The 72089-nt window shown below is 38.1% G+C and overlaps 1 protein-coding gene across 3 annotated transcripts; it reads left to right on the top strand.

Annotated features, from left to right (window-relative positions):
* The first annotated feature begins 18924 nt into the window (after positions 1–18924).
* Positions 18925–64470, top strand: LOC129020603 (zinc finger protein 676-like). 3 transcript variants are annotated; one of them, XM_054465174.2, is made up of 4 exons: positions 18925–19103; positions 38267–38393; positions 41882–41977; positions 59466–64470. In XM_054465174.2, exons 1-4 carry the CDS (start codon positions 19101–19103, stop codon positions 61352–61354), a joined length of 2115 nt encoding a protein of 704 aa, XP_054321149.2. In that variant the 5' UTR covers positions 18925–19100; the 3' UTR covers positions 61355–64470. The 3 variants fall into 3 exon arrangements, with proteins under 3 accessions (XP_054321149.2, XP_054321152.1, XP_054321154.1); XM_054465177.2 differs by lacking the exon at positions 18925–19103 and adding an exon at positions 53077–53238 and having other exon boundaries at positions 38372–38393; XM_054465179.2 differs by lacking the exon at positions 18925–19103 and adding an exon at positions 42185–42304 and having other exon boundaries at positions 38376–38393.
* Positions 64471–72089: the final 7619 nt, after the last annotated feature.

Here is a 72089-nt window from a genome sequence, read left to right as displayed (position 1 = left end):
ACAGGCATAAGCCACTGCACCTGGCAGGCTCTAGGATTTTGTAGCAAAGCCCTGCCATTTTCTGCAGATAACTACTCTCCTTTTGAGAGACAGCTCTTGGCCTGTTACTGGGCTTTGGTAAAAACTGAATGTTTGACTATGGTTTATCAAGTCACCATGTGACCTGAACTGCCTGTCATGAACTGGGTGCTTTCTGACCCATCTAACCACAAAGTGGGTCATGCACAACAGCATTCCATCATCAAATGGAAGTGGTATATACGTAACTGGGCTCGAGCAAGTTCTGAAGGCACAAGTAAGTTACATGAGGAAGTGGCTCAAATGCCCATGGTCTCCATTTCTGCCACCCTGCTTTCTCTCCCCCAGCCTGCACTGATGACCTAATGGGGAGTTCCCTGTGATCATTTGACAGATGAAGAAAGGACTATGGACTCATTTACAGACGGTTCTGTATAATATGCAGGCGCCCCCTGAAAGTGGGCACAGCTGCGGCACTGCAGTTCCTTTCTAGGACATCCCTGAAAGTCAGTGGTGAAGGGAAGTCTTCTCGATGGGCAGAACTTTGAGCAGTGAACCTGGTTGTGCACTTTGCATGGAAGGAGAAATGGCCAGATGTGTGATTACATACTGATTCATGGGCTTTAGCCAATGGTTTGGCTGGATTGCCAGTGACTTGGAAGAAGCATGACTGAAAAATTGGTGACAAAGAAATTTGGGGAAGAGGTATGTGGATGGACCTCCTGAGTGGTCAAAAACTGTGAAAATATTTGTATCCCATGTGAGTGCTAACCAATGGGTGACCTCTGCAGAGGAGGATTTTGATAATCAAGTGGATAGGATGACCTGTTTTGTTGACATGACTCAGCGTCTTTCACCAGCTACCCCTGTCATTGCCCAGTAGGCTCATGAACAAAATGGCCATGGTGGCAGAGATACAGGTCACAAAGAGACAAAGTGCTGAATGAAATGGTGATATACTTTGGAATGACAGTTTGGGTCTGCTGAGACCAGAGGTAAATGTTACAGCAGCAGAGAGGCTGCAGTACCACAGACAGGGAACAGGTGTAGTAAGTGCAGACTATTAAGAAGAAAGATGAATAAACTTCTTTAACTAAAAAAGAAATACCAAATTTAAAACAAGACACATCCTAAGAACATGTTTGAAAGACTCCCAGAATCTCTAGCAAAGACAATTGTTTTCAGACTATGCCAGGACAAAGCTAAAGATTGTGACAGGTAGCTTTTTAAAAAATGTCCAAATATCAATTAAAGATTACAATGTATACAAAACAGGGCGATACATTCCCATCCAAAATATTATAAAATTTTCAGAGAAAAAAACCTTAAAAAAAGAAAACAAATTGGGCCGGGTGAGGTGGCTCACACCTATAATCCCAGCGTTTTGGAAGGAAGTCTAGGATCGCTTGGGCCTAGGAGACCAGCGTGGGCAACATGGTGAAACGCTGCCTCTACTAAAAATTTGTAACAATGCTGCAATTATTATGAGCATGTAAATAATTCATCATATGAATATATATGTTAAAGTTTATATATGTGCTGCACTGTTTTTTATTAGTCTACATTTTTACTTTTATACTCACACCAAATTGTTTTAATTTTCTAGATTTGTAATGAGTTTTAAAATCAGGAACTGTAATGCCTTTAACATTATTTCTTTTTTTGAAGATTGTGGGGTATTTTATTGTCTCATTAGATTCCATATACTTTTAGAGTTGCTGTTTCTATTTCTTCAAAATGTAGTGTGAACTTTTAAAGAACATTGCATTAAATCTGTAGGTTACATTGAACAGTATGGATATCTTCAAAATATTTATCTCAACCTTTGAACAGGAGCATGCTCATAGTCTGTTAATTTCTATATATTTATAATTTTTTCAGGTTTTTTTTTCTATTATTGTTTCATACTGTCATTTCATTTTGGTCATAGAAAGTAATCCATATAAATTTAGTTTTAAAAATTATGTTAAGACTTCTATTTTGGCCTAACAGGTGGTCTATCAAGGAGAATGTTTTATGAGCTGTTGGGAAGGCTGTGTATCCTGATGTTGTTGAGGAGTGTTCTCTATACTTCTGTTAGGAATGATTGTTTTATACTTGTCTTCAAGTTTTCTGTTCTCTTACTATTATTCTGTCTGGTTTTATTTTTGTTATACAAACTGGGTTATTGAAATATGCTATTGTAGGCTGGATGTGGTGTCTCATGCCTGTATTCCCAGCACTTTGGGAGGATAAGACAGGCAGATCACAAGGTCAAGAGATCAAGACCATCCTGGCCAACATGGTGAAACCCCATCTCTACTAAAAATACAAAAATTAGCTGGGAGTGGTGGTGCACGCCTGTTCTCCCAGCTACTCGGGAGGCTGAGGCAGGAGAATCACTTGAACCTGGGAGGTGGAAGTTGCAGTGAGCCAAGATCACGCCACTGCACTCCAGCCTGGAGACAGAGCGAGACTCCATCTAAAAAAAAGAAAAGAAAGAAAGAAAAGAAATATGCTATTGTAATTATATTTTTCTCTATGTGTTTCTTCAATTCTGTCAATATTTGATTTATATATTTTGCAAGCCTAATGTGAGATACACACACACACTTGCACAAAACACACACACACATATAGAAATTTGTTATGGGTTCCCAGTAAATAAATCTATTATTTTGTAATGGCTTGTTTTGTCTCTGTAGAGTTTTGACTTAAAAAAACATTTTATAAAATATGACAGTTTTTGACTTAAGATAGAGCTCAAGGCCAGGCGCGGTGGCTCACACATGTAATCCCAGCACTTTGGGAGGCCGAGGCGGGTGGATCACGAGGTCAAGAGATCAAGACTATATGGCCAACGTGGTGAAAACCCGTCTCGACTGAAAATACAAAAATTAGCTGGCCATGGTGGCACGCGACTGTATTCCCAGCTACTTGGAAGGCTGAGGCAGGAGAATCACTTGAATCCAGGAGGCAGAGGTTGCAGTGAGCTAAGATCACACAACTGCACTCCAGACTGGCAACAGAGCAAGACTCCATCTCAAAATAAATAAATAAATAAATAAATAAATAAATAAATAATAAATAAATATACAGCTACAGTAACATTATTTTGACCTCTTCTGCTCTAATTTAATTAATATTTGCATAGAATATCTACATCCATCTTACCACTATCAGTCTTTTTTATCATTAGATCTCTGATGACTATTATAGAAAGGCACGCTGGATCTTGGTTTTTAAAATTATCTAATTCTTTTATTAAAAATATGTCTCTGAATTACAAAGTTCACTTTATATACATGTTTAAATAACTTTCTGAAACAGGAAGACTTAATAATGTTATTTTATTGTTTCATTTGATTGTTGTAACTTTGTCTCTAATTTTCTCTGTGTCTTCCTTTGTGTCATTTTGATTTTTGTACTGATATGCTTTTACTTTTTCCTTATTTTGTTTTGCATATCTATACAGATTTCTTTTTTGTGGTACCTTGTAGTACCTTGAAAATTACATAAAACTTCTAAAAGATATAACAATATATTTTAATCTGGCAGAAGATGAACTTCAGTTGCATACAAAGATTTCACTCTCAAAATTTTAATTGTTTTCTAAATTTTTTTCAAATTATAGAAAATATTTAAAAATGTTTTCTGCACCATTATGATTATGCTAAGAAATTTCATTTTTTTGTATGTGCATATCTACCCAAGAAAATAATCCCCCCCTTTTTTTTTGGCCAGGCACAGTGGCTCACGCCTGTAATCCCAGCACTTTTGGAGCCTGAGGTGGGCAGATCAGGAGGTTAGGAGTTCGAGATCAGCCTGGCCAACATGGTGAAATGCCATCTCTACTAAAAATACAAAAAATTAGCCAGGTGTGGTGGCGGACACCTGTAATCTCAGCTATTTGGGAAGCTGAGGCAGGAGAATCACATGAAACCGGAAGGCAGAGGTTGCAGTGAGCTGAGATCAGGCCACTGCACTCCAGCCTGGGCAACAAGAGTAAAAATCCATCTCAAAATATATATATACACATATATATGTACACATACATATATATATACACATATATGATTATGTGTCATTTTCTTGAGTCATTTTATTTTCAATAAAATAAACTGTCTTCAGCATTCTTTTTCTTTTCTTTTTTATTATTACACTTTAAGTTCTGAGATACATGTGCAGAATGTGCAGGTTTGTTACACAGGTATACATGTACCATGATGGTTTGCTGAACCCATCCACCCATCATCTACATTAGGTATTTCTCCTAATACTATTCATCTCCTAGCCCCCCACCTCCTGACAGGTCCCAGTGTGTGATGTTCCCCTCCTTGTGTCCATGCATTCTCATTGTTCAACTCCCACTTATGAGTGAGAACATGCAGTGTTTGGTTTTCTGTTCTTGTGTTAGTTTGCTGAGAATGATGGTTTCCAGCTTCATCCATGTCCCTGCAAAGAACATGAACTCATCCTTGTTTATGGCTGCATAGTATTCCATGGTGTATATGTGCCACATTTTCTTTATCCAGTCTATCACTGATGGGCACTTGGATTGGTTCCAAGTCTATGCTATTGTGAATAGTCCTGCAATAAACATACGTGTGCATGTGTCTTTATAGTAGAACGATTTATAATCTTTTGGGTATATACCCAGTAATGGGATTGCTGGGTCAAATGGTATTTCTGATTCTAGATCCTTGAGGAATTGCCACACTGTCTTCCACAATGGTTGAACTAATTTACAGTCCCCCCAACAGTGTGAAAGTGTTCCTATTTCTCCTCATCCTCCCCAGTGTATGTTGTTTTCTGTCTTTTTAATGTTTGCATTCTAACTGTTGTGAGATGGTATCTCATTGTGGTTTTGACTTGCATTTCTCTCATGACCAGTGACAGTGAGCTTTTTTTCATATGTTTGTTGGCTGTGTAAATGTCTTCTTTTGAGAAGTGTCTGTTCATATCCTTTGCCCACTTTTTGATGGGGTTGTTTTTCTCTTGTAAATTTGTTTAAGTTCTTTGTAGAGCCTGAATATTAGCCCTTTGTCAGATGGATAGATTGCAAAAATTTTCTCCCATTCTGTAGGTTGCCTGTTCACTGTGATGATAGTTTCTTTTGCTGTGCAGAAGCTCTTTAGTTTAATTAGGTCCCATTTGTCAATTTTGGCTTTTGTTGCCATTGCTTTTGCTGTTTTAGTCATGAAGTCTTTGCCCATGCCTATGTCCTGAATGGCATTACCTAGGTTTTCTTCTAGGGTTTTTATGGTTTGGGGTGTTACATTTAAATCTTTAATCCATCTTGAGTTAATTTTTGTATAAGGTGTAAGGAAGGGCTCCAGTTTCAGTTTTCTGCATATGGCTAGCCAGTTTTCCCAACACCATTTATTACATAGGAAATCCTTTCCCCATTTCTTGTTTTTGTCAGGTTTGTCAAAGATGAGATGGTTGTAGATGTGTGGTGTTATTTCTGAGGCCTGTTCTGTTCCATTGGTCTACATATCTGTTTTGATACCAATACCATGCTGTTTTGGTTACTGCAGCCTTTTACAATAGTTTGAAGTCAGGTACTGTAATGTCTACAGCTTTGTTCTTTTTGTTTAGGATTGTCTTCACAATGTGGACTCTTTTTTTGGTTCCATATGAACTTTAAAGTAGTTTTTTCCAATGCTGTGTAGTCATTGGTAGCTTGATGGGGATGGCATTGAGTCTATAAATTACCTTTGGCAGTATGGCCATTTTCATGATATTGATTCTTCCTATCTATGAGCATGGAATGTTCTTCCATTTGTTTGTGTCCTCTTCTATTTCATTGAACAGTGGTTTGTAGTTCTCCTTGAAGAGGTCCTTCACATCCCTTGTAAGTTGGATTCCTAGTTATTTTATTCTCTTTGTAGCAATTGTGAATGGGAGCTCAGTCATGATTTGGCTCTCTGTTGGGCTGTTATTGATGTATAGGAATGCTTGTGATTTTTGCACATTGATTTTGTATCCTGAGACTTTGCTGAAGTTGCTTATCAGCTTAAGGAGATTTGGGGCTGAGATGATGGAGTTTTCTCAACATGATGCAAATAAAAATTGCATCATGTCATCTGCAAACAGAGACAATTTAACTTCCTCTTTTCCTATTTGAATACTCATTATTTCTTTCTCTTGCCTGATTGTCCTGGCCAGAACTTCCAATACTATGTTGAATAGGAGTGGTGAGAGAGGGCATCCTTTTCTTCTGCCAGTTTTCAAAGGGAATGCTTCCAGGTTTTGCCCATTCAGTATGACATTAACTGTGGTCTGTCATAAATAGCTTTTATTATTTTGAGATATGTTCCATCAATACTTAGTTTATTGAGAGTTTTTAGCATGAATGGGCTGTTGAATTTTGTTGAAGGCCTTTTCTGCATCTATTGAGATAATCATGTGGCTTTTGTCATGGGTTTTATGTGATGGATTATGTTTATTGATTTGTGTATGTTGAACCAGCCATGCATCCCAGGGATGAAGCTGACTGGATCATGGTGGATAAGCTTTTTGATGTGCTGCTGGATTTGGTTTTCCAGTATTTTATTGAGGATTTTTGCATCAATGTTCATCAGGGATATTGGCCTGAAGTTTTCTTTTTTTGTTGTGTCTCTGCCAGGCTTTGGTATCAGGATGATGCTGGCCTCATAAAATGAGCTAGGGAGGAGTCCCTCTTTCTCTATTGTTTGGAATAATTTCAGAAGAATTGATACCATCTCCTCTTTGTACCTGTTGTAGAATATGGCTGTGAATCCGTTTGGTCCCGGGTATTTTTTTATTGGTAGGCTATTAATTACTGCCTCAATTTCAAAACTTGTTATTGATCTATTCAGGGATTTGGCTTCTTCCTGGTTTAGTCTTGACAGGGTGTATGTGTCCAGGAATTTATCCATTTCTTCCAGATTATGTAGTTTATTTACATAGAGGTGTTTACAGTATTATCTGATGGTAGTTTGTATTTCTGTGGGATCAGTGCCAATATCCTCTTGATTATTTTTTATCGCATCTATTTGATTCCTCTCTCTTTTCTTCTTTATTAGTCTGGCTAGTGGTCTATCTATTTTGTTGATCTTTTCAAAAAAGCAGCTCCTGGATTCATTGATTTTGTGAAGGGTCTTTTGTGTCTCTATCTCCTTCAGTTCTGCTCTGATCTTAGTTATTTCTTGTCTTCTGCTAGCATTTGAATTTGTTTTCTCTTGCTTCCCTAGTTCTGTTAATTGTGATTTTAGGGTGTTGATTTTAGACCTTTCCTGCTTTCTCTTGTGAGCATTTCATGCTATAAATTTCCCTCTAATCACTGCTTTGTCTGTGTCCCAGAGATTCTGGTATATTGTGTCATCGTTCTTATCGGTTTCAAAGAACTTATTTATTTCTGCCTTCATTTCATTATTTCCCCAGTAGTCATTCTGGAGCAGGTTGTTCAGTTTCCATGTAGTTGAGTGGTTTTGAGTGAGTTACTTATCCAGAGTTTTAATTTGATTGCACTGTGGTCTGAGAGACTGTTTGTTATGATTTCCATTCTTTTGCATTTGCTGAGGAGTGTTTTACTTCCAATTATGTGGTCAATTTTAGAATAAGTGGGATGGTTTTCAGCATTCTTTATAGGGCATATGCAGTGTCAGTATGCTTTTTAAGAATTTGGTTATTTTGAAAGGTTTTCCTCTTTTCATTTGGCAGGACAGATTTGCTGATGTTATTATTTGAACTTAAGGTAAAGTAAAACAGGAAAATCCAAAAGTATATAAAAATTAAACACATGAGCTGGAAGCAGTGGCTCACCTCTGTAACCCCAGCACTTTGGGAGGCTGAGGCAGGTGGATTACCTGACATCAAGAGTTTGAGAGCAGCCTGACCAACATGGTGAAACCTCCTCTCTACTAAAAATACAAAAAAATGAGCCAGGCATGGTGATGAGTGCCTGTAATCCCAAATATTCAGGAGGCTGAGGCAGGAGAATCACTTGAACCCAGAAGTTGGAGGTTGTGTTGCATTGAGATCATGCCACTGCACTCCTGCCTGTATGATGGAGTGAGACTCCATCTCAAAGAAAAAAAAAAAAGCAAGATCCTTTCTCTCTCTAAAAAAATAAATAAATAAATAGAATAAAAATAAAACACTCTTTAACATATTCTTGCTCAAGAGTCAAAAAATTTAATTTTTTTAAGATGTCAGTACAACCTACAGTGGTAAACAAATTTGACATAATTTCTATAAAATTCCTAATAGCACAGGATTTTTAAACAGAAATAATCTTTAACATTTTAAAATTTGATTATTAACTATAACTAGCCAAACACTCATGAAAAAGAGGAGGTAATAAACTTTCCCATTTCAGAACATATTAAAAGCTATAACAAAAACAATGTAGTACTGACACAAAGACAGATAAACAGATGATAAATCAGAATAGAGAGCCCAGAAAATAACCCTTCTGTAAATAGTGATCTTCCACAAAGCTGCCATGAGCACACAATAGAGAAAAGATAATATTTTCAAAAATTAATGCTGAAAACTGAATATCTATACTGATAAAGCTGGATTCTTTCCTTGAACCATAGGCAAAAAAAAAATTATGCAAAATACTTAGATATAAAAAATAGCTAACAAATCTCTTTTAAAAACATGGAGAAAAGACATGACGTTGGCCTTGGAATCATTTTCTTAGATGACATTAAATGCATGAGCAAAAATGAAAGAACAGAAAAATTTAACTGAAATATACTTCAAAATTTTTGCACATCAAAAAAAAATTCAAGAGAGTGACAATGCCACCTAGGAAAGCAATGAAAATATTTGCAAATCACATGTGATAGAAGTTAAAATTCAGAATATGTAAGCAACTCTTAAAACTGAATGATAAAGTTGAATAACAGGATTTAGAAATGGAAAATTAATTAAACTAAATTTTTATCAAAAGCATAAATGGGAAGAGCATTTGACAGGACTCATAAAATTACTAATTTGTAGAGGAATGCATAAATATCCCAGTGAAATACAAAATAACCTCACACCCATTGGAACAGCCACTATCAATTTTTTAAGAAAACCAAATCTGTTGGTGATGCTATGAAAATGAAACCTATGTTGATTGTTGGTGGAAAACAAAGATGCAGCCATTATTTAAAAATGTTACAAATGTTCCTCAGATAATTAAAAATAAAATTGTAATCAATTACAGCAATCTTATTTATAAATTGATTTCCAAAGTATGCAACACAGAACCTGGAGGAGACATGTAAACATTTATGCTTATTGTACCAGAATTCACAAAAGCCAAAAGGCTGGAGTAACCTAGATGTCCCTTGATATATAAATACATCAAAAAATTTAACATACACATACATGGAATATTATTCAGCCTTAAAAGAGAAAATTTTGTCACATTTTAAGATAAACTTTGAAAATATTATGTCACATGAAATAAACCAGTAACAAAATGATGAATACTACATTACTTCATTTACCTGAGATAAGTTAAATAGCCAAATTCATAAAAACAGAAAGCTGAAAGGTATTTGCCAAGGGCTGGAGAGAGGGTAAAATGGGCAGTTGTTACTTAGTGGGTATTGAGTATTAGTTTTACAAGATGTAAAGCCTCTAGAAGCCTTTTGCATAACCAGGTGAATATACTTTAACATACCTGAAATCCACAGCTTTTTTTTTGACAGAGGGTCTCACTTTGTCACCCAAGCTGGTGTGCAGTGGCAAAATTATAGCTTGCTTCAGCCCCAAACTCCCAGGATAAAGTACTCCTTGTCCCTTGATCTCCCAGGTTGCTGGAACCACAGGTGCACACCACCATGGCTTGTTATTTTAAAATTTTTTTGGATACAGCAGGTCTTTATATGTTTCCCAGGCTGATCTCAAATGTTTGGGCTCAGGTGATCCTTCTGTTTTGACCTCTCAAATTTCTGGGATTACAGAGGTGAGAACTACCATGCCTGGCCATAAAATTTACACTTAAATAGATTTTAGATAGTCAATTTTATGTTGTCTGTTTTTACAAAAATTATTTTAGAAGAAAAACTAAATGAAGAATTATAAATCTTTTCTAGAACTACCTCCAAATCACAAAAGTGTTTCTCTCACACAAAGAAAATATATATTCATTATTAAACAGAGGGCAAAAATAAGATTATTTCCACAACTACTCACTTAGACAAGATAAAACAACCACTGAAAATCAGCTAAGAAACAATATATACAAGATAAGCTATAACCATAATCGGAGTCATATTTATAGATAAAAACACACAAATATATAATCTGATTGTGATAGACATATGGCTAATTTATTTCCGAATTAAACCCCACATTGACTTAAAGTGTACAAACAGAATTGCAAATTGTCTAGAATTATAATATGTAAGTAATACAAAAAAATTCACTGATATTAAGAAACTGACACTAAAAAGCACACATATAGAACTGCAAAATAATAATAAGAGAAATGTTTACTCATAAGATCTGGTATGCAACATTGATGTACCATTACAAAAATTTGTCTAGATAACTACAATGTTTGACTGTGTCTGTGTACTCATGGAAGGCAGGTATTTTCAGTCATCGGCATGCACTGCATGGCAGTAAAACTTAAGAGAAATTGCAGTATAATCATAAATAGAAGATTCTAATGATAAGCTTTTAATAAATAAGCATTAAAGAAAACTGGAGGTGAATTTCAACTTTATATATGCTGTTCTTACACAATATACGCTACATATATTCTTAAAGAATATGTGCTATTCTTACACAAAATAAAACTGCTGTAATTTAACTTTAGAAGCAAAGAATAGTCTTACCTTGTTAAATTTTAAAAAAATGTCTTGCAGAATATAATTAAAGCCTCTGACATATAAAACAAATATCAGGGAAGAACTTATTTTGTTATTTAAATATAGGCTGAAGAAAGTGAATGGAAACCATATAATTCCTTTCTGCCTGCAGCAAACTTAAATTTATAACTACATATTTTAGTAAATAAGGAATGCCTACTAATAATCTAATTTACTTCAGGCATAACATGTAAATTCTAACATATTATCCTAAATGTCTGAATCTAAAATAACAGAGAAATTTGAAATAGAAAATACAAAGTAAAAATGTATAGGGAGAGTAACACCAGTAAAATTAAAAAAAAAAGGTGACCTATTTTCTTATCCCCCGACAGCAAGAAAACTGTGAGCCAGCCCTGACAAAAATGTGTTTATGAGAGATCCAGGCATCCTGGCTCATACCTGTAATGATAGCTGCGTAAGACATTCAGGTTGAAGAACTTCTTCAGGTCAGGATTTCAAGACCAGCCTGTATTATGTAGAACGACTTTACCTCTAAAACAAGTACCTTCAAAAGAGCTTTGAGATCCAGGGATGGAGTTGTGAAACTCTGCTAAAGGCCAAGATTGAGGAACATTCTTTTCAGGAGACAGGGTCCCATTAAGGTGGCAAACTACAGGATTTCTATTCTTGGCCACAAACCAAAACGTAGTCAACCCAACTTACTCCCCCCAACTGAGAATTCTGAACTTACCCTAAAACCATTCCAAACTCCTCCCAGCCACAGCCTGGGAGAGCTCCTGCCCTTCCAGAGGCATGGAGGAAGACACCCATTTGTAGCCATACAGTTTAATGTTCTAAATCTAACTCCAAGCCACAGTTCATGGCCAATTCTGTCTAGGTAGAATCCCACACAGTGACCTGGGAAGACCCTCTCTAGTACTCGGTGAAAGGCATCCTCATCCACATCCTGATGTAAGCCCCACCATATGCAGACCTGACTGCAACAACTTCCCCTAGTGTCTGCTCTACAGATGAAAGTCCTGAAGGTTATTCAGTCTGTCCAATAATAAAATGGGAATTACAACTACCCAAGCCTTTTGTAACAGGCCAACTAAAGGTAAATCCTATGCAGACGCAGTTGCTTTGTTGCGTCTACCACCTCTCTCTATTACAAATAAAAAGGGCATCCTATAAATATGGGGGCCCAAGAAAAGAAGATTTTTACCCCTTGTAACCAGTTTATATAAAGTTGAAGAGGCTTTTGATCCATAGAATTTACAAAAACCAATGCAATGCAAAACTATATTGTCCCCATTGTCAATGCTTCTACTTTAACATAAGCCTGGAAGTATGTGGCAGAAGAACTAGGCAAAAAAATTGTTTAAAGCCATTGAAATTGAAGACAAATAAGTAAAAAGTTGCTGTTTGCAAATCATTTAATCTTATATATTAAAAAAAACATAAACAGTACATTTAAGGCCAGGCACAGTGGCTCACACCTGTAATCCCAGCACTTTGGGAGGCCGAGGCAGTCAGATCACCTGAGGTCAGGAGTTTGGAACCAGCCTGGCCAATATGGTGAAACCTTTTTTCTACTAAAAACACAAAAATTAGCCATGCGTGGTGGTGGGTGCCTGCAGTCCCAGCTACTCGGGAGTCTGAGGCAGGAGAATCACTTGAGCCAGGAGGCAGAGGTTGCAGTGAGCCAAGATCACACCACTGCACTCCAGCTTGGGTGACAGAGTGAGACTCCATCTCAAAGAGAAAAAATATTTTAGCCTAAAATATTAGTTCTGTGCTTCAGAAATAAAAATTTTCTTGTTTCACCTAAGTTGTCCCTTAAGAAATGCAATGAGAGACACAACAACATAAAAATAGTGGGGGACTTTTGTACTTTACTTACAGCATTAGACATGTCATCAAGACAGGAAGTCAAATGAACAAACAAACAAACAAAAAACAACGGACTTAAACTATACCTTAGAACAAATGGACTTAGCAGAGATTTACAGAATATTCTACCCAACAACTGCAGAATATACATTCTTTTCATCAGCACATAAAACATTCTCAAAGATAGACCATATGATAGGCCAAAAGACAAGTCTGATTTTTTTTTTTTGTGACAGTCTTGCTCTGTCACCAAGGCTGGAGTGCAATGGTGCAATCTCAGCTCACAGCAACCTCTGCCTCCCAGGTTCAAGGGATTCTCCTACCTCAGCCTTCTGAGTAGCTGGGATTACAGCCACATGTGACCATGCCTGCCTAATTTTTGTATTTTTAGTAGAGATGGGGTTTCACCATGTTGGCCAGGCTGGTTTTGAACTCCTGACCTCAGGTTATCCACCTGCCTTGGCCGCCCAAAGTTCTGGGATTAAAGCATGAGCCACCATGCCCAGGCCCTGAATAAATTTGAGAATATCAAAATTATATCAAGTACTGTCTTAGGCCACAGTGGAATAAAATTAGAAATCAGTTCCAATACGAACACTCAAAACTATACAAATACATGAAAATTAAATAAACTGCTCATGAATGATAATTGGTTCCACAATGAAATCAAGATGGAAATTAAATAATTCTTTAAATTGAATAATAGTGACACAACATATTAAAACATCTGGGATAAGCAAAAGTGGTGCTAAGAGGAAAGTTCATAGCATTAAATACATACATGAAAAAGTTCAAAAAACCACAATAAACAACCTAAGATTACACCTAAAGGAACAAGAGAAACAAGAACAAACCAAACCCAAACCCAGCAGAAAAAAAAAATAATAACAAAGATCAGAGCAGAGCTAAATAAATTTGAAATTTTAAAAAATATAAAGATAAATAAAACAATAAGCTAGTTATTTGAAAAGATGAACCAAATTGATAGACTATTAGTGAGATTAACCCAGAAAAGCAGAAAGAAGATGCAAATATGCTCAATTAGAAATAAAAGATCACTCAAAGCTACTATGAATACCTTTACATGCTCAAACTAGAAAACCTAGAGGAGTTTGATAAATTCCTGGAAATATACAACCCTCCTGGATTAAATCAGGAAGAAATAAAAAATCTGAACACACCAATAACAAGTAGAAAAATTAAACTAGTAATAAAACATTGCCAGCTGGGTGCAGTGGCTCATGCCTGTAATCCTAGCAATTTGGTAGGACGAGGTAGGGTGATCACTTGAGGTCAGGGGTTTGAGACCAGTCTGATCAACATGGCAAAACCCCACCTCTACTAAAAATACAAAAATTAGCCAGGCATGGTGGTTTGTGCTTGTAATCCCAGCTACTTGGGAGGCTTAGGCAGGAGAATCACTTAAACCCAGAAGGCAAGGTTGCAGTGAGTCAACATCGCATCACTGCACTCCAGCCTGGGTGACAAAGCAAGACTCAAGAAAAAAAATAAAATGCCAACAAAAAAGGTCCAGGACAAGATGGATTCATAGCTCAATTCTATCCAACATTCAAAGAGTTGGTACCCGTCCTACTGAAACTATTCTGAAAGATAGAGAAAAAGGGAATCCTTCCTAAATTATTCTATGAAGCCAATATCACTCTAATACCAAGATCAGGAAAAGACATAATAAAAGAAAACTACACACCAATGTTCCTGATGAGCATAAATGCAAAAATCTTCCATAAAATACTAGCTAACCAAACACAGCAGCATATTAATAACATAGTATACCATAATCGAGAACATTTTATGCCAGGGATGCAGAGGTGACTTAACATAGGTAAGTCAATACATGTTAAACACCAAATAAACAGAATTAAAACCAAAAATTAAACGATTATCTCAATATATGCAGAAAAATCATTTGGCAAAATCCAGCATCACTTTATGATTAAAATCCTCAGCAAAATCGGGATAGAGGGAACATATTGTAAGTTCATAAAAACCATCTATGACAGGCTGGGCATGGTGGCTCATGCCTGTAATCCCAGCACGTTGGGAGGCCCAGGTGGGTAGATCACCTGAGGTCAGGAGTTTGAGATCAGCCTGGCCAACATGGTGAAACCTCATCTGTTCAAAAATACAAAAATTAGCCAGGCATGATGGTGGGTGCCTCTGGTCCCAGCTACTCGGGAGGCTGAGGCGGGAGAATCGCTTGAGTCTGTGAGGTTGAGATTGCAGTGAGCAGAGATCCTGACATCGCACTCCAGCCTGGGTGACAGAGCCAGACTCCATCTGAAAAAGAAAAAAAAAAAAAAATCTATCTATGATAAACAGCCAACATTACACTGAAAGGGAAAAAGTTGAAAGGATTTTTTCTGAGAACTGGAACAAGACAATAATGCCCACTCTCACCGCTTCTATTCAACACAGTAATGGATGTCTTAGCAAAAGCAATCAGAGTAAAGCAAAAAATAAACAGAATCTAAATTGTTAAAGAGGAAGTCAAATTGTCACTGTTTACCAATGATATAATTGTATACCTGGGAAACCCTAAAACTCATCTAAAAAGCTTTTAGGGCTGGGTGCAGTGGCTCAAGCCTGTAATCCCAGCACTTTGGGACATGGAGGCAGGTGGATCACTTGAGGTCAGGAGTTCAAGAGCAGCCTGGCCAACATGGTAAAAGCCCATCTCTACTAAGAATACAAAAATTAGCCGGTTGCAGCGGCAAGTGGCTGTAATCCCAGCTACGAGGGAGGCTGAGACAGGAGAATCACTTCAATGTGGGAGGCAGAGGGTGCAGTGAGCTGGGATCATGCCACTGCACTCCAGCCTGGCGAAAGAGTAAGACCTTGTCTCAAAAAGAAAAAAAAAAAAAAAACAACTTTTCGATCTGATACATAAATGCAGTAAAATTTCAGGATACAAAAAAAAAAAATCCTAAAACTAAAAAAAAAAAAAAAAAATCCTAAAATTTATATAAAATAAAAAGAGAGCCTCCATAGTCAAAGCAAGACTAGGAAGAAAAAAAAAACAAAACAACAAAATCAAAAACACACACACAAAAATCTGAGGACATCAAGTTATCTGACTTCAAACTATACTACAAGGCCATAGTTACCAAAACAGCATTGTACGGGTATAAAAATAGACATGAAGACCAATGAAACAGAGTAGTGAAACCAGAAATAAACCCAAATACTTACAGTCAACTGATCTTTGACAAAGTAAACAAAGATATGAAGTGGGTAAATAACACCCTATTCTATTGAATAGAATGGTGCTGGGATAATTGGGAAGCCACATATTGAAGAATAAAACTGGATCTTCAACTGAGTGCGGTGGCTTATACCTGTAATACCAGATCTTTGGGAGGTTGAGGTGGGTGGATCACGAGGTCAGGAGTCAAAACCAGCCTGGCCAAGATGGTGAAACCCCGTCTCTACTAAAAATACAAAAAAAAAAAAAAAAAAAAATTAGCTGGGTGTGGTGGCAGGTGCCTGTAATCCCAGCTACTCAGGAGGCTGAGGCAGAGAATTGCTTGAACCCAGGAGGTAGAGGTTGTAGTGAGCCGAGATCATGCCACTGTACTCCAGCCTGGGAACAGAGTGAGACTCCGTCTCAAAAAAATAAAAATTAAAAAAAAAGTATCTTCATCTCTCACCTTATACAAAAATCAACTCAAGGTGGATCAAATACTTTAATCTAAGACCTGAAACTACCCGAATTCTAAAGCATTGAAAAAACTCTCCTAGGCATTGACTCAGGCAAAGAGTGCACGACCAAGAACCCCAAAGCGAATGCAACAAAAACAAAGAAAGATGGGACTTAAACAATTCTCAAAAGAAGATACACAAATGGCCAACAAACATAAAAAAAAAAAAATGCTGAACATCACTAATGATTAATGATTAGGGAAATGCAGATCAAAAACCACAATGTGATATCACCTTACTCTTGCAAGAATGACCATCATTGGCCGGGCATGGTGGCTCATGCCTGTAATCCCAGCACTCTGGGAGACCGAGACGGGTGGATCACCTGAGGTCAGGAGTTCCAGACCCGCCTGGCCAATATGGTAAAACCCCACCTCTACTAAAAATACAAAAATTACCAGGGCGCGATGGAGTGTGTCTGTAATCCCTGCTACTCTGGAGGCTGAGGCTGGAGAATCGCTCGAACCCGGGAGGTGGAAGTTGCAGTGAGCCGAGATCGCACCACTGCACCCCAGTCTGTGCTACAGAGCAAGACTTCATCTCAAAAACAAACAAACAAACAAACAAACAAACAGAAAAGACCATAATTAAAACATCAAAAAATAGGCCAGGCACGGTGTCTCATGCCTGTAATCACAGCAAACTCCATCTCAAAAAAAAAAAAAAAAAAAAAAAAAAAAAGAAAAAGAAAAAGAAAAAAGAACTAGGGGATACAAACCCAAATATTGTATTTCCTCACTTATAAATGGGAGCTAAGCTATGCAGGTGCAAAGGCATAACAATTATGTAATGGGGATGGGCACGGTGGCTCACGCCTGTAATCCCAGCACTTTGGGAGGCCGAGGCGGGCGATCACCTGAGGTTGGGAGTTCAAGACAAGCCTTACCAACATGGAGAAACCTTGTCTCTACTAAAACTACAAAATTAGCCGGGCATGGTGGCACATGCCTGTAATCCCATATACTCGGGAAGGCTGAGGCAGGAGCATCACTTGAACCTGGGAGGCAGAGGTTGCGGTGAGCTGAGATCGCACCACGGTACTCCAGCCTGGGCAACAAGAGCGAAATTCTATCTCAAAAAAAAATTAAATAAATAAATAAATAAAATTTAAAAAAAAGAATTATATAGTGGATTCTGAGCACTCAGTGGGAAGGGTAAGAGAGGGGGTGAGGGATGAAAGACTACACATTGGGTAGAGTGCACACTGCTTGGGAGATTGGTGCACCTAAATCTCAGAAAAGATTTACGAACTTATCCATGTAACCAAATACTACCTGTACCCCAAAACTGTTGAAATATAATAATTTAAGACAAAAATAAAAACCCCCCAACTCCCATAAGTTTAAGTTTATATGCTTTGGCTTTTTTTTTTTTTTAGAAAGAGTCTCACTGTTGTCACCCGGAATGGAGTGCAGTGGCTTGATCAGGGCTCACTGCAGCCACAACCTCCTGGGCCCAGGGAATCCTCCTACTTTAGTCCCCGAATAGCTGGTACTACAGGGTCAGGCCACCATGCTAAATTAGCTGGGTGTGGTGGCGGGCGCCTGTAATCCCAGCTACTCAGGAGGCTGAGGCAGGAGTATCGCTTGAACCCAGAAGGGGAGGTTGCAGTGAGCTGAGATCATGCCATTGCACTCTAGCCTGGCAAGACTCGTCTCAAAAAAAAAAAAAAAAAAAAAAAAAAAAAAGCTTAAGGTTGTTTCAAGTTAAAAAAAAAAGGCTATTAAAATAAAATAGAAAAGGTAAAAAAATATGAGATTATAAAATATATATGACAATCTAGAGTGTTCAAAAATGACAAATTTGAATTTGATGGATTTATTTATAAGGTTTTACTAACATTAGTAAACATTAGGTTTAGTTTTTTTGTTGTTTTGTTTTTTGAGATGGCGTTTCACTCTTGTTGCCCAGGCCGCAGTGCAATGGCCTCATCTTGGCTCACTGCAATCTCCACCTCCCGGGTTCAAATGATTCTCCTGCCTCAGCCTCCTGAGTAGCTGGGATTACAGGTGCCCACCAACCACCACGCCTGACTAATGTTCGTATTTTTAGTAGAGAAGGAGTTTCACCATGTCGACCAGGCTGGTCTTGAACTTCTGACCTCCGTTGATCCATCCGCCTCGGCCTCCCAAACTGATGGGATTAAAGGTGTAAGCCTCTGCACCCGGCCTTTAGTATTGATAATACACTATGACTAAGGTAAAAATTGACATACTCTTGAACAAAAGTTTTATGTATGATTAACATGACAGTAAAATATATTTGTGCACATTTCAAATACATTTAAAAAGAGAGAGAGTAAAGAAGAGATAGAATTTTCCCATGCTCTGGGGTGGGCCTGGCTCAGCTCAGGGAGGAGGCGCTGCCTGAAAAGGCTGCAGCCTAGGCTGGCTCTCTTTCTTCATTCAGCCCAGCATCTGATCACATCTTCTGTCACTCAGGGCCTGAAGGGGCGGGGCCTTAAACATTATCCAATCAGGGATGCTGGGCTGGGACCGTCCAATCAGGCACGCAGCTGGAGCGGACAGGGCGGCTTCCGGGATGTGGTCCGACCTTTGTCTCTCGCTGCTGCCGGAGGTGAAGGCCTTGTCCTTACTGCTGTGTGTCCTCTGCTCCTAGAGGTCCAGCCTCTGTGGCCCTATGACCTGCAGGTATTGGGAGATCCACAACTAAGTCGCCAGGACCCCCGGAAGCCTAGAAATGGTGAGTGTGCCAGGTCCGACAAACTGAGTGGCCTGGGCTGGTTGGAACCGGCGGGAAGTGGCTGTGGCGGGACTCAAGCCTACCCGCAGTCAGCTCCACAAGTTCTCCTTGCCTAGCTCGACCTCAGTCCCCTTCAGCCATAAGATGGCGGCTGCGCGGGCCGCCGGGCGTCCTGTCTCTTCCCTGCTCTGTGATTGTGCCCTGGCCTGGAGCCCTCTTGGGGCATCTCTGCACCCACAGCGCGGAGTCTCTCCCGGATTGTGCAGGGACCATGGGAGGGTAGTCAGAGGAGAATCCTGACTTGAGGTGTGGGTTCATGAATGGGAAGAGCTTTGGTCGGTGAGGCTCCCAGTTCCTGTTTTCTCCTATTAAAAATTTATGGAAGTCACCGCAAAAATATTAAATAATTTAATCTAAGAGTGATTCCAAAATTGTAGAGCACCCAGCTATGGGTTGTAGTTTATGGTCTATTGAAGGGGTTTGATGGAAAGAGTTTTATAGGGTGCATAATGAAGAAAACCACATTCAATAATTGGTTAGGTACAGTTATGTAGTTTCCTGTTTGTTTTTTTTTTTTGACACGGAGTCTTGTTCTGTTGCCCGGGCTGGAGTGCAGTAGCGGAATCTTGGCTTACTGGAAGCTCCGCCTCCCGGGTTCACGCCATTCTCCTGCCTCAGCCTCCCGAGTAGCTGGGACTACAGGCTCCCGCCACCACGCCCAGCTAATTTTTTTTTGTATTTTTAGTAGAGACGGGGTTTCACCGTGTTAGCCAGGATGGTCTCGATCACCTGACCTTGTGATCCACCTGCCTCAGCCTCCCAAAGTGCTGGGATTACAGGCGTGAGCCACCGCCACTGGCATCCTGTTATTTTTATTTTTATTTTTATTTGAGATGGAGGCTTCGCTCTGTTGCCCAGGCTGGAGTGCAGTGGCACGATCTCAGCTCACTGCAAGCTTTGCCTCCCAGGTTCACGTCATTCTCCTTCCTCAGCCTCCCGAGTAGCTGCGAGTGCAGGTGCCCGCCAAGACGCCCGGCTAATTTTTTGGTATTTTTTAGTAGAGATGGGGTTTCACCGTGTTAGCCAGGATGGTCTCGATCTCCTGACCTCATGATCCAGCTGCCTCAGCCTCCCAAAGTGCTGGGATTATAGGTGTGAGTCATGGCGCCCAGCCTCATGGTTTCTTAATTTGTAACATCAAGATGGAAATTTCTTGGTTATGTAATCAGAGGTTAATTGGCAGTTTATAGTGTGTTAAGCCTGAAATTTTTTTCCCCCAATGTAGTAATTTACAAAAAATACATTTGAGTTAGATTTTTTTTTTTTTTTTTGGAGACCAAGTCTCACTTTGTCACCCAGGCTGGAGTGCAATGGCGCCATCTAGGCTCACTGGAATCTCTGCCTCCCAGGTTCAAGCGATTCTCCTGCCTCAGCCTCCCAAGTAGCTGGGATTACAGGCATGTGCCACTATGCCTGGCTAACTTTGTATTTTTAATAGGGACGGGGTTTCACCATGTTGGTCAGGCTGGTCTCGAACTCCTGATTTCAAGTGATCCACCCACCTCAGCCTCCCAAAGCGCTAGCATTACAGGTGTAAGCCGCCATGCCTGGCCGAATTAGATTTTTTAAAAGTAGAAATTAGGAACTAGAGCCTCCTCAGTCTAACTGCCAGCCACTTAATTATTTTCACACCCCACAGGGAACTGCTGTTTCCTTGCATTTTTCACATGTGTCCCAAGCAGGGCCTCAAGTCTATCCCCCACCCACGATTTCTCCAGTGTGACTCTGGCTTGCAGTAAAATACTTAATTTCCAGTTCCTTCTGACATTCCCAAATGCCAATTTCCCCTCCCTTATTCACATGATCAACTATCTGTCCTTTAGTGTACATTTTGATACCTATTTTAATCATTTTTTGACAAAGCATTTGATGGCACATTTAAAAAGATTTGTTTTCTGTTTGTAAATGTTTTTTCTTCTAGTTTCCCTAGACACAGATATCTTATCAGAATGTTTTTGGGTCAAGGTTTCCCTTTGGAAAAGTTATAGGGAGATGTGTCCTCAGCCACCGTTCAGTTTTTTCCTTGGACCTGAGATTCAGTACTGTCTGGGGAGAAACCAAGGTACTGGCCATGGCTGTGTCTGCAAGAGTGTCTAGTGAATATCAGCTCCTGGGTCATTTTCTCCCATAAGACAACCAGAGATATGGAGTGTAGCCTCTCATCTCCCATAAGACAACCAGAGGTATGGAGTGTAGCCTCTCATCTCCCATAAGACAACCTGAGTGAGGTATGGAGTGTAGCTTCTCATCTTTCATAAGACAACCTGAAGTATGGAGTGTAGCCTCTCATCTCCCATAGGACAACCTGAGGTATGGAATGTAGCTTTTCAAGAGAGCAGGTGAATGCCCTGGGGCTGAGAGGCAGCTTCTGGTGTGCTGTTTTTTTGGAAAGTTAACCCCTTGTATTAGTATTGTCTTTACCCAACCCAGCTTCCATTTCTTGGAGACACATTGCTGTTCAGACAATCAGATGCCGGTATTGAAGGGGAAACCAAAATAATTTTTGCCCCTGGATTCTCCTAGGGGACAGAAAAATAGTGAAAGAAAAATGGTAAAAAGTTTGTTAAAAAAAAAGCACTCCAAAGACAAAGAAAAAGAAACTGACCCCAGTGAGATGGTGCAAGAACTTGCAAAGTAAAATGTACCTGGGGCACTCACTGGGGCATAGGTTCAGAGTCTCCTGAGAGAATGGTTATTGAGCACTTAAGTGAACAGGATGGGGTGGCAGAATCTCTCAGTAACTGGATGGCCTGACTTGACACGAGTCGGACATATCTGTACCTTGAAATGATTAAATGATTTTTTCACTTATTTTGACCTTAGTTTTTTTTTTTTTCTTGAGATGGAGTCTCCCTCTGTCACCCAGGCTGGAGTGCAGTGGCATGATCTCTGCTCACTGTAACCTCTGCCTCCCGGGTTCAAGCAATTCTTCTGCCTCAGCCTCCCAAGTAGCTGGGACTACAGGCATGCACCAACACATTCGGCTAATTTTTGTATTTTTGGTAGGGACAGAATTTCACCATATTGCCCAGGCTGGTCTCGAACTCCTGACCTCGTGATCCACCCACCTTGGCCTCCCAAAGTGCTGGGATTACAGGCGTGAGCCACCGCACCCGGACTTTTTTTTTTTTAGACAGTGTTTTCCTCTGTCGCCCAGGCTGGAGTGCAGTGGTGCAGTCTCGGCTCACTGCAACCTCTGCATCCCAAGTTCAAGTGATTCTCATGCCTCAGCCTCCCAAGTAGCTGGGACTACAGGTGCCCACCATGACACCTGGCTACTTTTTGTACTTTTAGTAGAGATGGGGGTTCTCCATGTTGACCAGGCTGTTTGAGCTCAAAATTCTGACCTCAAGTAATCTGCCCGCCTTGGCCTCCCAAAGTGCTGGGAATGCAGGTGTGAGCCACTGTGCCTGGCTGACCTCAGTTCTTTAACTGTAAATTGCATCTTATTAGTAGGGCTTGAAAGGTAAGAAAATATTTACAAAGGGCATAAAAAGGTGAGTTTCAAAAAATAATATCTAATTATATATTTCATTTGTTGAAAATTCTCATTCACCTTTTTCTTTCTCAGAGTGAATTTAGGATTTTTCTCAGGTGTGTTTTTCTTTTCTTTTTCTTTTTCTTTTTTTTTTCTTTGAGACAGAGTCTCGCTCTGTCTCCCAGGCTGGAGTGCAGTGGTGGGATCTTGGTTCACTGCAAGCTCCACCTCCCAGGTTCACACCATTCTCCTGCTTCAGCCTTCCAAGTAGCTGGGGCTACAAGCGCCTGCCACCACACCCAGCTAATTTTTTTGTATTTTTAGTAGAGACGGTGTTTCACCATGTTAGCCAGGATGGTCTTGATTTCCTGACCTCATGATCCACCTGCCTTGGCCTCCCAAAGTGCTGGGATTACAGGCATGAGCCACTGCGCCCTGCTCTCAGGTGTGCTTTTTATGGCTGAGTGATTTCAAACAGAATTCCATCTAGCTTTTAGGATGTTAGCTACCAAGGAAAAAAATAAGAAAATTTTTTCTTCCATTTTGGCTATAGAGAATTAATATATTTCCACAAGAAAATGTGGTAGATAATTGGTGAGTTACACAGATTCATGAAAACATCAGTTTCTTTTTTTGCAGGGTGAATTTGCAAAAGTAAGTATCTTTGTTCTATATCCTGTTATTTCAATTTCTGAGTTTAATGGTAAATTTTATGTCATGAAACTTGGTACCTCCTAGAAGTGTTCCCATATAACTCTTTACCTCATGATTTGTAGTACAAAAAATAAAATAATGCTTTATTGTCCGAAAAAAATAAATACATTTGCTTCTCTTACTGAGGTACAAAAGGTAAGCACCTTAAAATTTTCTTATATGAACACTGTTTTTGAATCATTTTGCTGGATTTTTCAAACACTTAGTTTCAAAAACTAAGTGAATGACTCTGACATGGTAATTAAAGCTTGAGCCCAATGACTGCAAGCTAAGGTTAATTTTGAGCCAGCAAAAGGAGGTTATTAAAGGCCCAGTTAGTTCCTTCTGGAAGGCCTTTCCTGCAGATGTCCCAGCCTGCTTACCGCAGCCATGGAAGAAGCCTGTATAGTGAGAGAAGCTACAGAGCCCTGGAAAGCTGGGGCCCCACAGGCAGATGCAGCTAAGGTTAAGATAGAAGGGGTTTGGGAGTGTCTTATTGAAGATAAAATTGTTACTGTTTTGAGGCACTTTCGAGAGGTTTTAAAATAACCAGCTAGATGTACATTAAAAAAAAATGAATTCCAAAGGAGTATTGCAACAGGAGGAAGTACCAACTGTAAGATCTTTAAGCATTACAAAGATTAGGTAGAAAAGGGCTTTTTTTCCTAGGGAAAACAAATAAGATTAGAAACAAGGTGAGGGGAATGTTTAAATGAAGGGTGAAATAATCAGATTTTAGATCAGAGAATGTTTTACCCTGAAGTCAGTGTGTTCTTAGGAGTGTTCTTCAGACACTGAATCTACAGTAGCATAAAATGAGGTTGTATGGTGGCTCAGACTGAGAGTAGCTCAGAGTTCAGGAGCCTGTGGGAAGAAAATAAACTTAAGTGAAGTTTGATTAAGAAGTATTTTATGTTGACCACTGAAGACAAATTCAGCTGATTTTTTTAATGAGAAAAAGAAGAAAATATGCAGAGTGTTTTCCTGGCTGTGTAGTAGGTAAGAAAAGAGAGCACCATCTAAGTCACAATGGGAAGGGTGTTTCTTTTCATAAGTGTTCCTGGAGAACACAGAGGATAGAGAATTTTATTAATCCTGGCTGTTTATTATCTATATGCTTCATCTTTTCCTCCCTTTTTTCTTGGTTCTATACTTTTCTTCCATTTGACTTTTTGGGGGTTGTATATTTTATTTGAAGCCAGTGAATATAACTACAGTGTTCTGCTGAGTTCTGTGAGTAGCTGTATCAGATTATTGAATTTCAAAAAGGTTATGGGAGTCCCCAATTTTTAAACAGTAGGTCAGAAGCATAGATGAGCCCATGGAGTTTGTGACTGGCATCTGCAGTGAGGACAATGTTGTGGGACTGAGCCCTGAATCAGGGTCTGTGCTGACTCTGGGTGGTGTCAGAATTCAAGTGTTAGACAATGAATTGGTGTTGGAGAATTGTTGGTGTTCATCAAACTCTGCAGATTTGGTGCCAGAAGAAAGATATCACAGACTCCTGGCCTAAAATGAAACTTCGGGTGCCTGGGAATGGGAAGCTCTGTTCTCCTCTACACAGGCTGTCACACTGCCCCTTGTTCTTTGATTTCAGGTCTGGGTGACAGAAGACTGAAAACTTAAAGGAGATCTGAGGACAAACCCCATTTTGCCACAGCTGTTAGCAGAGGATTTCCACGCACTCACAAACACCCACTAGACATTGATGTGTCCACACCCCTCTCCTGACAAGGCACCACCCTCAGGAATTTTACCACGGCATTTTTGATCCTAGTGGTTTTTTTGGCCAAAAACCTACAAAAGTGTCTAAAAGTCTTCTGGCATATCTCTATTTTCAGACACTGAATCTGCAGTAGCAACCTGTTTTCTCCGCCAGCCTAGGGTTCTCGGCCTAGGTTTCTCCACCAGCCTAGGGTTCATAATCTTGTCTGCCTGCATGGACCCAGAAATAAATCAGAGTACAGCCTCACCTAGGCCACTATCTGTAGCACAAACCAGTCCTTCCACCTGCATTGCACACTCTCCAACCCAGGGATTTTTTTTCTTTTAACTTTTATTTTTGGTTGGTTCAGGGGTATGTGTGCAGGTTTGTTATACAGCTAAAATTGTGTCATGGGAGTTTGGTGTGGAGATTATTTTGTCACTGCAGTGCTAATCATAGCACCAAAAATGTACTTTTTCTGACTCTTTTAGTCCTCCCACCCTCAACTAGGACTCTGTCTTTTTTCCCCTCTGTGTTCATGTGTTCTTATTTAGTTCTTACTTATAAATAATAACATGCATTTGGTTTTCTGTTTCTGCATCAGTTTTCCAGGAATAGTGATCTCCAGCTTCATCCATGTTGCTGCAAAGGACATAATCTTTTTTTTTTTTTTTTTTTTTAATGGCCACACAGTATTTCATGATGTCATGATGTTTATGTACCATATTTGTTTGTTTGTTTGTTTTGATATGGGATCTCACTGTGTCACTCAGGCTGGAGTGCAGTGGCATGATCTCAGTTCACTGCAACCTCCACCTCCCGGGTCCAAGCAATTCTCCTGCCACAGCCTCCCAAGTAGCTGGGATTACAGGCATGTGCCACCACACTCAGCTAATTTTTGCATTTTTAGTATAGACGGGGTTTTGCCATGTTGGCCAGACTGGTCTTGAACTCCTGACTTCAGGTGATCTGCCGCCTTGGCCTCTCAAAGTGCTGGGATTACAGTTGTGAGCCACTGCACCCAGCCCATATTTTGTTTTTATTAGGTTTTTTATTTTTTGTTATTTTTGGAGACAGGGTCTCACTCTTTTTCCCAGGCCAGAGTGCAGTGGTGTGATCTTGGCTCACTGAAACTCCACCTCTCAGGCTCAAGAAATCCTCTTCTATCTAAGCTTCCCAAGTATCTAAGACTAAAGGCTTGTGCCACCATGCCTAGCTAATTTTTTTTTGTATATTTTTTTTAATAGATAGGATTTTGCCATGTTGTCCATGCCAGTCTCAAACTCCTGAGCTCAGGCAATCCACCTGGCTCGGCCCCCAAAGTGCTGGATTACAGACATGTGCCATCATGCCCAACCATACCATATTTTCTTTATCCAGTCTACCATTGATAGGCATTTACGTTGATTCCATGTCTTTGCTATTGTGAATAGTGCTGCAATGAATGTGATCGTGCATGTGTCTTTATGATAGAATAATTTATATATTTTTAGGTATATACCCGGTTGTGAGGTTACTGGGTCAAATGGTAATTTTGTTTTTAGTTTAGTGAGGAATCACCACATTGCTTTTCACAACAGTTGAATTATAATAATTGCCATTCTCACTGGTTTGTGATGATTTCTTGTTGTGGTTTTCTTTTGCATTTCTCTGATTAGTGATGAGCTTTTTTTGTATGCTTGTTAGCTACATGTTTGTCTCGTTTTAAAGACAAACATATTTTTCATGTTTTTTTTGGTCTTCTTTTAAGTTAGTTTTTTTTTTCTTGTAAACTTGTTTTAGTTCCTTATGGATTCTGAATAGTAAACCTTTGTCAGAAGCATAGTTTGCAAATATTTTCTATTATTTTGTAGGATGTCTCTTTACTGTGTTGCTAGTTTCCTTTGCTGTGAAAAAGATCATTAGTTTATTTAGGTCCCATTTGTCAATTTTTGCAATTGCTTTTAATATCTTCATCATGAAATCTTTGAAGTTTCTATGTCTAGAATGGCACTTCTTATCTTCCAGGGTTTTTTTTTTTTATATATATAATTTTTAAGATTAACATTTAAGTCTTTCATTTACCTTGAGTTGATTTTTTTATATGGTGTTATAAAAGGGTCCAGTTTCAATCACTACATAGTGCTAGCTAGTTATTCCTGCACCATTTATTAAATAGGAAATTCTTCCCACATTCCTGTTGTCACCTTTGTTGAAGATCAGATGGTTTTAGGTGTGTGGCATTATTTCTGGGCTCCCTATTCTGTTGCATTGGTCTATGAGTTTGTTTTTGTACCAGTACCATGTTGCTTTGTTTACTGTAGCCCTGTTGTGTAGTTTGAAGTCAGGTAATGTAATGCCTCCAGCTTTCTTGTTTTTGCTTTTGATTGCCTTGGCTATTCAGGCTCTTTTTTGGTTCCATGTGAATTTTAAAATAGTTTGTTTTTTTAGTTCTGTTAACAAATATTTTGGTGGTTTGATTAGCATTACATTTGTAGATTTATTTAAGCAGTATGGCCATTTTTATGATAGTGATCTTTTTTATTCATGAGCATAAAGTGGTTTTCCATTTGTTTGTGTCATCTCTGGCTTCTTTAAGCATTGTTTTGAAATTTTTGTCATAGAGATCTTTTACCTTTATGGTTATCTGTATTTCTAGATATGTTGTTCTTTTCTGTGGCAGTTGTGAATGGGATTGTGTTTTCAATTCGGATTTGGCCTAGATGTTCTTGATATATAGGGTTGCTACTAATTTTTGTGCATTTCTTTTATATCCTGAAACTTTACTGAAGTTGTTTGTAAGTTTAAAGAGCTTTTCTACTGAGAGTATATGGATTTCCAGATGTAGAATCATGTTGTTTGCAAATAGGGATAGTTTGACTTCCTGTCTTTTTGTTTGGATGCCTTTTATTTTTATCTTTTGCCTTAATTGCTCTGGCTAAGACTGTCAGTGTTTATGTTGAATAGGAGTGTTGAGAGAAGGCATCCTTGTCTTGTGCCAGTTTTCAAGAAGGAATGCTTCCAGGTTTTGTCCATTCAGTATGTTGGCTGTGGATTTGTCATAGATAACTTACTATTTTGACGTACGTACCATCAATGCCTAGTTTGTTGAGGGTTTTTAACATGAAAAATGTTAAATTTTATTGAAAGCTTTTTGTGCATCTATTGAAATAATCTTGTGGTTTCTGTTTTTAATTCTGTTTATGTGATGAATCACATTTATTGATTTGTGTATGTTGAACAAACCTTGAATCCCCAAAATAAACCACAGTTGATCATAGTGGGTTAGGTTTTTGATATGCTGCTGGATTTGGTTTGCTAGTAGTTTGTTGAAGATTTTTTTTTTTTTGAGATGGAGTCTCATGATGTCATCCAGGCTGGAGTGCAGTGGTGCGATCTTGGTTCACTGCAACCTCTGCCTCCCAGGTTCAAGTGATTCTCCTGCCTCAGCCTCTTGAGTAGCTGGGATTACAGGTGTGTGCTACCATGCCCAGCTAATTTTTTTGTGTTTTTAGAAGAGACGGGGTTTCATCATGTTGGCCAGACTGGTCTCGAACTTCTGACCTCAGGGAATCAGCCCACCTTGGCCTCCCGAAGTGCTGGGATTACAGGCGTGAGCCACTGGGCCCATCCATTTGTTGAAGATTTTTGCATCAATTTTCAAGGATATTGGCCTGAAGTTGCCTTTTTCTGTTTTATCTCTGTTAGGTTTTGGTATCAGAATGATGCTGTTCTTACATAATGAGTTGGGGAGGAGTTTCTTCTTTTTAATCTTTTGAAATTGTTCTAGTAGAAATAATATCAGCTTCTATTTGTACATCTGGTAGAATTCAGCTGTGAGTATGTCTGGTCCTGAGCTTCATTTGATTGGTAGGCTATTTATTACTAATTCAATTTTTTGAGGTTATTTATCTATTTAGGGCCTTGATTTTGTGTGTGTGTGTGTGTTGAGTTTTGGGAGGATGTATTTGTTCAAGAATTTTTTCATTTCTTCTAGATTTTTTTTTTTATGTGCGTAGCAGGCTTCAGTATATTTTTGTGGGGTCAGTGGTAATGTCTTTTTTTGTCATTTCTAATTATGTTTATTTGCATATTCATTATTCTAGCTCATTGTTTATTTACTTTTTTAAATAGATTTAATGCCTGGATTTCTTGATATTTTGTAGTTTTTCATGTCTAAATCTCCTTCAGTTCAGATCTGATTTTGGTTATTTCTTGTCTTTTGCTAGCTTAGGGGCTGATTTGCTTTTGTTGCTCTCAGTCTTTTATTTATGATGTCAGGTTGTTAAACTGAGATCTTTCTAACTTTTTGATCTGAGGATTTAATGATATAAATTTTTCTTTTAATACTGCCTTAGCTGTATTGCAGGGATTCTGGTGTGTTGCATTTTTGTTATTTGTTTCAAAATACTTCTTGGTTTCTGCCTTTATTTCATTATTTACCAAAAAGTTATTCAAGTGTAGGCCATTTAATTTTTATTTAATTGTATAGTTTCCAGTTGTTTTATTGGTATTGAATCGTATTTCTCTTAAGCTGTAAACTGTGTGTATGCCTTGTATCATTTTGGGGTTTTTGAATTTGCTGAGAATTTTATTTCGATTGTGTGGTCAGTTTTATAGTATGTGCCATGTGGTGATGAGAAGAATGTATGTTATGGTATTTTTTAGATGAAGAGTTCTGTAGATGTCTATTAGGACTATTTATTTGGTCAGGTGATGAGTTCAGGTCCTAATATTGTTGTTAATTTTCTTCAATGATCTCTCCATTAGTGCTTGTGAGATGTAGTCTCCGATTATTATTGTCAGATTCTAAGTCTCTTCATAGGTCTCTAAGAATTTGCTTTATTCATGTGAACCCATGGATTTTTTTATAACGATTTTCTCTCTTCTGCTTTTCCCCCCATAAACATTCTTTCAAGTGCACGCAGTGTGCAAAATTCAGATGTCCAAGAGTTCAAGAACTTGTCCAGAGACCTGGCTTTTGTAAGAGAAAATATAAATTAGAAATAAGAGGCTTTATTCTCATATGTGAAAATAAGGGAGGATAACTTGCTTATTTTTAAAAAAAGGTTTAGATTATATGTATATATTTCTTCTGCTTTTGGAAATATATGTAAATCATATTAGAAATGAAATACACCCTTTGTCATTCTTTTGACTCAGAATTGTCTCTATCTGGGACCTGAGATTCATTGCTCTCCTTTTTTCTTGGCAAAAGATTATATATATATTTTTATCTTTAGTCTTTAAAGTAGACACAGATTTGTTGAGAGTAAAGTTCATTTCAAGAGCATAATAAAGTTAAGCACAAAGATCGGATTAAATTTAGCAATACAGAATAATAAAGACTAAAAGATACTGAGTAAGTTGTTTGGCAGAAACCTGATTATCCAAGGTGATTATTTGCATGCTGACATGCTTACACTGCAAAAGCCAGAAGAGTTCAGTGTATAAACTGAACAGTGGAGTCTGTTGTACTTGGATTACTTGAGTACAGTTAGTATAGTTATGTGTAGTGTTTGTAGACAACCTGCATTCATGTAAATTAAGCAGTATTTTCTACAATAGTATGAATTTAAGGCCACAATATTTACTTTGATTGAATTCCTTAGTTATTTTAATATTGTTATTCATACTTTTGAAATATAGTGTTTCAACTGAATTATAGTTCAGATAATTTTAAAAAATCTTACATACATTATGACTAGTATATAAAATTATTCATACTTTTATATATTTATATCTGCTATCCCAAAAATTTTACCATTAAGTTGTTACAGTAGATATTAGTCTGACATGCTTATTAATTTATCCAATAGGAAAAATTATAGGTAGGCATAATTTTAGTGTCATATATTTTACCAAATTAGTGTGCTGCTATTACAGAACAAATAAAGACAGGTGATATGGCTACCCAAAAACCGTAATAGCTCTCCAGTTAGGTATGTTGCAAGCTCTAATATATTCTACTATATTAACACAGTCAGATTTCAATTTTTTATAAAAAAGTGCTGGTGGAAGTTGTCAGATAATACTCCAATGTAGATCTCACATTCAATGGTTAGGAAATAAGAGAGCAGCAGAGATGGAAGGTAAATCTTTTAAAATTCTGCTGAGAGCTGGGCGCTGTGGCTCATGCCTGTAATCTCAACACTTTGGGAGGCCAAGATGGGTGGATCACCTGAGGTCAGGAGTTTGAGACCAGCCTGGACAACATGGTGAAACCTCGTTTCTACCAAAAATACAGAATTAGCCAGGTGTGGTGGTGCGTGTCTATAGTCCCAGCTATTTGGGAGGCTGAGATAGGAGAATCACTTGAGCCCAGGAGGCAGAGGTTGCAGTGAGCCAAGATCATGCCATTGCACTCCAGCCTGGGCAACAAGAATGAAACTCCATCTCAAAAAAAAAAAAAAAAAAAAAAAATTGTGCTGAGAATATACCCCCTTTATTCACTAATGCTGATGTTTCTCTTGCTGAGAGTAGCTATGCACTTTGGGTGTTTGGAGAGAAATTCTTCTTAGGGAAATATTTTCTGGCTGGCTTGATCAATCTTATATCTGATCTCATTTTTTTCTTAAGACACTTTTAACTTTTTTCTCTCAATATAATCTTTCTCAGAATGAGAGCCGTTTTTCTCTCTAATGCATTGCGTATCTGTTTCAGAAGCCCTATTAGTATCCTGTGGTGTCTGTGAAATAAGTGGGCTGTCACAGTGAGAACTCTCAGAGCTATCTCTATCTGGACTCATGCTAAAATCCAGCAGTATTTTTTTCATGCCACCATTATAAATAAAAACTGAGGCTGAAACACTGCTCCCTTTTCTATTATTGTGAAGGTGCAATTCTACCCAGGAGGTCTGCAGACCCTCCTCCTGCTGCTCAGGCTTCACTGTCTGATGTGGCACTGGAGTGCTGCTGTGGCAATTGGGGTTCACCTAAGATGTGAGTTTCCAGCTGTGAGCCCTGTGCTGTGGGCTGTGCCTCAGTGGCAGATGGCAGGGGTCAAGAGAGTACACTAGCTACCAAGAGAGGGAAAGCAGGAGTGTTCTAGCCCAGTGCTCAGGGAGTAGAGAGCTATTGCTTTAAAATGTAAATAGCCAAAAAGATAGCACCCGAATCAACAATTTTTGTAGAAGAGTCAAAGCCTATCTTCAGCAGGCACTGGGGTTCAAGTTGCAAAACTACCTCTAGTCATGAAGATGTGAAAAGTTTACTTTGTCATTGATTATAACCAGTTAGCTTACAGGGATGGCCTTCCCAACTACCAGGTGAATTTAGGATGCACTATGTATGACATGGTGCTGTAAATTCTACTTGTAGATGAATTATGGTCACTGTCTTTCTGTCTTTGCAATCTCTTGAGCAAATTGACTGTAATACATGTCACATTCACATGTAATTTTGTAGTAAAACAGTTTTCTTTCTGTTCTGTTATTAATTCCTCCAGGGCTGAAGAAAATTTTGCTTCTAACTGTATTTTCCAAACCTTGTCTAGAATTACCAGACATAATATAAACACATAAGGTGCCAACTAAGCTTTACTCTAGATGGGCCTTTTCCACTCAGGCTTCCGGTCAATTCACACTTGTGCTGTGAAGTGCATGCCATCCCCTAAATGCACAGGTGGAATTGTGTCTCTGCCTACTTGGTATCTATCATCCTCTACAGTCACTTTTAGAGAGACTAGAACAGATTTCTACAAACTTTATAGGTCAGATATTAACCATTTTACCTCTTTCAATGACTTGTGTCTTCAGACCTGAAACTGATTCAGTGATCATGGGGCACAGAAACGCAATCAGAGTAAAACATGTGCATTGAGTAGACCTGTAGACATGAGAATCTCCACTTCTCCCTCCCTCCTCATGCTAAAATGCCCACAAATGTTCAGGTAACACCTGCTGCTGCTTTACCCATGCAGGACCTGAATTTACAGCTCTATATTCTAAATCTAGATCTTGAGAATTGAAAAGAAAAAGAAAGTTTTTACCTGAGGAATGTGAGTCCTTTTAGTTATCAAACTCAGAGAGCCATTAAAATGAGCACAATTATGTTTTTCTCCCTTTTTTTCAGCTATGTATTTATCTCTTGAAACTGTTCACTGTTGCCACAAGTAGCTATAAATTAAATTAATAATTCCACACTGGACACTAAATTCCATACCCTTAACCTTGATGTATATCCAATCAATTATTAAAGTTATTTCTTTACATAAGTAAAATTTCTCACAACCAATTTTGTATCAGCTCGTTCACTGTTCCTCTTTTTTTTTTTTTTGCCTTTACAAATCCACTTGTAAGTGCTGCTAATCAAAGTGCAGATTCCTGGTAACTTGAATATTTTGTCTCAAAATCCTTAAGCTTGACCCAAATAAACTGCTTATGTTCATGTTGTGTCAGCTTTTTTCAGGTAAAATATTATTTAGAATGTTCTAGAGCAGCCTCTATGAGGGGATCTCTCCTTTGATTTCACTCTACTTGCTGTAACACCCAAAAATGCAGACTGAGGTTGATTTCACCTATAATTTGCAAATAAGACCTGGCCTCTGCCTGGGATTTACAAGGCAAAGCCAGACTTTGGATTGAGAATTTACAGAAAACCAACAGGAGGCATTTTCTGCGTTGTGAGATATCAACATAGACATTTTAAGTTCCTCTTTTGAGAGTGTGGCTTTTTGACCTTTTCACATCTTCATTAACCTGCCACAGTCATATGAGAGGCTCCAGGAGTAAATAGAATCTGATGGCAGAATCTGTAAGTGTAAACAAGCATCTTAAGGCCACAAAGTATCCAGAGCCACACCACAACTATACCTACCTGTAAAATGTGATACTGGAGTAGAGTATTCTTGCCCTTCTGCTTACCCAACAGCTAGCAAATCAGGACAGACAACCCAGATTCTGGAGTTGAGCCAAAGTAGTTCCATTTTTTATTTAGAATCATCCTGAGTCTTCTCTGCCTGGCTTATCATTGGACCATCAGCCCAGGGTCAGTGGGAACTCTCTCCCAATCACCTACAAATCTCTGAGATATTTGAGAATGTCCAGAACAGATCCCTGGTACTTGAGTAAAAAATCAGGAGGTCTGGAGGCTCCAACAGATAAACTAATTGCTTCTGTTTCATATAGTCATAAAATAGATGAAGCAGGCTGGGTGCAGTGTCTCATACCTGTAATCCCAGCACTTTGGGAAGCCAAGACGGGTGGATCACCTGAGGTCAGGAGCTCAAGAACAGCCTGGCCAACATGGTGAAATAGGGATTTCACCATGTCGAATAATGTGTTGAATAAACCACATTTTAGCCGGGTGTGGTGGCTCATGCCTGTAGTCCTGGCTACTTGGGAGGCTGAGGCAGGAGAATCTCTTTAACCTGTTTGGTGGAGGTTACAGTGAGCCAAGATCACACCATTGCACTCCAGCCTCGGCAACAAAGTGAGACTCAGTCTCAAAAAAAAAAAAAAAAAATATAGATGAAGCAGTCATGATTGCTACCATCCTGGAAGTTTTAGTCTAGACTAGTAACTGGAAAAATGGTTGAATTGTGCATCATATGGTGGGTACAATAAATAGATGTGTGCAAAAAACAATTTGGGCTTTACTTGAGCCACTTTCTTTATATTGTGGTTTCTGATGTCTGCACCTGAACTTAATAATCGGAAGAGTCATTATTATTATTTTTAGTTCTTTTACCCTGCTAAGAATACTTATTTTTCTTCTTAAAAAATTATTCTAGAAAACCTTAAGGGATTTTTTTTTTAATTCCTTACTAGTATGTAATATAAAATTTACAGGGCAGTGGCTAAAAAAGATTAAAATTATACAAACTCAGATTTAAGATTACTTAAGTAAGATTTAAAAGAAAAAGAACTTACAAATATGCCCCAGTGCTATAGAGAACAGAATTGTACGTCGGCTCTACACTCTGCCCCAGCCCTGTTCATATTCACCCTTTTTGGAGGCTTTATTTATGTCTGGCCCTACCCTGGAGTCTTGCCTCAAAGAACTGATTAGAAGAGATCAGAGTTTTGGGTCATGAATCCTATTACCTTTTTAGAGCTGGTGTTCAACATTTTCTGAAACTTAAAAGCAGATAAATGGGAAATATAAAGTCTGTATTATAGAATCTTACTTTACAAATTTTTTATTAAAACCAGTGCTTACAGAGACATTATTTAGCAACTTGTTTTCTGTTCCTGCAGTTGATTTCTGTTTTCTGTTCTGTTCTGTTTTCTATTCTTTGCAGTTGATTCACAAGTCACAAGGAAGTAAATATAAACACAATAAAAATTTATCTAAATTTTATTAAGCTCTTTCCATCTGTATCCCTTTCATCTGTCTATAGTTAGCTTTTATTCTATGCATTTTTTGAAAAATCAGTGACGGATAAACAAATAGAAATAAAAATGTTGGGTCCTTTAAAGCCTTGGAAGTATTGAACACTTAGTTTCAACTGAACGGGTGTTATTAGGATTAAATCACATAATGTGCTGTCACAGTACTCTAACATCCTATTGAGCACATAGTACCTGCTTAATAAACATGGCATTAGTACATGTGCACATGTTGTTTTCCAGATGCTGACTTACTCAGAAATTGCTGCTTTCTGTTTTCTCTGTAAACTTTAAAGAGTCAGCAAATAACATAATACTTTAGGATGAAGAATGATTGTCTTCATTTGTACCAGAAGTATTTGTGTTGTGACAAGAGTGCTGTGTGTAAGGGACTCTGTGTTGTGCCTCATTTCTCTAACTAATTCTAATAATAAGCCCAGTGGGAGCAACATCATTATTGACAGGGCACTTGTTTAAAAGACCCATTTATGGACCCTTTCCATACCTTCAGAATTACATTTCATAGAATGGGGCCAAAATTACCAAGTCATTTATAAGCTCATTAGAGCTTGAGAGGAAATGCTTAGTTAGGGGGTTATCAGCTCAGGCTTCTAATTAGTATCACCTTGCCAGTTTGCAGAACTCTGTTTACTTGTACCCTTTCCATGGATTCTGTTTATTGTTCTTGGTGGAAGCATCCATGTTGTTTTAATTAAGTGGCTCATGTGACTGTAAGGTGAGGCCAGAATCAAGTATGAGGAATTCAGAATACATTCATGAGAGTTAAGTTCCATCTTTGCATTAAAGGGTGGTCCAAGAACCTGTTCTGTTTGGATTTGGTAGGGACGGTACAGGGTGGCCCATATTTCCATTACTGTGGCAGAAATTGCTGGTGCCTGTGTCAGCGGATGGCTCCTGAGGACAAAATAAAGAAAAGCATATTTTTATCTCTGTGGAGCTACTCATTGTTTCTTCATCTCTTCTGCTATAAAGGACAGAAATGGATGGAGTTTTTCTGTCTTGGTTCTGCCTGTGGATGTGGTGACAGCAGGTAGACCTGTGGTACTGACACTTTTAAAGGCATATTCTCAAGATGCAGGTGTAATTTGTCCAGAAAATTTTATCTGAGAAAGAATCCTAGGGAAGGAGGAGAAAGAGAAAAAAACGGCCTTTTCTTTTTCAGCTAAACATGTCTCAGATCAAGATCTGTGTCCACTATGCTTCCTCCAGGAAACATACGTTTAGTACTTGCAAACCTGTACTTCTGTACCTGTGTTTTTCCTCCCTAATGAGTTTGTCTTAACTGCTCTAAAAAATTCTTACAATAATCAAAGTCTCTGAAAAATATATTTTTTTCTATGTACCAGAGCCTTCTCTATATTATGGCTTCTTATATGCCATGCAGAAATCTCACTATGAATTTATAATCTGCAATATTAAAAATGTCCCTCTGTGGCTGTTGAACATGGGAAGGTGTAGATACTCAAAATTCCTATTGGGGAAAACCTGGGGCTTTTAGGGAATTCAGAGAACACATAATGTTGTGGTTTCATCTGTGTTCTTTATTATGTCTATACAGTACAAGACTAAGAAAACACTCATTGAAGCAGTATGATATTTATTACACAGAAAATTCTAAAAAAATTGTTAGGAGATACCTGTTCTCTCAGTGCTGAAGAAAGACTATTTAAAATCATTACTAAAAATTACAGAACATGGGAGATATCTCTGTCTTGAACTTTCCATAAAACTAATGTTTCCTTATGGTTAAATTCAGACTATAATTTACATTTTGGGGGGCAGTATCTCAGCAGTAATGCTGTGTCCTTCTGGGTGCATCAGGACATTAAAAAAATTTGTTCTAGTGTAGTTGATGTTAATAAATCACTTGGTTGATAAGCTCTCTGACACTTTTTTTTTTTTTTTACCATGGAATTATTTTTCTCTTCATCATTAAGTGTCTTTATGCAGCTGATGTGAATAAACCAAAACATTTAATCTGGCAGCTGCCCTTCTTTCTTAGATTTCCTTTGCATTTGTCTGTTTTTGGAAAATGAAGGCTCTTATCTTTGTTTACAAAACAGAAAAACACAGGCTCATTCTATTACTGGATGTTTAAAAAAATAGTCTTTTTGGGCCGAAAACATTGGCATACTGATCAGCTTATTAGAAATTCAGCAACTCAGACTTTATCCCAGATCTTCTGGAAAAAAAAAAATTGCATTAACAGGATCTCTAGCTTATTGTACACATTAAAATTTGAGTGATACCTTCTAACTCAACATATCTATTCCATCTGAATAATATACAAAACTTTTTTTTTTTTGAGGTGGAGTTTCACTTTTGTTGCCCAAGCTAGAGTGCAGTGAATCTCGGCTCACTGCAACCTCTGCCTCCTGGGTTCAAGCAATTCTCCTGCCTCAGCCTCCCGAGTAGCTAGGATTACAGGCATGTGCCACCATGCCTGGCTAATTTTGTGTTTTTAGTAGAGACGGGGTTTCACCATGTTGGTCAGGCTGGTCTTGAATTCCCAACCTCAGGTGATCTGTCCACCTCAGCCTCCCAAAGTGCTGGGATTACAGGCATGAGCCACCATGCCTGGCACACAATTAATTCTGCATGATGTAAATATGGCACTCAAAATTGTACATGTTAGTGTTTTTGCCCTCAATTTTATACTTTATTATCTAGAAAAATATTACATATACACTGATGTTATGGATCTTATACCACTTTCTTTTCTCAGAGTTAGAGAATACATTAGGGAATATTTCTGTGTTGAAAACTATTTTATTGAATAATTTCAGTCATTCATGTGAGAACCAGCTCTCTCTACTCTCTCCATTTTACCTTGAGTCAAATTAAAAATTCTGCCCATGACCAATTAATCAATATATGTGTTTGTGTGTGTTTTCCAGGGATCATTGACATTTAGGGATGTGGCCATAGAATTCTCTCTGGAGGAGTGGCAATGCCTGGACTCTACACAGCAGAATTTATATAGGAATGTGATGTTAGAGAACTACAGAAACCTGGTCTTCCTGGGTGAGAATAACTTTAATATGCAATTCCCAGTATACGCTACAAGTTTCATTTTGCTGTGGACCTTATTGGACTGAAGAAAGGAGGATGAACACAAGAATACAGACAAAGACAAAAGAGTATATTTGGAAGAAGGGGTCGTGGACTCCTTGCTTCTGGTGAACAAGGGTCCTGAGCTTCCTATAGCCCTTCATACTTATTGAGTAAAGGAGAAAGGGAGAAGGGGGAGGTCGTGGTCAGCTGCTTGACTTAATGCAGGCCTGCATGACTGTATTCTTTGAACAGTATTCTCTAGATGTTCCAGTAGATAATCCCAAGGAGCATGGCACCAGGGAGTGACTGTCCTCAGTGTACCTTCTGGTGGCAGGAGCAGAAGCAAGTTTGCCCACATTCTGCATTCATAATAAACAGTTTGCTGTTTGATCATATAGCCTCCAGTGGAATGCTGGGTTGATCACAACACTCAGGCATTTGGCTCCCAACATTTCCCCCTTCCTGTTTATGCATTAATTGAATAAATGTAAGGCCAGGTTGGGAAGCTCTCATTTTGCTATTGGTCCATCTGATTTTACAGACTATGAACAGAAAACAGAGACAGAACAGCATTACTCCAAAAACTACATATGAGATGTTCATGTGGTGCTTTAGATAGGTCCAAGGATTGAGGTTCTCCAGGCCTTGCTGGAATTCGGTCCAGTCTTCTAAAGAAGGCTGAAACTCTTGAGTTTGCTTATTTAAATCAAGAATTTTGTTTTGTAATTCACCAATATCAAAGGTGATGTTGGGTGTGAAAGCTCCCTGCAAATGGGCTTTCACAAGGTCCCATGGATACTCACTTTGGTTATATTCCAAGTTGGTTACACATATATGAGTGTGATTTAAGTGACAGCACAATTGCTCTTTCAATTGTAAGCTTTGTAATTGTTCTCCTAACCATAGAACCATGGATTTCAACATTGCCACTTCAGTTTATAACTCAGTGTTAATTTTATTCTGAAGTAGCCATGCTTGGTTGGCTGTATGCATCTGCATCCAGTTCTCCACATACTGAGCTGTTGACTAGAACTATGCAAAGATACAGAGGACATCACAATAGAAGTTATTAGTGTGACCAAGGAAACAATAGCAAAAATTATCATGCCTAAGGCTCTATGGACACGATAAGTAAGTTGAGTTAGAAGAAGTTTCACAAAGTGCAAAGCAGGGGTGGCAGCCCAAGGCTCGGACAGATTATTAGAAATCCATAGCCCAGGGATGTGACCCAAAATGTGCCAAGATGGGGGCTAATTCTTACTGGATATTACTGACACATCGGCTCCTGTTTCCATAAGCCCATAAAATTTCTTTCCTTGAATTTGTACTACACAGGTGGGTCTGTTAGAGGCTATGAGTTGTGATAGATAGATTTCTCATGTAGTTGTGCTCCCAAACCCTTTATTTCCTCATTTCTCCTTTTGTGGAGAAGGGTGTAATTTGCAGGGCATAAGCAATAATTGCACTATGTATTCCCCTGGTTCAAAAACCCAAAGATCTTGTGACATTAAAACTACTTGGATTTCTCCTTTATAATCAGAGTCAACTACTCCTGGGATTACAGTGATGCCTTGCAAGTTAAGGCAGCTTTTGCCTAAAATTATTCCCATGTATCCTACTGGTATAGGTCTCCAAATGACAGTGGGTACTTTGGTAGGTTTGTCTCCTATAACTAATGTAATTCTTTCTCTGACTGGGAGATCTAATCATGCACTTCCTGGTGTTCCTGGGGAGAAGGAATCAATGTTTCTCCTGGGATCAACCCTTGAAGTGGGGTGGTGGTCTGAACTGGGAATGCCCTCCTTGTTTGAGGGGACTGGGTCCAGGGCCCCTTCTTATTTCCTAAAAGGAGGGTGTCATTATGATGAAATTTTGAGCGGAAACTGATTAGCCCAATGATTTCCATTGTTACAGCCCAGTGATTCCCTTTGTTACAGCGAGGACAGAATATTGGTGTTTTTTTGCTCGGGGTGGGGAGCACCGCATTGTAAGGTCCTTTCTGTCCTGAGATCTGGTGGCATTCCTTTTTGAAATGTCCAGTTTTTCCAGTTGTAACATTTTCCCACTTTAGGGTTTGACCCTTGGCTCCTTTTAGATCTGTCAACTACTAAACTAGCCATTGCTTGTGCTAACATTGTAGAACAATGAACTTCAGTTCGTGCATTCTGACAAGCTTTAAGGTAATTCCCCAAGCTTTTTGTGGCTCTCACAGGAGCCATTGCACACTTGCAATCTGCACTTACATTTTCATAGGTTAAAATTATGGTAAGCATTTCTGCAGCAGGGGCATGAGGGATCTGATGCCACACTGCCTCTTGCAGCCATGTGATAAATTGTATGTAAGGCTCTCATGATCCCTGCGTGACATGTAGAAAGACTGCACTGGAACTCCCTCTTCAGGAATTGTGCTCCAGGCATGCTTGGTGGCTAAGGCCGACCAGTGGTTAGCAGCCTCTGGGAATGTTAATTATTATACCAGATCTGAAAATGGGCCATTGCCTGTCATCATCTCCTCTGTAATGTTTCCTTGACCAGCGGTGTGATTCTACCTAGCCTGGTCTGCACACATTTCTTGCCGATTTAACCTCCATGTCAGGTATGCACTGGCAGATAAGCAAGTGCAACCCAAATGTTTTATATCAAAGGGTGGGAGGTGCATGGCCCTGAACACCAATTCTAACAGCCCTATAGTGAATGGGCTTTGCACTCCATTATTAACCACACCAGATTTAATTCTTTTAGTAACTTAAACTGTACAGGAGTGTGCTCATGTAAAAGATGTTGCAGATTTTTCAGATCAGGCCTCACAGTAATAGGAAAAGCACAAGGTCCTAAAGGTTCCCTAGCCACAGCAGCAGCATGGAAAATTTTTGGTATGGGAGTTTCTACTTCTGTTATTGGAGGGGGTAGCAGAGGCCAATTCTTCTCTCCTTTCTCCTGCTTAGCAAATGGACAATTCTCCCCTTTCTCCTGCTCATTATTTTCAATAGGCGCTGTTGGAGGAACAAATTATCTTTTTAATTCTTGAGACTCAAAACCTGACTCCTGTTGTCTGACAGAATAAGAAGGAGACAGCGGCAGTAGGACCGTGCAGACCAAACCCCAAGCAGAAAAAACAGAAGGGTCTACTTTAAGACCTTTTTGATGAACCCATTTCAATCCATCTCCTACTCTGTTCCAATTTTCCACAGTGAGAGTACCTGCCTGCAGAAACCATGGGTTATGCGCAATAACCTCCTCCTGAAGAAGCTTAATGTTTATGAATTGAGCTCCAGACTGTTTCAACAGAACTTTAAGCAACTGCACATAACGTTTTTCTTCAACAGACATGTTATAATTTAGTATTTTGGGATAAATGTATTAGAATATTCTATTACATCCTCTTTACTGGGCACATTACTAAGTTGGTAATTGGAGAATATAAGCAAGATGCATGTTGTTCATTTTTAATAAAACAGGTATTGCTGCCTTTAAGCCAGACCTGATCATTTTTCTGGAGCAAGGAAAAGAGCCCTGGAATATGAAGAGACATGAGATGGTGGAAGAACCCCCAGGTAGGTGAGAGTGAATACAGACAACATGGATGAGAGGTCCAAAGTCAAGGAGGAAGCCAGTCCTTAAAGTGATTTGGGAAGCTGTGTTCCAAAAGTAGTTGTTTCTGGAAAGCCTAATTTTTATTTTTATTTTTTAATTTTCTCTCACACAGGGGCATCTTCTGTCATATGCTTTTAAAATTTCTAAGAATTTTTCTTTCCCTTCAGTAATTTTCCTTCAAGTTTACAGTGACAGCCAAAGTACTGTTCATGGCATACAAGAGAGTGCACAATCTGACCTTTTTTTGTTTGTTTTCGTGGACACACAGATATCTGCGTAATTTTAAGGTACTCCATGTTAAACTACCTTTTAAGTTCTCTTTTTCCATCATCTCTGAAGTGTGTGAGAGTAGTGGTTTCTGTATCATTGGGGTTTTTTTTGTTCATTTTTCTGCACATTTCATTCTGTTTTTATTACTATAATCTTGAAATATAGTTTGAAATTATAAAGTATGATGTCCTTCTGCTTTTTTCTTTTTCCTCAAGATTGCTTTGGCTATTCACAGTTTCTTGTAGCTTCATGTAAATTTTATGATTGTATTTTTCATTACTGTGAAAGAAAGACACTGGAATATTGACACTTTATTGAATCTAGAGATCACTTTGGATAATATGGTATTTTAACATTTATTTGAACCTATAGACATAAAATATATTTAAATTTGTGTTCTCTCATTATTTTTCATTGATAAATCCTTGAAAAGTTTTTCAGCTCCTCAATTAAATTTGTTCTCAGATATTTATTATTTTAGTGCTATTGTAAATAAGATGGTTTTCTTCCTCTATTTTATCAAATAGTTTAAGTGTATGGAATCATAACATACTTGTATGTTAATTTTATATTTTGTGAATTTACTGAGTGTATTTATTAGTTTGAAAAGATTTTAATGTACTGTTGATGATTTTTTATAGAGAACATTGAATGATCTACAAACAGCAACATTTTACTTATTTGCCTTCAATTTCAGTGACTTTAAATTTTTTTTGACTAATTTTTCTTCCACATACTTCAAGTGCTATGTTAAAATAGAAGCATTGAAAATGGCACAATATACTTTTGCATTGGTATCTGAATTTAAAGGAGTAAACACCTCTTAAAGTTTTTATAAACTGGTTTCAGAGGGTAAAAATCTTCTTTTGTTGGGCCCCCAGGGTGATAGAATGCCCTCTGGGTTTGTAGTAGAGCGGGGTTGTAGCTTGGTCACAGGGCTGCTGGCTCTGCACTAGGGTTGGCTTATTACAACTGGCTTGGGCAGTTGTAATTCCCATTTTATTTTTGGACAGAGTAAATATCCTTCAGGACTTTGCTCAATAGGGTAGATGCTAGGGCAGGTTTCTGCAGTCAAGTCTGCATATGGTGGGCTTTATATTAGGATGTGGATTAGTATGGCTTTCATTGAGTAGCAGAGAGGATTTCTGAGGTCACTGTGGGATTCTACATAGGCAGAACTGGCCATGAACTGTGGCTTAGGAAACTGGAACTGAGTCATGGAACTGCTATTGGGACGACAGTAAGAACCAAGGTCTGCAGGCCTGCCAGCATGGCTCTAAATGGGTATCAGTCTCCAAGCCTCTGGAAGACCAAGACCTCTCGCAGACTGTGGCTGGGAGGAGTTTGGGATGGTTACAGAGTAAGTTCAAAATTCTCTGTGGGACCAAGTTGGGTGGGACATTTTCTGGTCTGTAGTCAAGAGCAGGGGTCCTGTAGTTTGCCACCTGAATGAAAGCTTGCCTTCTGAAAAGGGTAATCCTCAATCTTGGGCTTTAGCAAAGTTTCACAATTCCCTCCCTGGATCTCAAAGCTCTCTTAAGGGCATTTATTTTTGAGATAAGGTCTCACTACATAACCCAGGTTGGTCTTAAAGTTTTGGCCTGAAGCAATTCTCCAACCTTTCTATACCAGGTAGCTGTCATTACAGATGTTAACCATGATGCCCGGTTCTCTCATTAAGACATTGTTGTCGTGGATGACTGACAAACTTTCTTGCTGTTGGGGGTTAAGCAAATAGGGGACCTTTTTATCTGTTTCTAAGAGTGTAATTGCTTTATATCTATGTATCTCATAGAATCCTTGTCTTTTTGTGGCTGACTCATTTCATTTTGCATAATGTTATCAAGATTTATCTTTATAATTGGTAGAATATTTTCTGCTTTTTGAAAAGTGAATGATATTCCAGTATTTTTATATTTCAAATTATATTTACTGAATGATTTGGTAACAGAAATTTGCATTGCCTTTACTTATTAGCTTACAGTAATAATTATTGCTATGTAAATGACTCCTCATATGACCATACATGTTAAAGTATGTATATATATTGCATTCGATTTTATTAGTCTAATTTTTCAACCTTATACTTACACCAGTTAGTTTTAATTCTGTATCTTGGTATGTCTTTTGAAATCAGGAACTTTAATGCCTGCAACATTGCTTTATTATTATTATTATTTTAAGATTGTTGGGTATTGTCTTTTGAGATTCTATATACTTTCAGGGTTGCTGTTTCTATTTTTTCAAAAATGCGATGAGAAATTTGAGGAACATTTCATTAAATGTGTAGATTACATTGAGCAGGATGAACATCTTTAAAGTACTAATTATTACAACCTTTACATAAGAGCGTGCTCAAGTGTTTTGTTAAATTCCTGTATATTTGAGAACATGCTGTGTTTTGTTTTCTGTTCTTGTGTTAGTTTGCTGAGAATGATCGTTTCCAGCTTCATCCATGTCCCTGCAAAGGACGTGAACTCATTTTTTTTATGGCTGCATAGTATTCCGTGGTGTATATGTACCACATTTTCTTTTTTTTATTTTTTATTTTATTTTATTATTATTATACTTTAAGTTTTAGGGTACATGTGCATAGTGTGCAGGTTAGTTACATATGTATACATGTGCCATGCTGGTGTGCTGCACCCATTAACTCGTCATTTAGCATTAGGTATATCTCCTAAAGCTATCTCTCCCCACTCCCCCCACCCCACAACAGTCCCCATAGTGTGATGTTCCCCTTCCTGTGTCCATGTGTTCTCATTGTTCAATTCCCACATGTAAGTGAGAATATGCAGTGTTTGTTTTTTGTTCTTGCGATAGTTTACTGAGAATGATGATTTCCAATTTCATCCATGTCCCTACAAAGGACATGAACTCATCATTTTTTATGGCTGCATAGTATTCCACAGTGTATATGTGCCACATTTTCTTAATCCAGTCAATCATTGTTGGACATTTGTGTTGGTTCCAAGTCTTTCCTATTGTGAATAGTGCCACAATAAACATACGTGTGCATGTGTCTTTATAGCAGCATGATTTATAGTCCTTTGGGTATATACCCAGTAATGGGATGGCTGGGTCAAATGGTATTTCTAGTTCTAGATCCCTGAGGAATCGCCACACTGACTTCTACAATGGTTGAACTAGTTTACAGTCCCACCAACAGTGTAAAAGTGTTCCTATTTCTCCACATCCTCTCCAGCACCTGTTGTTTCCTGACTTTTTAATGATCGCCATTCTAACTGGTGTGAGATGGTATCTCATTGTGGTTTTGATTTGCATTTCTCTGATAGCCAGTGATGGTGAGCATTTTTTCATGTGTCTTTTGGCTGCATAAATGTCTTTTTTTGAGAAGTGTCTGTTAATGTCCTTTGCCCACTTTTTGATGGGGTTGTTTGTTTTTTTCTTGTAAATTTGTTTGAGTTCATTGTAGATTCTGGATATTAGCCCTTTGTCAGATGTGTAGGTTGTGAAAATTTTCTCCCATTTTGTAGGTTGCCTGTTGACTCTGATGGTAGTTTCTTTTGCTGTGCAGAAGCTCTTTAGTTTAATTAGATCCCATTTGTCAATTTTGGCTTTTGTTGCCATTGCTTTTGGTGTTTTAGACATGAAGTCCTTGCCCATGCCTATGTCCTGAATGGTAATGCCTATGTTTTCTTCTAGGGTTTTTATGGTTTCAGGTCTTTAATCCATCTTGAATTAATTTTTGTATGAGGTGTAAGGAAGGGATTCAGTTTCAGCTTTCTACATATGGCTAGCCAGTTTTCCCAGCACCATTTATTAAATAGGGAATCCTTTCCCCATTGCTTGTTTTTCTTGCGTTTGTCAAAGATCAGATAGTTGTAGATAAGCAGCATTATTTCTGAGGGCTCTGTTCTGTTCCATTGATCTATATCTCTGTTTTGGTACCAGTACCATGCTGTTTTGGTTACTGTAGCCTTGTAGTATAGTTTGAAGTCAGGTAGCATGATGCCTTCAGCTTTGTTCTTTTGGCTTAGGATTGACTTAGCGATGCGGGCTCTTTTTTGGTTCCATATGAACTTGAAAGTAGTTTTTTCCAATTCTGTGAAGAAAGTCATTGGTAGCTTGATGGGGATGGCATTGAATCTATAAATTACCTTGGATAGTATGGCCATTTTCACAATATTGATTCTTCTTACCCATGAGCATGGAATGTTCTTTCATTTGTTTGTATCCTCTTTTATTTCATCGAGCAGTGGTTTGTAGTTCTCCTTGAAGAGGTCCTTCACGTCCCCTGTAAGTTGGATTCCTAGGTATTTTATTCTCTTTGAAGCAATTGTGAATGGGAGTTCACTCATGATTTGGCTCTCTGTTTGTCTGTTATTGGTGTATAAGAATGCTTGTGATTTTTGTATATTGATTTTGTATCCTGAGACTTTGCTGAAGTTGCTTATCAGATTAAGGAGATTTTGAGCTGAGACAATGGGGTTTTCTAGATATACAATCATGTCATTTGCAAACAGGGACAATTTGACTTCCTCTTTTCCTAATTGAATACCCTTTATTTCCTTCTCCTGCCTAATTGCCCTGGCCAGAACTTCCAACACTATGTTGAATAGCAGTGGTGAGAGAGGGCATCCCTGTCTTGTGCCAGTTTTCAAAGGGAATGCTTCCAGTTTTTGCCCATTCAGTATGATATTGGCTGTGGGTTTGTCATAGATAGATCTTATTATTTTGAGATACATCCAATCAATACCTAATTTATTGAGAGTTTTTAGCATGAAGTGTTGTTGAATTTTGTCAAAGGCCTTTTCTGCATCTATTGAGATAATCATGTGGTTTTTGTGTTTGGTTCTGTTTATATGCTGGATTACTATTGATTTGCGTATATTGAACCAGCCTTGCATCCCAGGGATGAAGCCCACTTGATCATGGTGGATAAGCTTTTTGATGTGCTGCTGAATTCAGTTTGCCAGTATTTTATTGAGGATTTTTGCATCAATGTTCATCAAGGATATTGGTCTAAAATTCTCTTTTTGGTTGTGTCTCTGCTTAGCTTTGGTATCAGGATGATGCTGGCCTCATAAAATGAGTTAAGGAGGATTCCCTCTTTTTCTATTGATTGGAATAGTTTCAGAAGGAATGGTACTAGCTCCTCCTTGTACCTCTGGTAAAATTCGGCTGTGAATCCATCTGGTCCTGGACTCTTTTTGGTTGGTAAGCTGTTGATTATTGCCACAATTTCAGAGCCTGTTATTGGTCTATTCAGAAATTCAACTTCTTCCTGGTTTAGTCTTGGGAGGGTGTATTTGTTGAGGAATTTATCCATTTCTTCTAGATTTTCTAGTTTATTTGCATAGAGGTGTTTGTAGTATTCTCTGATGGTAGTTTGTATTTCTGTGGGATCAGTGGTGATATACCCTTTATCATTTTTTATTGCGTCTATTTGATTCTTCTCTCTTTTTTTCTTTATTAGACTTGCTAGTGGTCTGTCAATTTTGTTGATCCTTTCAAAAAACCAGCTCCTGGATTCATTAATTTTTTGAAGGGGTTTTTTGTGTCTCTATTTCCTTCAGTTCTGCTCTAATTTTAGTTATTTCTTGCCTTCTGCTAGCTTTTGAATGTGTTTGCTCTTGCTTCTCTAGTTCTTTTAATTGTGATGTTAGGGTGTCAATTTTGGATCTTTCTTGCTTTCTCTTGTGGGCATTTAGTGCTATAAATTTCCCTCTACACACTGCTTTGAATGTGTCCCAGGGATTCTGGTATATTGTGTCTTTGTTCTCGTTGGTTTCAAAGAACATCTTTATTTCTGCCTTCATTTCGTTATGTACCCAGTAGTCATTTAGGAGCAGTTTGTTCAGTTTCCATGTAGTTGAGCGGTCTTGAGTGAGTTTCTTAATCCTGAGTTCTAGTTTGATTGCACTGTGGTCTGAGAGACTGTTACAATGTCTGATCTTTTACATTTGCTGAGGAGGGCTTTACTTCCAACTATGTGGTCAATTTTGGAATAGGTGTGGTGTGGTGCTGAAAAAAATGTATATTCTGTTGATTTGGGGTGGAGAGTTCTGTAGATGTCTATTAGGTCTGCTTGGTGCACAGCTGAGTTCAATTACTGGGTATCCTTGTTAACTTTCTGTCTCGTTGATCTGTCTAATGTTGACAGTGGGGTGTTAAAGTCTCCCATTATTATTGTGTGGGAGTCTAAGTCTCTTTGTAGGTCACTCAGGACTTGCTTTATGAATCTCGATGCTCCTGTATTGGGTGCATATATATTTAGGATAGTTAGCTCTTCTTGTTGAATTGATCCCTTTACCATTACGTAATGGCCTTCTTTGTCTCTTTTGATCTTTGTTGGTTTAAAGTCTGTTTTATCAGAGACTAGGATTGCAACCCCTGCCTTTTTTTGTTTTCCATTTGCTTGGTAGATCTTCCTCCATCCTTTTATTTTGAGCCTATGTGTGTCTCTGCACCTGAGATGGGTTTCCTGAATACAGCACACTGATGGGTCTTAATTCTTTATTCAATTTGCCAGTCTGTGTCTTTTAATTGGAGCATTTAGTCCATTTACATTTAAAGCTAATATTGTTATGTGTGAATTTGATCCTGTCATGATGTTAGCTGGTTATTTTGCTCATTAGTTGATGCAGTTTCTTCCTAGCCTCGATGGTCTTTACAATTTGGCATGATTTTGCAGTGGCTGGTACCAGTTGTTCCTTTCCATGTTTAGTGCTTCCTTCAGCAGCTCTTTTAGGGCAGGCCTGGTGGTGACAAAATCTCTCAGCATTTGCTTGTCTGTAAAGTATTTTATTTCTCCTTCACTTGTGAAGCTTAGTTTGGCTGGATATGAAATTCTGGGTTGAAAATTCTTTTCTTTAAGAATGTTGAATATTGGCCCCCACTGTCTTCTGGCTTGTAGAGTTTCTGCCGAGAGATCCGCCATTAGTCTGATGGGCTTCCCTTTGTGGGTAACCCGATCTTTCTCTCTGGCTGCCCTTAAAATTTTTTCCTTCATTTCAACTTTGGTGAATCTGACAATTATGTGTCTTGGAGTTGCTCTTCTCGAGGAGTATCTTTGTGGCATTCTCTGTATTTCCTGAATCTCAATGTTGGCCTGCTTTGCTAGATTGGGGAAGTTCTCCTGCATAATATCCTGAAGAGTATTTTCCAACTTGGTTCCATTCTCCCCGTCAGTTTCAGGTATACCAATCAGATGTAGATTTGGTCTTTTTACATAGTCCCATGTTTCTTGGAGGCTTTGTTCATTTCTTTTTATTCTTTTTTCTCTAAACTTCCCTTCTCACTTCATTTCATTCATTTCATCTTCCATCATTGGTACCCTTTCTTCCAGTTGATTGCTTCGGCTCCTGAGGCTTCTGCATTCTTCACGTAGTTCTCAGGCCTTGGCTTTCAGCTCCATCAGCTCCTTTAAGCACTTCTCTGTATTGGTTATTCTAGTTATACATTCATCTAAATTTTTTTCAAAGTTCTCAACTTCTTTGCCTTTGGTTTGAATTTCCTACTGTAGCTTGGAGTAGTTTGATCATCTGAAGCCTTCTTCTCTCAACTCGTCAAAGTCATTCTCTATCCAGCTTTGTTCCTTTGCTTGTGAGGAGCTGCATTCCTTTGGAGGAGGAGAAGCGCGCTCTGCTTTTTAGAGTTTCCAGTTTTTCTACTCTGTTTTTCCCCGTCTTTGTGGTTTTATCTACTTTTGTTGTTTGATGATGGTGATGTACAGATGGGTTTTTGGTGTGGATGTGCTTTCTGTTTGTTAGTTTTCCTTCTAACAGACAGTACCCTCAGCTGCAGGTCTGTTGGAATTTGCTAGAGGTCCACTCCAGACCTGTTTTCCTGGGTACCAGCAGCGGTGGCTGCAGAACAGTGGATTTTCATGAACCATGAATGCTGCTGTCTGATCGTTCCTCTGGAAGTTTTGTCTCAGAGGAGTATCTGGCCGTGTGAGGTGTCAGTCTGCTCCTACTGGGGGATGCCTCCCAGTTAAGCTGCTCAGGGGTCAGGGGTCAGGGACCCACTTGAGGAGGCAGTCTGCCTGTTCTCAGATCTCCAGCTGCATACTGGGAGAACCACTGCTCTCTTCAAAGCTGTCAGACAGGAACATTTAAGTCTGCAGAGGTTACTGCTGTCTTTTTGTTTGTCTGTGCCTTGCCCCTAGAGGTGGAGCCTATAGAGGCAGGCAAGCCTCCTTGAGCTGTGGTGGGCTCCAACCAGTTCGAGCTTCCTGGCTGGTTTTTTTACCTAAGCAACCCTGGGCACTGGCTGTGCCCCTCCCCCAGCCTTGCTGCCACCTTGCAGTTTGATCTCAGACTGCTGTGCTAGCAATCAGCGAAACTCCATGGGCATAGGACCCTCCGAGCCAAGTGCGGGATATAATCTCCTGGTGCGCCATTTTTTAAGCCCGTCGGAAAAGCACAATATTGGGGTGGGAGTGACCCGATTTTCCAGGTGCTGTCTGTCACCCCTTTCTTTGACTAGGAAAGGGAACTCTCTGACCCCTTGCGCTTCCCGAGTGAGGCAATGCCTTGCCCTGCTTCGGCTGGCGCACGGTGCGCTGCACCCACTGTCCTGCGCCCACTGTCTGGCACTCCCTAGTGAGATTATCCCAGTACCTGAGATGGAAATGCAGAAATCACCCATCTTCTGCGTCACTCATGCTGTGAGCTGTAGACCAGAGCTGTTCCTATTTGGCCATCTTGGCTTCACCCTCACCACATTTTCTTTATCCAGTGTATTACTGATGGGCATTTGGCTTGGTTCCAAATCTTTGCTGTTGTGAATAGTGCCGCAGTAAACATACGTGTACATGTGTCTTTATAGTAGAGTGATTTATAAACTTTTGGTTATATACCCAGTAATGGGATTACTGGGTCAAATGGTATTTCCAGTTCTAGATCCTTGAGGAATCACCACATTGTCTTACACAATGGCTGAACTAATTTACACTCCGATCAGCAGTGTAAAAGCTTTTCTGCTTCTCCACATCTTTGCAGCATCTGTTTCCTGGCTTCTTAATGATCTCCATTCTAACTGGCATGAGATGGTATCTCATTTTGGTTTTGATTTGCATTTCTCTAATGACCAGTAACGATATGCTTTTTATCATGTGTCTGTTCGCTGCATAAATATCTTCTTTTGAGAAGTGTCTATTCATATCCTTTGCCCAATTTTTGATGGGGTTGTTTTTTTTGTTGTTGTTGTTGTAAATTTGTTTAAGTTCTTTGTAGATCCTGGATATTAGCCCTTTGTCAGATGGATAGATTGCAAAATTTTTCTTCCATTCTGTAGGTTGCCTGTTCACTCTGATGATAGTTTCTTTTGCTGTGCAGAAGCTCTTTAGTTAAATTAGGTCCCAATTGTCAATTTTGGCTTTTGTTGCCATTGCTTTTGCTGTTTTAGTCATGAAATATTTGCCCATGCTTATGTCCTGAATAGTATTGTCTAGGTTTTCTTTTAGGATTTTTATTGTTTGGGGTATTATATCATCTTTAAATCTTTTGCATGTTTAAATCATCTTGAGTTAATTTTTGTATAAGGTGGAAGGAAGGGGTCCAGTTCCAGTTTTCTGCATATGGCTAGCAGGTTTTTTCAACATCATTTATTAAATGGGGAATCCTTTCCCCATTTCTTGTTTTTGTCAGGTTTGTCAAAGATCAGATGGTTGTAGATGTGTGATGTTATTTCTGAGGGCTCTCTTCTGTTCCAGTGGTCTATATATCTGTTTTGATACCAGTACCATACTGTTTTGGTCACTGTAGCCTTGTAGTATGGTTTGAAGTCAGGTATCATGATGCCTCCAGCTTTGTTCTTTTTGCTTAGGATTTTCTTGGCCATGTGAGATTTTTTTTGTTGTTGTTCCATATGAAATATAAAGTAGTTTTTTCTAATTCTGTGAAGAAAGTAAATGGTAGCTTCAAGGGAATAGCATTGAATCTGTAAATTACTTTGGGCAATATGGCCATTTTCACAATATTGATTGTTCCTATGCATGAGCATGGAATGTTCTTATATTTGTTTGTGTCCTCTCTTATTTTCTTGAACTGTGGTTTGTAGTTCTTGAAGAGTTCCTTCACATCCCTTGTAAGTTGTATTCCTAGGTATTTTATTCTCTTTGTAGAAATTGTAAATGGGAGTTCGCTCATGATTTGGCTCTCTATTGTTGGTGTATAGGAATGCTTGTGATTTTTTCACATTGATTTTGTATCCTGAGACTTTGCTGAAGTTGCTTATCAGCTTAGGGAGATTTTGGGCTGAGACAATGGGATTTTCTAAATATACAAACATGTCATCTGCAAATAGAGACAATTTGACTTCCTCTTTTCCTATTTGAATATCATTTATTTCTTTTTCTTCCCTGATTGCCCTCACCAGAACTTCTAATACTATGTTGAATAGGAGTGGTGAGAGAGGGCATCCTTGTCTTGTGCCAGTTTTCAAAGGGAATGCTTACAGTTTTGCCCATTCAGTATGATATTGTCTGTGGGTTTGTCATAAATACCTCTTATTATTTTGAGATACGTTCCATCTCTACCTAGTTTAGTGAGAGTTTTTAGCATGAAAGATGTTGAATTTTGTCGAAAGCCTTTTCTGCATCTATTGAGATAATCACGTGGTTTTTGTCATTGGTTCTGTTTATGTGATGGATTACATTTATTGATTTGCATCTCAGGGATGAAGCTGACTTTATCTTGGTGGATAAGCTTTTTGATGTGCTGCTGGATTCGGTTTGTGAGTATTTTATTGAGGAGTTTTGCATCAATGTTCATCAGGGATATTTGCCTGAAATTTTCTTTTTTTGTTGTGTTTCTGCTAGGCTTTGGTTTCAAGATGATGCTGGCTTCATAAAATGAGTTATGGAGGAGTCCGTCGTTTTCTATTCTTGGGAATAGTTTCAGAAAGAATCAGCTCTTCTTTGTACCTTTGGTACAAAGGCTGTGAATCCATCAGATTCTGGACATTTTTGGTTGGTAGGCCCGTAAGTACTGCCTCAGTTTCAGAACTTGTTACCAGTCTGTGCAGGGATTTGACTTCTTCCTGATTTAGACTTGTGAGGGTGTATGTGTCCTGGGATTTATTCATTTCTTCTAGGTTTTTTAGTTTATTTGCATAGAGATGTTTATTGTATTCTCTCATGGTAGTTTGTATTTCTGTGGAATCAGTGGCGATGTCCCCTTTATTATTTTTGGTTGCATCTATTTGATTCTTCTTTCTTCCTTTTTAGACTGGCTAGCAGGCTATCTATTTTGTTGATCTTTTTGAAAAAAACAGCTGCTGGATTCATTGATTTTTTTGAAGGGTGTTTTGTGTCTGTCTCCTTCAGTTCTGCTCTGTTCTTAGTTATTTCTTGTATTCTGCTAGGGTTTGAATTTGTTTGTTCTTGTCTAGTTCTTTTAATTGTGACTTTAAGTTGTCGATTTTAGATCTTTCCTGCTTTCTCTTGTGGGCATTTAGTGCTATAAATTTTGTAGACACTGCTTTGTCTGTGTCCCAGAGATTCTGGTATGTTTTGTCTTTGTTCTCATTGGTTTCAAATAACTTTTTTACTTCTGCCTTCATTTAATTATTTACCCTGTAGTCATTCAGGAGCAGGTTGTTCAGTTTCCATGTAATTGTACAGTTTTGAGTGAGTTTCTTAATCGTGAGTTCTAATTTGATTGCACTGTGGTCTGAGAGACTGTTTGTTATTATTTCCATTTTTTTACTTTTGCTGACGATTGTTTTTCTTCCAATTATGTGGTCTGTTTTAGAATAAGTGTGATGTGATGCTGAGAAGAATGTATATTCTGTTGATTTGGGGTAGAGCCCTGTAGATGTCTATTAGGTCTGCTTGAGTTCAAGTCCTGAACATCTTTGTTAGTTTTTTTGTCTCATTTATCTGTCTAATATTGACAGTGGGGTGTTAAAGTCTCCCACTATTATAGTATGGGAATCTGAGTCTCTTTGTAGGTCTGCAAGAACTTGCTTTATGATTCTGGGTGCTCCTGTATTGGGTGCATATACATTTAGGATAGTTAGCTCTTTTTGCTGCATTGATCCCTTTACCATTATGTAATGCGCATCTTTGTCTCTTTTGATCTTTGTTGGCGGAACGTCTGTTTTATCAGAGACTAGCATTGCAGCCCCTGCTCTCTTTTGCTTTCCATTTGCTTGGTAAATATTCCTCCATCCATTTATTTTGAGCCTATATGTGTCTTTGCATGTGAGATGGATCTCCTGAATACAGCACTTCGTTGGATCAGTCTGTGTCTTTTAATTGGGGCATTTAGCCCATTTACATTTAAGGTTAATATTGTTATGTGTGAATTTGATCCTGTCATTATGATGCTAGCTGGTTATTTTGCCCGTTAATTGATGCAGTTTCTTCATAGTGTCAACGGTCTTTACAATTTGGTATGTTTTTGCGGTGGCTGGTTTACCAGTTGTTTGTTTTTATGTTTAGTGCTTCCTTTAGGAGCTCTTGTAAGGCAGGCCTGGTGGTGACAAAATCTCTCAGCATTTGCTTGTCTGTAAAGGATTTTATTTCACCTTCGCTTATGAAGCTTAGTTTGGCTGGATATGAAATTCTGGGTTGAAAATTCCTGTCTTTAAGAATGTTGAATATTGGCCCTCCAGTCTTTTCTGGCTTGTAGGGTTTCTGCAGAGAGATCCACTGTTAGTCTGATCGGCTTTGCTTTGTGGGTAACCCGACCTTTCTCTCTGGCTGCCCTCAACATGTTTTTCATTTCAACCATGGTGAATCTGACGATTCTGTGTCTTGGGATTGCTCTTCTCGAGGAGTATCTTTGTGGTGTTCTCTGTATTTTCTGAATTTGAATGTTGGCCTGTCTTGCTAGGTTGGGGACATTCTCCTGAATGATATCCTGAAGAGTGTTTTCCTACTTGGTTCCATTCTCCCCATCACTTTCAGGTACCCCAATCAGATGAAGATTTGGTCCTTTCACATAGTCCCATATTTCTTGGAGGCTTTGTTTGTTTCTCTTTATTCTTTTTTCTCTAATCTTGTCTTCTTGCTTTATTTCATTAAGTGGATCTTTAATCTCTGATATCCTTCTTCTGCATTATTGATTCAGTTATTGATACTTGTGCATGCTTCACGAAGTTCTCGTGCTGTGTTTTTCATCTCCATCAGGTCATTTATGATCTTCTCTAAACTGGTTATTCTTGTTAGCAATCCATCTAACCTTTTTTCAAGGTTCTTAGCTTCCTGGCATTAGGTTAGAACATGCTCCTTTAGCTTGGGAGGAGTTTGTTATTACCCACCTCTGAAATTTGCAAATTTGAATTTGTCAATTCGTCAAACTCGTTCTCCATTCAGTTTTGTTTCTTTGCTGGTGATGAGTTGTGATCCTTTGGAGGAGAATAGGCATTCTGGTTTTTAGAATTTTCAGCCTTTTTGCACTGACTTCTCCCCATCTTTATGGATTTATTGACCTTTGGTCTTTGATGTTGATGACTTTCAGATGGTGTCTCTGAGTAAACATTCTTTTTGAAGATGTTGCTTCTATTCCTTTCTGTTTGTTAGTTTTCCTTTTAACAGTCAGGCCTCTCTGCTGCAGATCTGCTGGACCTTGCTGGAGGTCCGTTCCAGACCCTTTTTGCCTGGGTATCACAGCAAAGGCTGCAGAACAGCAAAGATTGCTGCCTGTTCCTTCCTCTGGAAGCTTTGTCCCAGAGGCCCCCTGCCAGATGCCAGCCAGAGCTCTCTTGTATGAGGTGTCTATCAGCTTCTACTGGGAGGTGTCTCTCAATCAGGAGACACAGGTATCAGGGACCAACTTGCCCTTAGCAGACCTTGAACGCTGTGCTGGTAGATGCACTGCTCTCTTCAGAGTTGTCCAGCAGAGATGTTTAAGTCTGCTGAAGCTGCGCTTCCAGCTATCTCTTCCCCCAGGTGCTCTGTCCCAGGGAGATGGGTGTTGTTACTATAATGCCCCTGACTGTGGCTGCTGCCTTTTTTTTTTTTTTTTTTTTCCAGAGATGCCCTGCCCAAAGAGGAGGAACCTGGAGATACAGTCTGGTCTTGTTGAGCTGTGGTGGGCTCCACCCAGTTCAATCTTCTGGGTGGCTTTGTTTACACTGTGAGGGTAAAACAGTCTACTCAAGCAGCAGCAATGGCAGACGCCCTTCCCCCACCAAGCTCGAGCTTCCCAGGTCAAGCTTAGACTGCTGTGCTTGCAGCCAGAATTTCAAGCCAGTGGGTCCTAGTTTGCTGGGCTCCATGGTGTGGGACCCACTGAGCCAGACCACTTGGCTCCCTGGCTTCAGCCCTCTTTCCAGGAGAGTGAATGGTTCTGTCTCTCTGGCCTTCTGGGTGCTATACTGGGTTATGGAAAAAAAAATAAATAAATAAACTCCTGCAGCTAGTTTGGTGTCTGCCCAAATGGCTTCCCAGTTTTGTGCTTGAAACCCAGGGCCCTGGTGTCATAGGCACCAGAGGGAATCTTCTGGTCTGTGGGTTGTGAAGACCATGGAAAACACAGTATCTGGGCTGGAGAGCACTGTTCTTCATGGTACAGTCCCTAAACCCTTCCCTTGGCTAGGAGAGGGATTTCCCCAACCCCTTGCACTTCCTGGGTAAGGCAACACCGCACCCCACTTTGGCTCACCCTCCATGAGCTGCACCCACTGTTCAACCAGTCCCATTGAGGTAAACCGGGTACCTCAGTTGGAAATGCAGAAACCACCCACCTTCTGTGTCAGTCTCGCTGGGAGCTGCAGATCAGAGCTGTTCCTGTTCGGCCATCTTGCCAGCCTCCTCTATTTTCATTTTTATTACAGAAAGTGTGTTATAATAATATCCTACTATAATTATATTGATCTCCTTGTGTTTCTTCTATTCTGTCAATATTTGCTTTATATATTTGTAATCCTAATGTGAGACACACACACACACACACACACATTCAGATGTTTCACAGATTCCCAGTTAATCTATTATTTTTTAATATTTTCTTTGTCTCTGGAGTTTCATTGTCAAGTGTATTTTATAAAATATGAGTCTTTGACTTAAGATTTAGCTTGTGTAATATTATTTTGACCTCCTCTGCTCTCACTTGACTAATATTTGCATGAAATGTCTACTTCCATCTTGCCACTTTGAGTCTTTTTAACATTAGATTTCATCTGACTCTTGTAGAAAGGCAAGTTGGATCTTGATATTTAAAATTTTTTAATAGCCTCGGCAAAGTGGCTCATGCCTGTAATCCCAGCACTTTGTGAGGCTGAGGCAGGTAGATAACCTGAAGTCGGGAGCTCAAGACCAGCCTGGCCAACATTGTGAAACCTCGTCTCTACTAAAAATACATAAATTAGCTGGTAGTGTTGGTGGACTTTTGTAATCCCAGCTACTCGGGAGTGTGAGGCAGGAGAATTGCTTGAACCTGGGTGGCAGAAGTTACGGTGAGCTGAGATAGTGTCATTGCACTCCAGCCTGGGCAACAAGAGTAAAGCTTTGTCTCACAAGAAAAAATGTTAAATCTATTAAAAATCTGTTGATTTGAAAGTTAATTTTCCATATATTTAAATAATTTACTGAAAGTAAAGGAGTTACTTTTACTTTATTACCTATTCTATTTATTTCTTGCATCTTGTCCTTCATTTTCTCTTTCTGTCTTTGTTTCTTTCTGATTTTTGTATTGATAGGCTTTCATTTTCTTATTTTTTTGTGTGTGTATGTATACAGATTTTTTTTTGTGGTACCTTGAGGATTACATAAAACCTCTAAAAATAAAACAATATATTTTAATCAGGTGAAAAATTAACTTCAGTTGCATAAAAAAGTCCTCATTATGTCTGCTCTTAAGTTTTTCACTGATGTTGCTAAGTTTATCTATTTATGTTGTATATTCATTAACAGACGTTTATAATAGTTCCTATGCTTTTAGCTCTCAAATGTTAGAGAATAATTAAAAATGTTTTCTGCACCATTAGAATAATGCTAGAAATTCAATTTTTGTGTGTGTGCATATCTTTCCTAGAAAATAATGTATTTTTATATGACTAGGTGTTGTTTTCTTACATTATGTTATTTTCAGTGGTAAGAACTATTTCAGAATCTTTCCTATGGAAGACATATGCAGTACCAATATACTTTTTAAGAATTTGGTTATTTTGAAAGATTTTTTTTTTTTTTTTCTATTAGGCAGGACAGATTTGCTGATGGTATTTATTCTCACTTTATAGCTTCTTTTTTTTTTTTTTTTAGAACTTTGACTGTATCACACTGTTCTCTTCTGGCCTGCAAATCTGGTGTTGACAATTCACTTGTTATTTTTGTTCTTATCCTCATTTTTCTCATTTTCTATAGTCTTTTGTGTTCCTGTTTCACTCATTGAGTGTTATTCAATTTTTAAAATTAGTATATACATTTTTAATGGTTTCTTCCTGAAAACTTTATAATATTTTTGATAGGATTATATTGCCCTATTTTGTGTAGACTAATCTTTGAGATTTGGAGATTTAAAAAGGCCATCTGTCACAAAATTTATAATGTAGCTTTGTCCTGGCATAGTCAGAAAATAATGGTCTTGGCTAGAGATTATGTGGGTCTCTCAAACATCTTTTTCAGATTTGTCTTGTCTGACATTTTGTGTTTATTTTTAGTTAAAAGAGATTATTTATGTTTCTTCTGAAAAGTAATCACTTGGTACACCTGTTTTCTCTGCGGCACTGCAGTGCTCTGCTGCAGTGCATTTACCTTTGATTTCAGCAGGCTCAAACTGTCATTTCAAAGTATACCACCAGGTATTTCAACACTTTTTGTCATGGGAGACAGAAATCAGTGTGTGGAAAGGGCCGTAGAAGACAAAAATTAAATTGGATGTGTCAATATTTTACTTTCCTTAAAAAAAAAAAACAAAAACAGAAATTGACAATTTACTTCTGAAGGGACTAGGTAATACTGAGGAGCAGAAAGCGTTGTATTGGGTAAATTTAACAAACTTTTCTTGTTTTCTATGTGGCTGTTTGCATTGGGCTTAATTCAGGAACTGCACACACTTAACTCATGTATAAATTATCTACATATGTATTTTGGTCTGTATGTTTTTATTACATTTATATGTCTATGAAGAATTAGGGCTTGTGTCATATTGCAATGTCATCTTGCTAATATAGTTTGAATAATTTTATAGGTTAGATTTGGAAACTGTATTTATCTGAGTCTAATATGTAGACTAATTTGTTATTTTTATTTCTTTTCAGTTATATGTTCTCACTTTGCTCAAGACCTTTGGCCAGAGCAAGACATAGAAGATTCTGTCCAAAAAATGATATTGAGAAGATATGAAAGATGTGGACATGAGAATTTACACTTAAAAATTGGTTGTACCAATGTGGATGAGTGTAAGGTGCACAAAGAAGGTTATAATAAACTTAACCAGAGTTTGACAACTACACAGAGCAACGTATTTCAATGTGGCAAATATGCAAACGTCTTTCATGAATGTTCAAATTCAAACAGACATAAGATAAGGCATACTGGAAAGAAACTTTTGAAATGTGAAGAATATGTCAGATCATTTTGCATGCTTTCACATCTATCTCAACATAAAATAATTTATACTGGAGAGAATTCCTACAAATGTGAAGAAGGTTACGAAGCTTTTAGCTGGTCCTCACCCCTTACTTATTATAAGAGTATTCATACTGGAGAGAAACTCTACAAATGTGAAGAATGTGGCAAAGCTTTTAGTAATTTCTCTATCCTCACTAAACATAAGGTAATTCATTCTGGAGAGAAACCCCACAAATGTGAAGAATGTGGCAAAGCTTTTAATCGAGCCTCAATCCTTACTAAACATAAGAGAATTCATACTGGAGAGAAACCCTACAAATGTGAAGAATGTGGCAAAGCTTTCAACTCGTCCTCAAAGCTTATGGAACATAAGAGAGTTCATACTGGAGAGAAACCCTACAAATGTGAAGAATGTGGCAAAGCCTTCAGCTGGTCCTCAAGCCTTACTGAACACAAGAGAATTCATGCTGGAGAGAAACCCTACAAATGTGGAGAATGTGGGAAAGCTTTTAATCGATCCTCAATCCTTACTGAACATAAGATAATTCATACTGGAGAGAAACCCTACAAATGTGAAGAATGTGGCAAAGCCTTTAGTAAGGTCTCAACCCTGAACACACATAAGGCAATTCATGCTGAAGAGAAACGCTACAAATGTGAAGAATGTGGCAAAGCTTTCAACTCGTCCTCAAAGCTTATGGAACATAAGAGAGTTCATACTGGAGAGAAACCCTACAAATGTGAAGAATGTGGCAAAGCCTTCAGCTGGTCTTCAAGCCTTACTGAACACAAGAGAATTCATGCTGGAGAGAAACCCTACAAATGTGAAGAATGTGGGAAAGCTTTTAATCGATCCACAATCCTTACTAAACATAAGATTATTCATACTGGAGAGAAACCCTACAAATGTGAAGGATGTGGCAAAACCTTTAGTAAGGTCTCAACCCTGAATACACATAAGGCAATTCATGCTGAAGAGAAGCCTTACAAATGTGAAGAATGTGGCAAAGCTTCCAACTCGTCCTCAAAGCTTATGGAACATAAGAGAATTCATACTGGAGAGAAACCCTACAAATGTGAAGAATGTGGCAAAGCCTTCAGCTGGTCCTCAAGCCTTACTGAACACAAGAGAATTCATGCTGGAGAGAAACCCTACAAATGTGAAGAATGTGGCAAAGCCTTCACCTGGTCCTCAAGCTTTACTAAACACAAGAGAATTCATGCTGTAGAGAAACCTTACAAATGTGAAGAATGTGGCAAAGGCTTTAGTACATTCTCAATCCTTACTAAACATAAGGTAATTCATACTGGAGAGAAACGCTACAAATGTGAAGAATGTGGCAAAGCCTTCAGCTGGTCCTCAATCCTTACTGAACATAAGATAATTCATACTGGAGAGAAACCCTACAAATGTGAAGAATGTGGCAAAGCCTTCAGCAGATCCTCAAGCCTTACTAGACACAAGAGAATTCATACTGGAGAGAAACCCTACAAGTGTGAAGAATGTGGCAAAGCCTTTAAGTCATCCTCAACCATTAGTTATCATAAGAAAATTCATACTGGAGAGAATCCCTAAAAATGTGAAGAATGTGGCAAAGCCTTCAGTTGATTCTGTCTTTAGTAAACATAAGAAAATTCATACTGGAGAGAAAATTTACAAAGGTGAAGAATGTGACAAAGCTTTTAAACAGTCCTCAACCTTTATTACATGTAAGAAAATTCATGCTGGAGAGAAACACTACAAATGAGAATAATGTGAGAAAGGCTTCAACCGGTCCTCAAACCTTATGGAATATAAGAGAATTCATACTGGAGAGAAACCCTACAAATGTGAAGAATGTGATAAAGACTTCAACTGGTCCTCACACCTTACTACTCATAAAAGAATTCATACTGGAGGAAAAACCCTACAAATGTGAAAAATGTGGCAAAGCTTTTCATTAGTTCTCAACCCTTACTGAACATAAGGGAATTTATACAGGAGGGAAACCCTACCAATGTGAAAAATGTGGCAAGCCTTTTAGCTGTTCCTCAATCCTTACTAAACATTCATGTAAGTCATACTGGAGGGAATTCCTACAATTGTGTGGAATGTGGCAAAGCCTCTAACCAGTCCTTAAGGGTTACTACATATAAGACAAGTCATACTGGAGAGAAACCCTACACATGTGAAGAATGTGGGAAAGCCTCTAACAGAACCTCAGATTCTTAACAGATGTAAGCTAATTCATACATGAGAGAGACTCTACAAACTTGAAAGATGAGACCATGCTTTTGGCAATACCTCAGACTTTTCTGAATATAAAAGAAATCATATGGACGAGAAATCCTAGAAATGTGAGGAATGTGACAAAGCCTTTAAATGGCTGTCACACTTGATTGTAGGTATGATAATATACTGGAGAAAACTACTAGAATAAACAATGGCAAACATTTAACCAATACTCGTGCCTTATTGCAAAGGAAAGCATTTATACTAGCCTGGGCAACAGAGAGACTCTATCTGGGAAAAAAAAATTGTGAATGCCACTAATATCTTCTCACATCTTATTAAACGTCAGAGAGTTCATACTAAATAAAAGTATTAAAAGTGCAATTATTGTCACTAGATCTTTCAGAAAATAAAAGCCCTTAAAGTACAGAAGAATATTTATTTTGAGGAAACACGTTACAAATATAAAGAGGGTTGTAGTACATGTACTTGTATCACAGATTTTATTGTACACATTTTGTACTACAGGAAAACCTGAGGTAGTTTTTCCAACTTTGCTCAACATCAGGGAATTTATATTGAAGAATAACTGCAAATTTAATAAATTTGGAAAAACATTTTTACAAAAACTACAGAATTATAAAACACAAAAGTTTATACTAAAATATATTTTTGCAGATACAGTAAATATAAAAATATTTAATCCAAAATTGTTTATGTAAATATCAGATAATTCACAGTAGAAATACCTATCTTTCAAACTTCAGACATTACACTAAATCAGACTGCTGAGTATAGAAAAAAATCCAAAACTAAAGTTTTTAAAAAGAAAAATTATTTGTATATGACTTTGAAAGAAGTAGACCTTTGAAGAGTTACATTTACATGTAAAGTATACTTTTATCTTAAAAATACCGATTTTTTTTTTTTGCCAGACACAGTGGCTTACACCTGTAAGGCCAATACTTTGTGATGCCAAGATGGGCAGATCACCTGAGGTCAGGAGTTCAAGACCAGCCTGGCCAACAAGGTGGAACCCCATGTCTACTAAAAATAAATACAAAAATTAGCTAAACATGGTGGTGCACACCTGTAGTCCCAGCTACTTGGGAGGCTGAGGCAAGATAACCACTTGAACTGGGAAGTGGAGGTTGCAGTGAGCACAGATTGCATCAGAGTAACCAATATAACATGGTTCTGGTACAAAAATATACATATAGACCAATGAAATGGAAGAGAGAGTCCTGAATTAAGCTGTACTTTGCACCCAGGTTATTTTTACAAAGCCAACAGAATTAAATCCCTATTCAGTGAATAATACTGGGAAAACTGGTTAGTCATATGTGGAAGAAAACTGGAGTCCTACCTTTTTCTATATATATATAAAAAACAACATAAATTAAAGACTTGAGCTGTGAGTCTTCAAACTACAAAATTCTTAGAAGAATACTTAGAAAATATTGGCCTCTCTAAAGAATTTATGACTAACATGAACATGAGTGCAACAAAAATAAAAAATGACATCTAATTAAGGCAAAGATCTTCTGCACAGTAAAAGAAACTATCAACAAAGTAAATAGATGACCTACAGTATGAAATAAAATATTTGCAAACTGCAGACAATGAAGGATTAATACGCAGAATCTATAAAACATTTAATAAAAAAGCAAACAAATGATATGAATAGCCAGCTTCTTCTCAAAGGAAGACATAAGCACTGCCAATAAACATGTAAAAATTGCTCAACATTCCTAATTATCAGAAAGATGTAAATCAAAGTGACAAGGTGATACCATTTCACACCAGTAAGAATGACTGTTATTAAAAGTAAGATAAATAAGATGTTGAAGTTGTGGAGAAAAGAAAATCTTTCTACACTGTTGGTGGGAATGCAAATTAATTCAGGGCCTGTGCAAAGCAGTTTGGAGACTTCTCAAAGAACTAGAAATAGAATTGCCATTTGACCAATCTAGCCCATTACTGGATATCTGCCCCAAAAAAGAATAAATAATTTTGCCAAACAGACACCAGCACTCACATGTTCATTGCAACACTATTCACAATAGCAGAAACAGAATTAAACCAGTTACCCATGAGTCTTTTATTGGATAAGAAAAATGATGTACTTACACAACCTCCAATACCATGCAGCAATGGAAGAGAATGAAGTAACGTCTTTTGCCGCAACATGAATGCCGCAGAAGGCCATTATTCTAAGCAAATTGATGCATCACAAAAACAAATGCCACATGTTCTCACTCATACATGGACGCTAAAAATTGGGCGCACATGGAAACAAAGATGAAAACAATAAGGAAGGGAGACAAGCATTGAAAATTGGCTTAGGTATGATGTAAACTACTTGGACAATGGAATTATTAAGTGTTCAAACTCAATATCATGTAGTATACCTGTTTTACAAATCTGCACATGTACCCCTTAAATATAAAATAAAAATAATAAAATGCTTTCTGCTATAATGACATGTTCTATTTTTCCAGCTCTGGGTTAATGTTTGAAATTAGGGGTGAAAGACAAATTTTCACCCCTTAAGACATAGTGGTGAATGTTTCTATACCAAGTCTCCTCACATTTTATAAGCTAACCTCTCTGAAAGTTCTTGGTCTGTAGCCCAAAAAGTGTTTTATTTTCAAGTGTGCAGGTAAAACAGATTACACCTTTATTATTTATGTATTAACTGTGCACTAGACTATAGACTTAATTTGTTACTCTTTTGGGGGAAAATGTGTTAAGTTGTTTAATCATATTTTTTTCAGAATGAACTATTTTTGAAAGTGTGAGACTAAAAATCATGCTGAATCACTGAATTAGAAATGTAAAACATTTTTTCCAAAAAAAAAAAAAAGGCAGAAAAGTCTTATGGTCACATTCCAAAAATAATTCAACAGAAAGTGGGGGTTTCTGTTGAATTCACAGTGCTGCAGTGCTGAGAATTCTGTTGAATTCTCAATCCATCACAATCATTCTTGTGAAAAATAGAAATAATGGGTCAGAAGGTAGTTTTAGAGTACTTTTCTTATGCTATTGCAGTGTGAAATTATTGTTTTTATTATTTTCCATATGAAAGTCTGTACTTGAGCAAAAGATGCCATGAATTTCAAGTGAATATGCTCATACATTTATTCTATCTAGAAAGGCACTGGTGTGTTTGCAATCAAGGTGTAGTATTTCTTGCCTTCCTTGTGCTGCTGTGTTTGTGGGAAATAAAAAGGCAGCAAGTAAAGAAGAATCAACCATGACATTTCTAATTTCAACAGCCACAGCCTCTGTAATTGAGTGTTATATCACCTAGAAATAATGACAGTATTTCAAAACTGAGAAAAAGAAAGTGATACTTTATATTTTTAGTTTATTATTTATAGTTTATGAAAATTTATAGTTTCTGATTTATTATATGTTAAAAAACATGAACATGCAGATACCTAAAATTTCCACATAGGTGATAGTATTAATATTTTAATAGCTTATAATTGAGAGTCAAAATTGCCCCATTTGATTTACTGGAAAGCAGTTATTTATCTTCTAAGTAAGTGTAAATAGGTTATCCATAATCTTAAACATACAGATCTTTTAAGATTAGCATTGTGTCTAGATTTAAATAAAATTTATAGGCTGTAGTAACATAAATTTTCATACTTATTTTCTAATAAAAGTGAAAAAGCAAAAGAAATCAGTTGTTAAAATGATTTTTAAAAGAAACTTTATATATCTTCATTAAATAACATTTAAAACCACATTGTAAGTGAGTGATTAGTAATTCCAATCTTTTTTAGTCACTGAGAAAACTTAAATTATTCAATTGGAAGAAGTATTCTTATATTAGCATTTCTGAAACTCAGAAACTGTAGACCACTCAATGGATGATGATGTACATGCAGACCACAAATTTTCTATGTAGTAATAGGCTAATTCTAGATTTTAATATAAAAATTAATATACTTCTAAATTAAAACTAGTGGCTGTTTTAAGTCATGACAGATATCATTGTTAAAATCCATTTACCAAAGTATTTGGTTAAATGCAGAGTCTGTCAGTTTTATAATTAGAGACAAGAAGGCATATTTTTTTATTTACTCGTTTAATAAATTTATGTTAATTTGATAAATTTCAATATAGTTTAGAAATATATATTAAAATTTTTTTCTAACAAGTGAAGGAAATCATTTATTTAAAAACTTAGAATTTTACTGTAAACTGTTGCTTTAGAGACTGTCTTAAAGTACTATATTATTTTGAATATTAAAAATCAACAGCCTATTTCTGAGTGCTGGGTTCTGACTGTTCATGATATTAAAAGTTTACTTACCTACATCTGTAAATGAGCAAGCCATTTGAAATAAAATATATATATGTGTATATGTTTCCTAAAATTTTAAGATGAACAGCCACATTTTTCTCTGGTGCAATATCTTAAAGCTTATTTCACTCTCTCATTAAAAAATGTATTAGTATTTTTGATTGGCAAATCACAGTTGCATAAAGTTATGTGATACAATGTGATGTTTTAGTATACGTATAAAATATTGAATAATTAAGTTTCATTTACTAACATATCTATGAACTTGCTTACCTATCATTTTTATGGTGGTACGTTTGGAATTTACTCTTAGTTATTTTGAAATATACAATAGTTTATAGTTAACTATAGTTACCCTGCTGTGCAATAGATTTCAAAACTTAACCTCTTTGAAATTTTTTACTTTTTGTCAACTCATCTTTTCATAAAATTTATATCCATTTTGAAAGTGAATATATGAGAATTTGCCAAGAATAGTATTAAAAACATTCAACTACTATTATAGACCCAGACTGTAAATCTAGTCTCTCAATTTAGAATAAATTAAGAGAAGATTTAGTTTTTTCAGCCAAGCAAATAAGTGTATAAAACTAATGGGTAACAAACATGGCATTTTTTGCCAAAAAATAGTATGACTAGATTCAGTAAGTGTCTAGCTATGCAAATGACAGTTCAATCAAATTAAGACCCTAACAGGCGCATGTGAAAAGCATTGATGTGCAATGTGTTGCACCTCCACTCAGCACCTTTTTTTTGCCCATTCGTAAAGATCAATTTCTCATGAGTGACTCAGAGTGAATACTAAAAATGGAAAATTCTGTGTTTAGAGTAATTACTGGGAAAATGGTTAAAACATTTCTTCAATGCTATGAAAAGTTTTTATAAATATCACTCCACTTCAAAAAGTCTTTTAGTAAAAGATTATAGTACTCAATTTAGATTCGTAAAAATTTCAATATTCCACGAAAGTCAGAGACACTTAAATGTAACCAAAATTCCATTAAACTTGAATGGATAAATTCCTCTTGGCTAATAATTTTATTTTATTAACAAATATAGAGTACTTCAGGCAAAATAACAGTTTTTGGCGTGGGGGTATCACCAAAACAAGTGCTCTTCATCAACATTGTTAAAGTAAGAAGAGCATTGCCTGCTTTCCTGGAAGCAGCTGGCCTGTTTTCCACTGATACAAAGTGGAGAAGACATTGAAATAGTGAAAGAGGGTGATATAAATGGAATACTTATATGAACTACAGTTTATAATAAAAAGCATTTGATGTTTTACAACCATAGATGAGACTATTAGCATGAAGTCATAATATTCTTATTTCTATTGACAACTTCATTTACAATATTCTTATTTCAGATAATATTCTTTTTTCTGTTCTATATTTTCTAGCTTTTGGTCAAATCTGAACTCAATATAAATCAACAAAATAAATTGATTGTACCACAAGCATTTTATTATTGATGCATCTGCTTATTTTGCTCAAAATACATTAGCTTTTGATGAAAGATTTATAGTTTTGTTTCCAAGTGTTGCTTTTTTCTGAGAAATTGCTGTCATGCTAGAAAACTGCTATTCTCAGCTTTACTCACATTGACTAATAGCAAGTGGAAGTGATGTGTGGATGAGAAGTAAATGTGTCTTCTCTGCATCTCTTTTTTAATCAATTGGCTGAAGAAAGAGAATGCAGATAGAAGGTGAAAGAAAATATAATCCCTGAAAGATCTTGAAAAAGTCCTTTGAATCAGAAAAAAAAGGAAATGGTGGTTTGAGCAGAATGTATATTTAAAAAGACTTTTTAATCTCTCTTCTTTTTTTGAAATATAAAAAAAGCCGACCAAATAAACTCTAAATGAATTAAGTATAGCTCGTAGTATAACTCACAGTTAATATAAATTGACTATCCTCTATGTAGACAACATTTTTCATCAGCATTTTTCTGCATACAGCTAGACCTCAACTAACACTCATTATGTGTCACAAAAATGTATCAACTTAGAAGCCATCTTAATAATGAGATAATTGACATCTGGTACCCAACTCAGAACACCTACAAAAGGAGTGGCGAACAGATTTTCTTTTTTTAAAAAAATTATTTTATTTATTTATTTTTTAAAGTATTTATTGCTCATTGTTGGATGTTTCTCGGAGAGGGGGATGTAGCAGGGTCATAGGATAATAGTAGAGAGAAGGTCAGCAGATAAACACATGAACAAAGGTCTCTGGTTTTCCTAAGCAGAGGTCCCTGCGGCCTTCCGCAGTGTTTGTGTCCCTGGGTACTTGAGATTAGGGAGTGGTGATGACTCTTAAAGAGCACGCTGCCTTCAAGCATCTGTTTAACAAAGCACATCTTGCACCGCCCTTAATCCATTTAACCCTGAGTTGACACAGCACATGTTTCAGAGAGCATGGGGCTGGGGGCAAGACCATAGATCAACAGCATCCAAAGGCAGAAGAATTTCTCCTAGTACAGAACAAAATGGAGTCTCCTATGCCTACTTCTTTCTACGCAGACACAGTAACAATCTGATCTCTCTTTCTTTTCCCCACATTTCCCCCTTTTCTTTTCAACAAAACCACCGTCATCATCATGGCCTGTTCTCGATGGTCGCTGTCTCTTCGGAGTTGTTGGGTACACCTCCCAAATGGGGCGGCTGGGCAGAGGTGCTCCTCACTTCCCAGACTGGGCAGCTGGGCAGAGGCGCTCCTCACATCCCAGATGGGGCGGCCGGGCAGAGGCGATCCTCACATCCCAGATGGGGTGGCCGGGCAGAGACGCTCCTCACTTCCCAGATGGAGTGGCTGGGCCTAGGCGCTCCTCACATCCCAGTCAATGGGCGGCCAGGCAGAGGTGCTCCTCACCTCCTAGATGGGATGGCGGCCAGCAGAAGCGCTCCTCACTTCCCAGATGGGGCGGCCGGGCAGAGGGGCTCCTCACATCCCAGAAGATGGGTGGCCAGGTGGAGACGCTCCTCACTTCCTAGACGGGGTGGCGGCCGGGCAGAGGCTGTAATCTTAGCACTTTGGGAGGCCAAGGCAGGTGGCTGGGAGGTGAAGGTTGTAGCGAGCCATGATCAGGCCACTGCACTCCAGCCTGGGCAACATTGAGCACTGAGTGAGTGAGACTCCGTCTGCAATCCCAGCACCTCGGGAGGCCAAGGCGGGCAGATCACTCGAGGCCAGGAGCTGGAGACCAGCCCAGTCACCACAGCAAAACCCCATCTCCACCAAAAATACAAAAACCAGTCAGGCATGGTGGCACGCTCCTGCAATCCCAGGCACTCCACAGGCCGAGCCAGGAGAATCACAGGAGCCAGAGGCAGCGAGGTTGCAGCGAGCTGAGATCACGGCAGTACAGTCCAGCCTCAGCAACAGAGGAAGACCGAAGAAAGAAGTAGAGGGAGACGGGAGAGAGAGGGAGGGGGAGAGGGAGAGCGTGAACAGATTTTCAACAGTAATGCAAAAGTTTTCTCATTGGCATTGGTAGCTGAGTGCTGTGTTAAGGATTCTAAAGTCACTATTTATTCAGTGGAAGTAGATCATCATAAAGGTCTTCATTCTCATCATCTTCATACTGAGTAGAGTTGCTTTCTTTTCCACAATTGTGTTTAAAACTGTCCAAAGGGGCTCTCCAAATGCTTGGCTTTCTGTCTAGAAGCTTCAAATGGGGCTTTTGGGTGTGCATCTTTTTCTAGTTTCGCACAGCTAGAGAGGCTTCAGGAAACTTACAATTGTGGTGGAAGGCAAAGGGGAAGCAAAGACTTTCTGGTTGTGGCTGGAGAAAGAGCTGCAATATACTGACTGGTCTCACTCGGGATGTTCCTGATATTCAGGTTAGGTGGGGTGACCCAGCAATCATATGGACACTATCCATTCCAGTGACGCTCAAACTTCAGCACACATCAGAGTCCCTGCAAGGCTTGCTAAGACACAGAGTGCTGAGCCCACCTCCAAGACTTCTTTCTTTTTAAGGAATAAAGAGCATTCCATTGTGTAAATATACCACTTTTTAAAATTCATTCACCTGTTAATGACCCTTAGGTTGATTTCACACCTTACCTGTCATGAGGAATCCACTTTTTTTCCTTTTCTTATTTGTTTATGTATCCCTTTTTCTTTTTTTATTTCAAGAAACATTTTAATTTTATACTATAAATTATGACTGTTAAATACCTCTATTTCTATGCCTTCTTTTGGTTAAATTTTGGCTGATTGAAGCAATAAGTTTTTAAAAATTTTTTGGATCAAGGCCATTATTTTATTATTAACATAATTTGAGACAATATAGCAATAAAAATCAACATTGATTAGTGAAACAATTTTCTAGCCCCTGGTAATCATTTTCTCTCCCACCCAACATAAAAGTTGAATCTTTGTGTCATTTCTCCCAGTTGTAAGAAAGAAGCTTTTGATTAAATTGTTCAGCATAAAATTGTGTAAAATTTTACATTTTTAATCTAGGAATTAAGTTGCTCTATTGCCAGAAAAATTTTTAATATGTATTATTTTACTCTATTATGTTTAAATTCTTCAGAGAAACTAAGCTGACAAAATATGCACTCAAATTTTTTTGAAAATTAAAATGCTTAAGAAACATTTTTTACAGAATCTAAAACTAAAAATATTTTTAGTTTCTTAGAGAACATCTTCCAAATACTTCAAGTTGCCTTCTTCTGACAGTAGATATGGATTTTTCTATATTGCTATAGTACTGCTTTGGCTGTCCTTTGTGGCCAACTCCATCATTTTTATTCTATTTTCTTTTGCAGTATTTATGTTAGGCACTTTATATTTTAAAAGTTGTAGACCATGCAATGTAATCTTCAAACAATTGACAAATATTTTTCTATGTATAACTCTTTGCTTAATCCGCAGTCACTTTATTTTCACTGCCCGATTTTTACTGCCTGAAAAGCAAAGGGATCATTCAAGTGAGTGTGCTGAGCTGGTCTTCTCCAATGTCAGTCTATTCACATTCACAAAAGTATTCTTCTGGTGAAAAAGGATGCACTTCAACAGTATTATAGGAGCAATGTGGAAAAGGTGTAATAGAATAAAATGTGAATCACAGCCTTCTAAGAAAATAAGTTAATTTTTCTTATTCTGTGTATGTGAGTATGTGGTAGTTGTAAGTTTGGGAGTTGAGATTAAAGTGAGAGAGAAGAACACTTCATATGAGTAGCACAAGAAGGTCCTATGCAACCTTCTTGTTTGTCAAACATACCTGGAATGATATTATGAAGTATTATGTTGCTGTATTCATCATTTATTAGACTCTGATGGTCATTTTTTACTATATAAATTGAAATATGCACTTATCATCATCCAGGGTCCTGTCCTTGATGCTTAAGTGTGCAGACATAAAACTATTAAAATATTGGTGAAAGATGAGTTTTTTTTTCTTGAGACTGAGTCTTGCTCTGTTGCCCAAGTGTAATGTGTAAAGGAGTGTAATGGTGTGATCTCAGTTTACTGCAACCTCTGCCTCCCAGGTTCAAGCAATTCTCATGCCTCAGCCTCCTGAGTCACTGGGATTACAGGTGTGTGCCATTATGCTCGGCTTGGTGGGTATGTGGTTATGAGATACTGACTCATGGGTTGGGGGCTCTCCAGGGACCCTTCCCTTGCTGTCTACCTTAGAATATAAGATTCAGGGCCTCAACAGTGGTCTTTATTCATGTGTTATGGTGACAATAGCACCTGTTGGCTGGGTTTGCATACAAGAGGAAAAATTTCATCTGTGTGCTGGGCTAATATGTCACAATCTTACCTGT

The sequence above is a fragment of the Pongo pygmaeus genome, chromosome 20 (assembly GCF_028885625.2).
Source record: "Pongo pygmaeus isolate AG05252 chromosome 20, NHGRI_mPonPyg2-v2.0_pri, whole genome shotgun sequence".
NCBI classification, from domain to species: domain Eukaryota; kingdom Metazoa; phylum Chordata; class Mammalia; order Primates; family Hominidae; genus Pongo; species Pongo pygmaeus.
The sequence above is the reverse complement of the archived record's forward strand: the minus strand, read 5'-3'. Positions and strand labels throughout refer to the sequence as shown.

What these genes read in the sequence shown, in the direction of transcription:
- LOC129020603 (XM_054465174.2), top strand. An exon ending in CAGAAACCTGGTCTTCCTGG is followed by an intron (nt 38,394 to 41,881) that starts GTGAGAATAACT and finishes TTAATAAAACAG; the next exon opens with GTATTGCTGCCTTTAAGCCA. An exon ending in GATGGTGGAAGAACCCCCAG is followed by an intron (nt 41,978 to 59,465) that starts GTAGGTGAGAGT and finishes ATTTCTTTTCAG; the next exon opens with TTATATGTTCTCACTTTGCT.